Source organism: Anomalospiza imberbis, chromosome 6 (genome assembly GCF_031753505.1).
Source record: "Anomalospiza imberbis isolate Cuckoo-Finch-1a 21T00152 chromosome 6, ASM3175350v1, whole genome shotgun sequence".
In the NCBI taxonomy this organism is placed as follows: Eukaryota; Metazoa; Chordata; class Aves; order Passeriformes; family Viduidae; genus Anomalospiza; species Anomalospiza imberbis.
This window is the reverse complement of record NC_089686.1, coordinates 661,951-732,380: the sequence shown is the minus strand read 5'-3', so window position 1 is coordinate 732,380 and position 70,430 is coordinate 661,951. Positions and strand designations below refer to the sequence as shown.

General features: G+C 53.1%; 1 protein-coding gene across 1 annotated transcript; it reads left to right on the top strand.

Moving 5' to 3' along the window:
* The first annotated feature begins 45,499 nt into the window (after positions 1-45,499).
* Positions 45,500-46,138, top strand: LOC137476490 (ice-structuring glycoprotein-like). Its single transcript, XM_068194849.1, has one exon. It carries the CDS (start codon positions 45,500-45,502, stop codon positions 46,136-46,138), a length of 639 nt encoding a protein of 212 aa, XP_068050950.1.
* Positions 46,139-70,430: the final 24,292 nt, after the last annotated feature.

The window sequence follows — 70,430 nt, the reverse complement described above, 5'->3', positions numbered from 1 at the left end:
ATTTGCTGTCAAGGTTTTTGCTGACAAACCAGAATCCCTCTGCTCCCTCAAAGAGCTGTTTGATGTTAATAGTGCCCTATTTTCCTCACATCCCATATTTCTCCGTGACAAAGCTGCAGGCAGAGCAGAGGGAATTGTGCAGTGAGTGGCAGAGCTGTGATTTGGGCTGTGGGAAATCAAACCTGGTGGTTTAAATGGGCCAGAGAAGTTCTGCAAGCCTTTGCTGAGAGAGTTTGCTATTTGATTTAGAGGATGTGGGAGTTTTGGAGGCTTTTTTTGTGGATTAAAAAGAATAAACACGGGAAACCACTTCTCTTCTGTGTAGAGATTTCAGATCCGCAGGGAGCAACTCAAGCTGAAGAGACCCAGGGGTCCCAAGCTCTGGTGGTGTCACAGCAGGACCTCGGGGAGGGCTTTTCTTGGTGCTGTTTGGAGGGAGAGGCTGGGATGGGGCATGGAAATGGTGTTTCCAGGAGGGATGGGGTGACAACAGCCAGTGTGGGTGCAGCCACAGACAGAGCTGGGCTCAACCCTCCTGTCCCTCGCCTGAGGCAGGGCCAAGGCACTGGGGAGTGAACCTAATTCCATGGGAGAGAGGGGAATGTCCCTGTCCCTGGGATAAAGGGGAGTGTCCCTGTCCCTGGATCAAGGGAATGTCCCTGTCCCTGGGATAAAGGGGAATGTCCCTGTCCCTGATCAAGGGGAATATCTCTGTCCATGGGATCAAGGGGAATGTCTCTGTCCATGGGATCAAGGGGAATGTCCCTGTCCCTGGGATAAAGGGGAATGTCCCTGTCCCTGGATCAAGGGAATGTCCCTGTCCCTAGGAAAAAGGGGAATGTCCCTGTCCCTGGGATAATGGGGAATGTCCCATGTCCCTGATCAAGGGGAATATTCCATGTCCCTGAGATCAAGGGGAATGTCCCTGTCCCAGATCAAGGGGAATGTCCCTGTCCATGGGATCAAGGGGAACATTGCTGTCCCAGATCAAGGGGAATGTCCCTGTCCATGGGATCAAGGGGAATGTCCCTGTCCCAGATCAAGGGGAATGTCCCTGTCCCTGGGATCAAGGGGAATGTCCCTGTCCCTGGGATCAAGGGGAACATTGCTGTCCCAGATCAAGGGGAATGTCCCTGTCCCAGATCAAGGGGAATGTCCCTGTCCCTGGGATCAAGGGGAACATTGCTGTCCCGGATCAAGGGGAATGTCCCTGTCCCTGGGATCAAGGGGAACATTGCTGTCCCGGATCAAGGGGAATGTCCCTGTCCCTGGATGAAGGGGAATGTCCTGTGTCCATGGGATAAAGGAAAAGGGCTGTGTCCATGGGATCAAGGGGAATGTCCCTGTCCCTGATCAAGGGGAATGTCCCTGTCCATGGGATCAAGGGGAATGTCCCTGTCCCAGATCAAGGAGAATGTCCCTGTCCCTGGGATCAAGGGGAATGTCCCTGTCCCAGATCAAGGGGAATGTCCCTATCCCTGGGATCAAGGAGAATGTCCCTGTCCCTGGGATCAAAGGGAATGTCCCTATCCCTGGATCTCGTTAGCTGGGCTCTGGGCAGCCTCGTTAGCAGTGCTGCAGAGCTGGGCCATCCATCAGGGCTGTCCCTGGCAGCAACCAGGAGCTCGGGAAGCTTTTAAACACAGGCAGCTGCAGCGGGCTGGGATCAATAACTGCAATCGTTCTCCCAAAGCGGCTGAGCCAGGCTCCAGCCCGGACTGGGGACAGCCATCAGTCACTCCTGCTGCCCCGGGGTGCTCCTGGCAGTGCCAGCACACTGGAGGAGTTCCCAGCTCCTTTTCCAGGCAGCTTTTGCCTTTTTCTGCTCTGGAAATCCTCCAAGCTGCAAGGCTGCCTCGCTGAGCCCTTCTCCAAAATGGGGTTACTTTGGAATTCTGGAGAAGGACAACAGCCTCTCTAGACAGGTGCCACTGATGGCAACACAGACCTGGAACCTCAGCGAGAGAGAGGAAACCAGTGGAATGGAGAGCAGCAAGGAAAATTTGGATTTCTTGGTTTTAAGGTGTGGGGGAATACAGAGGAAGGATTAGGAGCAAGGCAGAGGCTACACAGACTTCACTGTTTCTCATTTGAGATTGCACTTTCCCATTTTCTAGGATTATGGCACCTGCTCAGCAGCTGCTGTTTTTAAAACTAGGCTTAGAATGGGAAGTGCAGCTCTGTACATCAGTGAGGGGCTGTACATAGAATGTCACCGTGGGTGACACCAGAGTGGCAGAGGCAGAGCAGGCGGCTGACGCTGAAACAAGGAGTGGGGATGCAGCCTCCACAAAAAGCAAATGCACAAAAAGCACCTTCCTCGTCCAGGCAGTGCTGGAGAAGTGCTGCACCCCCGGGGAAAGCAGAATGGTGTTCCTGTGGTTATTTGTTTTGCAAATTCCATCCTGGTTTAGGGGATCTCCCTTTGTTCCTGGCTTCCCACTCAGGTTTCCAGCCCTTTATTCTGTGGTAAATCCGGTGAGAGTTCAGTGCCATTTCTCCAGGCGTTGGGGATAGCTGCAGAGGTGACAGGGAATGTTTTCAGCTGCAGAGCTCCTTGTGCAGGGATTTCTCAGTGCTCATTTTCTATTGCAGCTCCTGCCGGCTGTGAAGGAGCACCAAAGGCAAACACTGCTCTTTCCTGGATTAGGAAATACTTGTGGGTCTCTCCTGTTTGGTTCTTGTCCCATCTGCAGACACTGCCCAGCAGTGTCCAGGGCCAAGCTGGAGCAGCCTGGGACACTGGGAGGTGTCCCTGCCATGGCAGGGGTGGCACTGGGTGGGATTTGAGGTCCCTCCAAGCCAAACCATCCTGGGATTGTAAATTTCTGTGTCGGACCTCAGAGCATCCTTGTGCTCCGGAGTTAGATGCCCTTTATTCCAAATGTCAGAATCTCTTTGTCCCTGGGGTCCTCAGCCATGGAGGAGGAACAGGGGTACACCCAGGGTGTGAGCAATGGCAGTGCCAGCTGTGAGCCCCAGGTGCTCTGGACATACCTGCACCAGGAATGGCAGTGAGCCCAGCAGGAGATGAGGCCAGAGCAGAAGAGCTCCAGGAGTGTTACAGACACACATTACAATATTGTCCTTTCACAAACGTTAAAATGCATTCTGTGTGTGTGCTGTTACCGCTCCTTTGCTAGAAAGATGCAGTTTTTATTTCTGTTGTTCACGGAGCTCCGTGCAATAGCTGATACCAGTGTGCCTGTGTTAAAATGCCTGCTGGGATGGGATAACCCCCAGTGAACACAGGATGAGCACACCTGGACAGATGTGCCACCCACCAGCCCTCACCCTCTGAAGGCAGTGTGGGCCAGGCCCAAAACCTGAACATGATGATAAAAAAGGACTAAAAACACAGCCCGAGGACACACATGCTCTAAAAAAGCAGATCCAAAGAGGAAACGTACTCAGCAGCTCTTGGGCCACGGAAACTGGTTTAAAGAAGAAGTTTACTGTGCACAAGGGTCAGTGAGTGTGCAGCAGGCTGATGGAGTTAAAAGGTGTTTAAGGGGTGTCCCCAAGGTCACAGGGTGCTCCTGGCTGGGTGCCAAGATGCACCTTGCCATTTTTAACCCTTTTCTTTATTTCTGTCTCTTACTGTCTTTCTGTTAAACTTTTAAAATTTTACCAGGAAAGTGAACCTGGTTTTTCACAAGGAGGTTTGGATTTTGCCCCCAGGGATGCCCAGGGTGGGATTGTTGGGGGGTCTGTGCAGGGACAGGGGCTGCACTGGATGATCCCTGAGGGTTCCTCCCAGCTCAGGAGATTCCAGGATTCCATGAAATGATGGTGCTGTTAAAGGCACATTCTGTGTTTCACTCTTGTTTTCTAATGGCTAAAGAGCAAAACATTCCAAAGGTTTTTGTGTTGTAAGGAATAAAATATCTCTGCTCGGAGTCCAGCACTGGCAATAAACTCCTGACACCTCGATGCTGTTCTGTTATCTCTTCCTGCTAATGGAAACTCTTTAATTCCTTGGATTAGCCTCACTCCTATGGGATTCAGGCACGTAAAACTCCTTCACCCTCGTAGCCTCCCTGGATGTGGGAGAACGTTCGTGGTGTGGTTTTCTTCTTATTTCATTTTAAATAAACGAAACCCCTCATTTACAGTGGTTCCTAAGCAACAAAGTACAGGGGGGGAAAGCCAAGCAAGCACCAGGTAATTTGTCTTTCCTTGTTGGAGCTTTTAAATGATGCTAAACCGTGCCTCTGGAGCCTCTGGCAGGGGGAGGATGCTTGCAGTGAGGTGCTGGTAATTCCTCTTTGCAGTCTGCAGCTCCTCAGCGTTTGATTTAAAACTTTTTGCCTTCTCTGGCCCTTCCTGAGCGCTGGGGAGGAGCTGGGGTTGGGCTAATTTAGCCTGGAGCGCTGAACAATAGACCAATGGGAGTTATTGGCCTGGGAATGTGGCCGGAGCAGGGAGAGCTCCTGAGCTGGGTCAGAGCCCTGGGAGGGGACAGTGGCACTGTCCCCGAGGTCACACAGCACAGGACTGGCCCCAGCTGGGTCTCCTCACTTCCCAGTTGTGCAGGTTCAGCACATGCATTTTACTCTCTCTTTCTTTTATTTTTTTTTTTCCAGTGTTGAATTTTCACATTTTAATTTTTCAGGGCTTTCTTGGTTCCAGACAAAGCAGCTTTGCCCAAAAGTGCCACACTCCATTCGACTTTTTGCCTTTTTTTTTGTTTTGTTTTGTTTTGTTTTGGTTTGGTTTTTTTTTTTTTTTTTATGTTGTTTTTCCCCCTGCATTCTCTCCTTGCCATCAGGAGCTGGGATGCTGGAAGGATTCTGTGTATTAAAGCAGTGGTGTCATGTCAGGCAGAGCTCTTTGTTGCAACCAGCCTGTCAGGCTGCCATGAACTGTTTTATACCCTTATTCCATTTGTGTTTCTGCCTGGCAGATACTTCCTGAGCAGTGGAACTGTGGTACTGAACATGTGAGTCTGATTTCTGGCTTGAAGTTTTTGTTAGTTTGTTTTCCCCTGAATGTTTTGTAGCTCATAAAGGGGTGAGGAGAAGCACCAGGTGCTTCCCACAGGTCTCTCTTTCAGCCCTTGCTCATTTTGTGACAGATTTGGCTCTAAATTGTTCCACGCCCAGAAGTATCAGTAGAGAAAAATGCTCTTTTTATTTTTATTTTTTTTTTTTTTGCCTTATGGATAATTTAATTACTAATTACCCCAGTTCTTCTGTTCTGGCTGGTTTATGATGTGGGACTTCATTGCCCAATAAAGCACCGGCTGTGGGGTTTTTTCCTGAGCACAGAGCGCTCCAGCCAGGAGCTGCTCCTGTGTTTGTTTGGGTTTTACCAACACAGAGAAAAGCGCTTGGACAGGCTGGAAACAGAATCCTTATTTTCTCTTCATTTCAGCCCTTGCAGACACAGCAGAACAGAAGAGAATTCCAGCAGGGTTTGGGTGGAAAGGGACCTTAAATCCCACCCAGGGCCACCCCTGCCATGGCAGGGACACCTCCCACTGTCCCAGGCTGCTCCAGCCCCAGTGTCCAACCTGGCCTTGGGCACTGCCAGGGATCCAGGGGCAGCCACAGCTGCTCTGGCAATTCCAGCCCAGGCAGGAATTCCCAGTTCCCAATCTCTGGTGTGCTGCAGCCCTGCAGTGCCTGGGCCGGGAATGGGCTGGGGGCTCGGAGCCCCTGGGGCCTGGCTGGGCGTGCAGGGCTGGGGGGACGCACAGAGGGACAGGGGGACAGGGGGACAGGGGGACAGGGGGACAGGGGGACAGGCCGGGCTCTGTGGCAGCAGGAGCCTGCCCCTGCCCCTGCCCCTGGCTGAAATGCCCTGGGGTGCAGCTCCAGCTCCCCTGCAGGCTGCAGGGTCTGCCCCTGACCCCCCTGCAGCCCCAGGAGCGCCTCGTCTCCAGTGGCACTCCAGCTCTTCCCCCTTCCCGGGATTATTTTCCACAGCAAAGCTGCTTTCAGCAACGGCTGCACCTTCCCCAGCTTTGCCTTTCAGCCTCAGAGCCGACACCACCACGATGTCCTCACTGCTGCAAACAGTCGCATTTCTGGGAGCAACTGCTCATTTTTAATGGAGACAATCTTAGAAATATTATTTTTTCTTATTTATTTGCTCTCAGAGTGCACATTAAATAAAGGTTTTTTGCTGCAGATCCAGTGTTTAGTTTTTTATTCCTAGGAATTCTGGCCACAGCTCTAGAAGTGGTAGAAGGAATATTGCTTGATTCCTTCAGAATCATGGAATATTTTGGGTTGGAAAGGACCTTTAAAGGCCATCTAGTCCAACCCCCTTGCCACGAGCAGGGATGGTTTTTATGAGATTCACATTGAATTGTGTTAGTGAGATAAGTTTTCCTTATTTTCCATTCCTGCCATTCTGTTGTCTGCTGCAAATCTGATCAGCGCTGATTTTCTGTTTTCCTCCAAGGCCCTGATTAAATCTCTCAGCAGCCTGGAGCTGCCCATCAATTCCTGCAGGGCCGGGATTGCTCGGCGGGCTCCCAGCCGGAGCCCAATCACCGAGACAGCGTTAATTGTTTAAAGACCGGGCTATTGATTGGGTATTTTTCTACTTTCTTAGTTAAGAAACTGCGTGGTATTGACTGAAATCCCGAGTAGATTATGTCAGTGCCGTTTCCTCTGTCAGCAGAAGGTGTGACCCCCTTCCATCAGGGAGCTTGGTGCATTATTTGTGCTTAAGGAGCTCCCCCAGCTCACGGGAAATGGCAGCTGTTCCTTTAGTCAGGATCATTATTTAGCTCTATTTTTACCCTTTCCATTACTTGAATCAATTTTTCTCAGATCAGCAACGAACTATATTTTCTAGACAATCCTTTCCCCATCCTTTTTAAAATACTGATAGATGGCCACTTTTCTCCCCATCTTTCTGATTTCCCTGCCATTCCATTCTCCCAGTTTATTTCCTAACAGTTCAAAAGCCCTTTATTTCCATAGCTGCTGTTGAGCACCTTCCAGTAACTGGGGGAAGAAAAGCAGTCATAGCAGTTAATATTGCTGCCGTGAGAACACCTCTCTGCCTCCCAGTGCTGAGGAGAAATCCAGATGAATCCTATTTTTGGCAGGCTGATAATTGCACTCTTTCTGGCTGCATATTAATGAATAGCGTTTTCAGTGTCCCTAATGAATTTTTATCAACAAGCACAAGGGGTTGTGTCGGCTGGCACAGGTTTTTTGGGTATGCCAGAGCTCCTCAGGATTCCTGGATTTATACGTATTTTTACATTTCCTTTTCCTGCTTGTGCAGAGTGCAGGGCTGGTGTCTTGGCTGAGAGACTCTTTGGGGCACAAAAGCTTTTTTTAAGCAGCTTCTTGATTATTATTCCCTGGCAGTGCCCAAGGCCAGGTTGGACACTGGGGCTTGGAGCACCTGGGACAGGGGGAGGTGCCCCTGCCATGGCAGGGGTGGCCCTGGGTGGGATTTCCAAGGCACCCCAAACCATTTGGGGGTTTTGTGTGACTCAGTAACATGGAGCAAAATTCCCTTTTAGTGCCTGACCAGAGCCCCCTCAAAGCAACCCCTCCTAACCCAGAGCAGCCCTCACAGTCCCAGCTCCCATTCCAGCTCTTCCCTTCGCTGCTCTCTGCCCCTGCTCGCAGCAGAATTCACCTGGGCTGGAGGTTCTCCCCATCCCCACCCGCCAAAGCCTGGTTGTGTCCCTGCCAGGCCTCTTCCAGTGCCAGGATCCCGACTCTTGGGTGCCTGGATATATCCAAGGAGAGAGATTTGCTGCTGAATTTCAGCTGGGGAGCCTGCTGTCACTTCTGTGCCTGCTCCCTCCATCCCTGCTTTATCTGTGTGTGTGCTGGGGGTCTGGACAGTCCCACATCCCTGAATTCCTGGGGAGTTCCCACATCCCTGAATTCCTGGACAGTTCCCATATCCCTGAATTCCTGGGGAGTTCCCACATCTCTGAATTCCTGGGGAGTTCCCACATCCCTGAATTCCTGGACAGTTCCCATATCCCTGAATTCCTGGGGAGTTCCCACATCTCTGAATTCCTGGGGAGTTCCCACATCCCTGAATTCCTGGGGAGTTCCCACACCTTGGCTGACTCCTCTCCTCCTTCCTTCTCTGAGGTTGTTCTGCTGCTCCTCTCCCTCTGGTGACAGCTGCTCTGGGAGATCCTGAAGCTGTCCCTTGAAACATCAGCCACTCCAGATCCAGGGACTGGCATTCCCTCCCTGAACTGAGGTGTGTCAGTGTGGGAATGTCGTCCTTAGGGACCCCTGGCAGAGCCGGGGTAGGGAACACAGGCTGAATGTCCCAGGGGGCTCCAGCAGAACACTCTTGTGCCCATTCCTGGCTTCATCAGCAAGGACTGGGAAGCTCATGGGGACCAGGGAGAGCCTGGACAGCTTTGCTCATGGGGCCATTCAAAGGAACGGGGAGCAGGATGAGGTTCCTTTCTGAGCTACCTTCTCAAGTGGTTAGGGTTTTTGCTGAGTTTATCTTCCCGAACCATTGCATTGTCTGAAGGAGGAAGAACGTTCCTGCTGTGCTGCCACATTTTCCTGACCTCGGTGTCCCGGGGCACTCCCAGCGGGGAGCAGGGAAATGACACTGTCAGAGTCCAGCACATCCCTCTGGCTGCCCTGGCTGTCTCCAGACCCTGGCAGGGGGCTCGCAGACCTGGGCACCAAGTCAAAAACACCTGTGGCTTCCATTTCAGCCCGTGGAAAAAGCTGACAACTTTGTGTGAGGAATTACAAGCCACAGGGATTTGAGTAGTGTGGTAGTTGAATTAACACAGCACAGTGGAAAAGTGGAATTTTGGGGTTTTTAGAATGGGGTTCAGGGGTACAAGATGGAGGGATTTGGGCGTGTCCTGACCTTCTTCTCCTTCTCCTTGCCCTCCATGTCTCGCTGTGATGGTGACACTTTTCTGTTGGTTTAAGGCACAGACACACTGTCCAACAGAAATGACAGACATTGGCACGTCATTGTAAACATGGCACACGGAGTTTTTGGTATAAAATGTGAACACCGCCCTGAGGGCAGACAGAATGCCATGGCCGACCTGCTGGACAGAGCTCAGCAGGGAGAGAAAGAATGTTCTAGATAAGGGAAAATAAACAACCTTGAGAAGCCGATCCTGTGCATTCAGACTCCTTCTTTGGCTGCACAGGCTGGGAAACGAGGACTTTTGCACTCTTGTGGTCCCAAAAGGCAGACCCCCAGATGACACTTCTGAGGAAGGGCTGGTGGCTCCCACACTGGCTTGACGGGGATCCTCAGTGACAACACAGGCTCCTGCTGAAGCTCAGGAGCTGAGGGAGCTGCAGCTGAGCTCAGGAGCCCCGTGGGGCTAGGCCTGGCTCAAAGCTGGGTTTGTGCCTCCAGGGCCATTGTGTGCCCGTTGATCTGCTCCTGCAGGGTCCCCCAGCCCCAGGTCAGCTGTGTTACCTGAGTAACAGATCCCGGGCGGCAGCCTGGGATCGATCTGTTCGGATTCCTGCTGGGAATGCACGAACAGGAGTGGGGCCGGAGCGCCCGGGGCACACCCAGGGATCAGCAGTGCCTGAGAGGTGTCAGTAACTCCTCTGAATGGCAATTCCCCATCCCGAGTGCCCCGCGGTCTGACTGCCCATCCCAGCTCCCTCCTGCCCATCCCAGCTCCCTCTTGCCCATCCCAGCTCTCTCCTGCCCATCCCAGCTCTCTCCTGCCCATCCCGGCTCCCTCCTGCCCATCCCAGCTCTCTCCTGCCCATCCCAGCTCTCTCCTGCCCATCCTGGCTCCCTCCTGCCCATCCCGGCTCCCTCCTGCCCATCCCAGCTCTCCCCTGCCCATCCCAGCTCTCTCCTACCCATCCCAGCTCTCCCCTGCCCATCCCAGCTCTCCCCTGCCCATCCCAGCTCTCTCCTACCCATCCCAGCTCTCCTGCCCATCCCAGCTCTCCTGCCCATCCCAGCTCTCCCCTGCCCATCCCAGCTCTCCCCTGCCCATCCCAGCTCTCCTGCCCATCCCAGCTCTCTCCTGCCCATCCCAGCTCTCCTGCCCATCCCAGCTCTCCTGCCCATCCCAGCTCTCCCCTGCCCATCCCAGCTCTCTCCTACCCATCCCAGCTCTCCCCTGCCCATCCCAGCTCTCCTGCCCATCCCAGCTCTCCCCTGCCCATCCCAGCTCTCTCCTACCCATCCCAGCTCTCCCCTGCCCATCCCAGCTCTCCTGCCCATCCCAGCTCTATCCTGCCCATCCCAGCTCTCCCCTGCCCATCCCAGCTCTCCCCTGCCCATCCCAGCTCTCCCCTACCCATCCCAGCCCTCCTCTGCCCATCCCAGCTCTCCCCTGCCCATCCCAGCTCTCCTGCCCATCCCAGCTCTCCCCTGCCCATCCCAGCTCTCTCTCCTACCCATCCCAGATCTCTCCTACCCATCCCAGATCTCTCCTGCCCATCCCGCCTCTCTCCTGCCCATCCCGCCTCTCCTGCCCGTCCCGGCTCTCCCCTGCCTGTCCCGGCTCTCTCCTGCAGGCTCGGAGCAGGGATGCCGGCTCTCTCCTGCCCTCTGCCCCAGGCTGCTACAGGAATTAGGCAGGGCAAGACGTCGATATTCCTTTTTTCCACTCCAGCACTCCTCAGTGGCGTTTGATGAGTTCATGAACATCACAAACCAGTTAAGAACAAGAGATCTCATCTGGCTTTTTGCTGACTGAGATGGAGAATCAAAGTCATTTTAGATCCAGGCTTGAAGTTCCAGGCTTCCAGAGCAGGTAGTTTTCACAAATAATTGATTTTTCTTTCTAGCTGCACGTGCAGCAGTGCTGGGCTGGGAGCTGCCTGGAGAGACACGGGACGTGAAATTGGGGTGTGGGGACAGCCCAGCCCTGGCCCTGCTTCCCCCAGGGCTCCCTGTGCCCTCCTGGCTGGGCCAGCCAGCACTTCCAGGGCCATCGATGGATGGACACAACAGGTTATGCCACCTCTCTCTAAAGGCTTTCTCCCAAACTCGCCTTTCCAGTGGCTATTTACCTTATCTGAGCCTAGATTTCCTGAAATGATTGAGGAGAGGCTGCAGCAAGGCCAAATAATGACACTCGTGGTGTAGCTCAGCCCCAGGTGAGAAATAACTCTCCAATTCCATGAATTCAAAGTGCTTCTCAGACTACAATCTTAATATATTACATGGGGGTTTTGTCTGGTTAAATGTTTTCCAAGCACCAAAATTTTTAGTTTGTGCCTTAAACTACAGCTGAAAGTTTGGAATGCAATCCCAAACCCGAGAGCCTGGGAAGAAAGGGTGGACTCTGATCCCAGAGATGGTTTCCAAGCTAAAGGATTCTGTGATTCTGTGGTTGTGAGGTTTGTGATCACCTGTGCTCCTGATTGCCAGGACCTTCTGGCACAGGATCATGGACAAAAACATGCTTTTAAAATTAACCAGAAATTAAGGAAACGAGCCAGCCCCATACTCCTTTAAAGCTGCCTCTGAAGGAAAACGAATGAAATGTTTGTAATTGAGGATGTGCCGGAGCCTCTCCCCAGGTAATTTTTGAATGTTGTGGTGTACAGCAGAAATTCGTGTTAGTGCTGATGATAATAGACCTGCAGAGCAGTAAATGGATTTCTGTGCTATTTTCCACCTGAAAGGATGACCCTTACAATTCAACACCCTGAACACCGAGATTGTTATTGGAAAAGAGGGATAAGGAGGTGCTTCTGGCACACAGCAGAAAATGGATGATTTAGGGGAAGCTTTGCAGGGGGGAGCTTCAGCCGGGCTGCCTGTGGAGCTGGGGCAGGATTTGGCCACCCAGGAGGTCACTTTGGCCAGGGTGTGATGAGTGGAGGAGGGATGGGAGCCCTGCCCTGAGCTCTGGGGTGAGCTCTGGGGTTCAGGGCAGGGAAGCTGGGATGGGAATGGCACAAAGAGCAGAGGCAGAGGTGTGGAAGGGTGGAAGCTGGGTGGGTTTGTGTCTCCTCACCTCTTCTGGCATCTCTGTGCTTTGTATGGGCCAACCCCTCAGGGCTCCTTGGGTGCCAGAGCGTGTCCAGGGGAGGGAATGGAGCTGGGAAGGGGCTGGAGCACCAGGAGACGCTGAGAGAGCTGGGAAGGGGCTCAGCCTGGAGAAAAGGAGGCTCAGGGGGGACCTTGTGTCTCTGCACAGCTCCTGACAGGAGGGGACAGCCGGGGGGGTCGGGCTGTGCTCCAGGGAACAGGGACAGGAGGAGAGGGAACGGCCTCAGGCTGGGCCAGGGGAGCTCAGGGTGGACAGCAGCAGGAATTTCCCCATGGAAAGGCTGCTCAGGCCTGGGCAGGGGCTGCCCAGGGAGCTTTGGGGTGTCCATCCCTGGGGGGATTTAAAAGCCCTGTGCATGTGGCACCTGGGGACATGGGGCAGTGCTGGGGCACAGCTGAACTTTTGAGGGCTTTCCCAGCCTGAACTGTTCTGAGATTCCCGATTCCCTAAAGCCCTGCTGACACTCCAGAGGCGCTGCTGCTGCTGCCCCACAAGTCTGTGCTCAAAACCTGTGTACTCCACAGGCCAAAGCCCCTCCTGGCACTCAGAGGTGGCACTCAGAGGTGGCAGCAGAAGGTGCCAAGGCCATGCCAGGACACACATTCCACGTCTTTGCCGTGACTCTCAACCCCCAGATCTGAGGGGCAGCTCCTTGCCCTGCAGAGATCTGCGAGAGCAGCAGCAGGGCTCTGGCTCTGGGGCTGTTCCTCAGGGAAGGCCGTGGGGGCCGTGTGCCCCTGCAGCACCCACCCCCAGCAGATGTGCTGCAGCAGCACTGCTTTTAAAGGAATCTCTTTTCCTGCTCTCTCCCATCCCCTGCCTGTTCACAGCCCCCTCATTAAGGAGCTGCAGGGAAAACGAGGAGAGGATGTTTTATTCCACGAGTTCCTCGCTGCAGCAGCTCATCATACGCATTAAATAAATATTAAATGGCAATAATTACTTAGCTCTGACTCAGTACATCAAACATAAAATACTCATCTACACAGAGGCACCTCGGTGTTCTTTCTCTGCCTAATTGATTCACTTACTAAATCCATTAGGAGGAACTTGAAAGGACACTTGGATTGAAGAAGGAAGGAGAATGCCATGCGGAGGGGGGAAGGTGGGAGATTTCACCTCCAATGAAAATTTAAAGCTCCGTCCAGGCAGCCAAACCTGACAGTTATTCATGTCAAAACTCACATAATAAAATAATGGAATTGGGCAATAGGAACTCCCAAGGTTTGCCCTTCTGCTAGTGCAGGCTGAAAATCAAAATACCCTGGCAGAGCTACTTGGTTTGGAGGCTAAAAATGCAGGTATGGAATGTTCTGTAGTGTCAGCTGCCACCACCCTCATGGGACTTTCTCTCTACCCTAATGTTTTCCTCTGGAGATCCCAGGGAGGAGCAGGGTCAGCAGGAACTGCCACTGCAGCAGGCAGTGGGATTTTCAGGATTTTCACCCCAGAGGATTTTCACCCCAGCTGGATTTTTATCCCAGTTGGATTTTCACCCCAGCTGGATTTTCACCCCAGCTGGATTTTCACCCCAGAGCTCCTGCTATGCTTTCCCGTGCCAGGTTTGGCCACGAGCAAAGGCAGGGCTGGCAGTGCCCTGTGCCGGTTCTGCTCCTGCCCTGTGCCCCTGGGGCAGGGAGCAGCAGGACAGGGGCAGCTGGGACCCCTTGGGCCCTCAGAGAGGGGGATTTTACTTCCAAAGCCTCCTGGTGGTTGTTTCGGTGGTGCTGGTGGGAGAACACGAGTCCCTCCAAACATTTTACATCGAGGCCAGGTTGGACAGGCCTTGGAGCCACCTTCAGTGGGAGGTGCCCCTGCCCACGGCAGGGCTGGAATGAGATAAGGTCCTTCCAGCCCAAACCTCTCTGGGGCTGAGGATTTTATGTGTTAATGGTTGGGCTCAAATGACAGCAGCTGCATTTATACTCAGGCTAAAGGGTTAAAACCTGCAGGAACAAGGGCTGCCATCCCAGCTGGGAACAGGGCTAGCAGGGCTGATGAGAGAGGATGTCTATTTCTGAAGTGGAGAGTGCAGAGACAATCATTTGACTCACTGAAAACCAGAAAGTGAGATTTCAATAAAGATTTATTTTTTTAAGCAGGTTTTGGTCGACAGGGAAGGCAGCACTGCCTCCAGTGCCTCCCGACACTACCACAGGAGAAACCCCCTGGTTCCTGGGTGACCTGGAGTTACTGCAGGGATCCCTTCCCTTCCCAGCTGCCTGAAACAGCCTCATCTTTAATGCAATGGACTCCAGGCTTGCTTTTTATTACTCTTTATTGCATTAATGAAGTTTTAAATTCTTGCTTGCAAGGTTTTACTCCAAATTATACCGAGAGCTCTGCAGTTCTATTTTCTTATTTCAGTTTTTACAACCGCTTTTGCGTCCTAGACAGAAATACTTGAGGAATCATGTTCTGTCCGTGAAGATAATCAGATCTGGGGATTCTTTGGTTTACAGTGTTAAATTGAAAGGGTGCACCTGGCACCAGTCCTGGGAGCACGCTCTCCTCGGGTCCTGCTGATGTGGGGCTGTCCTGGGGCAGCCCTGCAGGTGAGGTCTCACCTGAGCAGGCAGAGGGGCAGAACCCCCCTTGAACAGACCCCAGGCTTTAATTACCCTAATCAACCCGGCCTCTCATGAATGAAACCACACCAGAAACGTGTTAAAGACAGAGAGGAGGAACAGTGGGCTTACAGAGGCTCCTGTAACTGCTGTGGCAGAGCAGAACCTGGAAATGTCCATGCGGAGGGGTGAGGGCTGGAAGAGGAGGCTGGGATTGCAGCCGGGATTGCAGCCCTGATTGTTCCCAGCTGGGATTGCAGCCATGATTCCCCTGCTCCCAGCTGGGATTGCAGCCTGATTCCCCTGTTCCCAGCTGGGATTGCAGCCCTGATTCCCCTGTTTCCAGCTGGGATTGCAGCCTGATTCCCCTGTTCCCAGCTGGGATTGCAGACCTGATTCCCCTGTTCCCAGCTGGAATTGCAGCCCTGATTCCCCTGTTTCCAGCTGGGATTGCAGCCCTGATTCCCTGTTCCCAGCCCGGATTGCAGCCCTGATTCCCTGTTCCCAGCTCGAATTGCAGCCCTGATTCCCCTGTTCCCAGCTGGGATTGCAGCCGGGATTGCAGCCCTGATTGTTCCCAGCCCGGATTGCAGCCCTGATTCCCTGTTCCAAGCCCGGATTGCAGCCCTGATTCCCTGTTCCCAGCTGGAATTGCAGCCCTGATTGTTCCCAGCCCGGATTGCAGCCCTGATTGTTCCCAGCCCGGATTGCAGCCCTGATTCCCTGTTCCCAGCTGGGATTGCAGCCCTGATTCCCCTGTTCCCAGCTGGGATTGCAGCCCTGATTCCCCTGTTCCCAGCTGGGATTGCAGCCCTGATTCCCCTGTTCCCAGCTGGGATTGCAGCCTGTTTCCCCTGTTCCCAGCTGGAATTGCAGCCCTGATTCCCCTGTTCCCAGCTGGGATTGCAGCCCTGATTCCCTTGTTTCCAGCTGGGATTGCAGCCTGTTTCCCCTGTTCCCAGCTGGAATTGCAGCCCTTCCAGCAGCAGAGCAGCGAGCAATCCCCTCTCATCTCCCAGCGCTGACCTGGCGGCAGCCGGTGCTGCAGAGATAATTACTGGGCACCAATTAGGGCTGGTAGCAATTACAGCAGTAATTTAAAGACAGTGAGGCTTTAAGCGGCCCTATTAAAGGACAGCTGGGCTGCCCAGAGCTCCAGCCGGGGCTCTCTGTGGAGCTCTTGGTTTACCTGCGGGGCGGGGATGGGAGGGGGGCTGCCAGGACAAGGGGCTGGGGCTGCAGCGCTCCCAGCTCCGGATCCTTTGGGATTGGGGCTGCTCTGCCCCGGGATGAGCTGCTGGAGGGTGGGAGAGAGGGGGCAGGGAGAGAGAGAGGGAGGGAGCTGCCCTGCTGTCCCCTACACCCAGCTCTGGTCCCTCCCTTGGGGCAGTTGAGATGCTGCTGTGACAAACCCGTTCAGTCTCGTGGGCAAATGTAAAAGGTTCAGTCAAGGCCAGCAGCAGACGAGGCCCACAGAGCAGAGGTTATCACGGCCGGGTGCATCTTGGCACCCAGCCAGGAGCACCCTGTGACCTTGGGGACACCCCTTAAACACCTTTTAACTCCATCAGCCTGCTGCACACTCACTGACCCTTGTGCACAGTAAACTTCTTCTTTAAACCAGTTTCCGTGGCCCAAGAGCTGCTGAGTACGTTTCCTCTTTGGATCTGCTTTTTTAGAGCATGTGTGTCCTCGGGCTGTGTTTTTAGTCCTTTTTTATCATCATGTTCAGGTTTTGGGCCTGGCCCACACTGCCTTCAGAGGGTGAGGGCTGGTGGGTGGCACATCTGTCCAGGTGTGCTCATCCTGTGTTCACTGGGGGTTATCCCATCCCAGCAGGCATTTTAACACAGGCACACTGGTATCAGCTATTGCACGGAGCTCCGTGAACAACAGAAATAAAAACTGTGTCTTTCTAGCAAAGGAGCGGTAACAGCACACACACAGAATGCATTTTCACGTTTGTGAAAGGCCAATATTGTAATGTGTGTCTGTAACAATAGTGACTCCTGCCTGACCATCCAGCAGCCACTTAGCTCACCCAGCTCCCTCTCCCCATGGAGATAACTCCACAGCAGAGGGCTTTGCAGATTAAATGGCTCATTGACTCCAAAATCACTGCTCTTCCTGGAAATCATTTGCCTACTGCTTCCTCCAGATGCCAGCCAGGACACCCCCTGCTCCCTTGGATGGTGGCAGGCTCCAAGCTGTTCCCCCATCTGCCTGCTCAGGGTAGGGCTGGGTGAGCCCTGCCAGCTCAGATCAGACTGGGAATGGCTTTGAGTGGGAGGAGACTGCATTTAATTGGAATATTGGGAAGGAATTCCTGGCTGGGAGGGTGGGCAGGCCCTGGCACAGGGTGCCCCCAGAAGCTGTGGCTGTCCCATCCCTTGGTCAGTGTCATGCCAGGAGAAGTTCAGGCTGGATATTGGGGAAGCTCCTTCCTGGAAAGGGCTGTCCAGCCTTGGCACAGCTGCCCAGGGCAGGGCTGGAGTGCCCATCTATTGTAAAAGCAGGTGAAGCAGGTGGGAGGAAATGCTGATGTGTGACTCCAGCTCAGAAGCTGAATGATTTTTCTATTATAACTGTGCTATAACACATTAATATACTGTTTAAAGGAGATACTAAAACTACAAACCTGCTTTTCCTAACTACCATATCTAACTCCTCACAACTCGTGACCCTCGCTGAGAGTGCAGCCACAGGTGGGTTGGATTTGCCATCAGCTCAAACAATCCTCACCAGAATCCAACCAAGCAATCACCCCAGGGGAACAATTCTCCAAGCACATTCCACGTGGGGAAAACAAGGAGCAGAAATAGAAATTGTTTATCTTTCTTCTCTCTGTGCTCCTCTATGAAAAAATCCTGATGGAGAGAAGAATGTGCCTGCCACCACCATCCCTGGAGGGGCTTAAAGCCCTGTGATGTGGCACTTGGGGACACGGTCAGAGCGGCCTGGGCAGGGCTGGGCTGGTATCTGGAGCTGATATTAGGGTCTCTTCCACCCCAAGGACTGCAGGGTTCTGCACCTTCAGCACTGGCTTGGGGTCCCTCTGTGCTGTGTCCCAGCCCCTCTGCTGGCTCCTTTCCTCGGCTCCCAGGGTCAGAAGAAGAACCCTTTAACGAGGCCATTTCTGTAAAACAGCCTGGGATGTAAAATGGCAGACAGAGCCCAAAGAAACAACAACAACAGAAAGGAAATAAAGTCATGATAACTCCTGAATGAGAAACTCTGTGATTCTGAATTGCTGCTCTCTTCCATTCTGCGTGTGTGGAGATTGTAAAGCAAACCAGCACTCGACTCAGCTCCAGGTCCTGAAGTGTTTACACAGTTTTTAACCTTTCCTTCTGCAAGGAAATAATATAAAAGCTGCGGATGCTATGGAAGTTTGTAAAACTGAAGAACACCAGTGACCTGTGTAATGCACAGAGGCTTTTCAAAAGCTTTAACTCCAACATAAAACCCTCCAGTGTATTGAGTAAGACACTATGAAAGCAGAAGTTAAATGGATTAAGAGCACTGAAAAGGAATAGCTGCTTGCTGGAAATCACTGCTGTGTGGAAGTGTTTGCACTGAGACTCTGCAGGGCCTCTCCAGTGCTGGAATCAATCCTTTGGAAGGATTTTACTCTTGATTAAAATGTAAAGAAAATCCATCAAAACAGTGGGGCAGCTCCCACTGAGCTAACCCTGAGCAGAAATATGCCAGGTGGGGGAATGTCCACCTTACCTGGCCCCTCGTGGCAGGGAAGGGCTGGACTGGAAATGTCATTCCAGAAGGGAATGGAGCCCCCAGGAGGGGCTGAGGGAGCTGGGAAGGGGCTCAGCCTGGAGAAAAGGAGGCTCAGGGGGGACCTTGTGGCTCTGCACAGCTCCTGCCAGGAGGGGACAGCCGGGGGAGGGGATCTTGGCACTCAAGTCACTCACTGGAACAATTAAAATTAATTAAGATCCCTGTTCACAGGCACATGCTCAGACACATCAGGAGCCCCTGGAGCTCTGGGATGAGCCATCCATCCCCTCCAGGAGCTCCTGGAGCTCTGGGATGAGCCATCCATGCCCTGCAGTGCCCCTGGCGCTCTTGGATGAGCCATCCATCCCCTCCAGGAGCTCCTGGAGCTCTGGGATGAGCTATCCATGCCCTGCAGTGCCCCTGGAGCTCGGCTCAGTTCGGGGCACTCTGGGCTCTTGCAGCACAGCCTCCTCCCTGGCCCTGTGGCTCTGTGCTTGTTTTCTCTCCCAATTAAGCTCCCAGATTAGCAGAGGTGCTTCTCCCTGTGCCACGTGGGGTGTAATTGGATTAGTGACACATCTTGTGTGGCTGCTGCTCTTAATGGCATTACCCAGCTCCCTTCCTCACCTATTCCTCTCATTTCCCATTAGTCTATGGCTGTCATTCTGTTCCTTGTTGTTCTAATCCTGGAGATTCAACAGGCCAAGGCCTCACTGCTCCTTTTGGCTCCATTCTGGGTGATCTTTTCACCTGCAGAAATCCAGCCTCGCCCTGGGCACTGCCAGGGATCCAGGGGCAGCCACAGCTGCTCTGGGAATTCCAGCCCAGCTCCTCCCACCCTCCCAGCCAGGAATTCCCAATTCCCAATCTCCCGGAGAATTGCAGGTCCTGCACATCCTGCACACGCTGGGGTGTGCAGAGGTGACCCCTGGACTCCTCCTTCCCTGCCTGGAGGGTGGCACTGCTGGGGTGCAGGCACAGCCGGGGCTCAGGGCAGTTCAACGGGGAATTTTTGGCATTTAGTTGGGGTTGTTGCTCCCTCCTTCAGCACGGTGAGGTCAGCTGCTGGCAGGGCAGTCTCGGGGTCTGGGTGTTGGGATGATCCCAAGAATGCAAAAGTCCTCGTTTCCCAGCCCGTGCAGCCAAAGAAGGAGTCTGAATGCGCAGGATCGGCTTCTCAAGGATGTTTATTTTCCCTTATCTAGAACATTCCATCTCTCCCTGCTGAGCTCTGTCCAGCAGGTCGGCCATGGCATTCTGTCTGCCCTCAGGGCGGTGTTCACATTTTATACCAAAAACTCCGTGTGCCATGTTTACAATAACGTGCCAATGTCTGTCATTTCTGTTGGACAGTGTGTCTGTGCCTTAAACCAACAGAAAAGTGTCACCATCACAGCGAGACATGGAGGGCAAGGAGAAGGAGAAGAAGGTCAGGACACGCCCAAATCCCTCCATCTTGTCCCCCTGAACCCCATTCTAAAAACCCCAAAATTCCACTTTTCCACCCTGTGTTAATCCAACTGCCACACTACTCAAACCCCTGTGGCTTGTAATTCCTCACACAAAGTTGTCAGCTTTTTCCACGGGCTAAAATGGAAGCCACAGGTGTTTTTGACTTGGTGCCAAGGTCTGCGAGCCCCCTGCCAGGGTCTGGAGACAGCCAGGGCAGCCAGACGGATGTGCTGGACTCCAACAGGGCAGTGCCAGGCTCTGGTGTGCAGTGGGGTTTGGTGCCCCTGATATGTGGACTGGAGGAAATCTCCATTTCTCCCTTCACAGGAGACCTCCGAGGGTGCCAGGAGTCTGGGATGGAACATCCTGAGCTGGGGTGACCCACAGGGACCATGGAGTGGGCTCAGCTCAGCTGGTGAGAGCTGGTGCTGTGGCTTTGGTCTCTGTGTGGGCCATGCGCTGAAGGGTTCGGCTGGATGTTCCTTGTGGGTCCCTTCCAAGGCAGGATATACTGGGATTCTGGGTGATCCTGAGTCCAGCTCCTGGCCCTGCACAGGACAACCCCAAGGATCCCACCCTGTGCCTGAAAGCCTTGTCCAATTAAGCCAAAACCAGGTGAGGCATTTCTAAGTTCTGAAATTCTCCTCTAAACATTTTGAGAACTTGAAACATTATTTCCCATCATTTCAAGGTTTCATTTCATATGCTTTTTGTTATTCATGCATTATTTTACGAGGCAGCAGTCAAACCAATGGCTTGTCATAATATGACATTATTGCTGAAACAGTCTCTTATTTTAATGTCATTTATAAAAATCAGCAGCTATGACTGATCAGCACTGATTAAAATACATAATCTGCTTTTCTGGATCCAGCTGTCTCTGCCTTATGGAGCAGGGATGGAAGGGATGGGATGGTTTGGTTGTTCAGGGTTCCCTCTGCAGTGGCCAGACCAAGGAAGGCACAGGCAGGCAAGGAGCAGTTGGAGTAAATCCTGTGCACATTCCACTGTGGCCCTGGGCCATCACCCAGAGCTAAATGCACTGCCTGTCCCAGATATATCCACCACGTCTTTGTGGTGGCTGCTGGTGGCCACGGCCAGTGCCAGTGGCCAGGAAATCCCAGAGGGGCTCAAGCCCCTCCTGTAAAATCACCCTGCCATGGTTTGCCAAGGCTGGTTTGTAATCCTGAGATGCTCAGGGAAGGCAGATCCTAAAATCCTCTCTGGTTGTGGGGTTTGGTGTCCTGGGGACACCCCGTGTGTTGTGTCATCAGTCACAGCCTGACATCAGCAGCATGAGGGGGGCACCTCCTGCAGGGTGGGCAGGCCCTGGCACAGGTGCCCAGAGCAGCTGTGGCTGCCCCTGGATCCCTGGCAGTGCCCAAGGCCAGGTTGGACACTGGGGCTTGGACACCCTGGGACAGTGGGAGGTGTCCCTGCCATGGCAGGGGTGGGATGGATGGGATTTAAGGTCCCTTCCAACCCAAACCAGTCTGGAACTCTCTGATTCCAGTCCCTGCTCAGCCTCGTGACTCCATCCCTGGTTCTGAGGTGAGTGGCAGTGTTTAGGGAGATGGACACACCTTCCTGGAGAGACATGGACACACATTCCTGGCAGGAGGTGATGGACACACCTTCCTGGAGAGACATGGACACACATTCCTGGAGGTGATGGACACACATTCCTGGAGAGACATGGACACACATTCCTGGAGGGAGTTGATGGACACACATTCCTGGAGAGACATGGACACACATTCCTGGAGGTGATGGACACACATTCCTGGAGAGACATGGACACACATTCCTGGAGGGAGTTGATGGACACACATTCCTGGAGGGAGTTGATGGACACACATTCCTGGAGGGAGTTGATGGACACACATTCCTGGAGGTGATGGACAGACATTCCTGGAGAGACATGGACACACATTTCTGGAGAGACATGGACACACATTCCTGGAGGTGATGGACACACATTCCTGGAGGTGATGGACACACATTCCTGGAGAGACATGGACACACATTCCTGGAGGTGATGGACACACATTCCTGGAGAGACATGGACACACATTCCTGGAGGTGATGGACACACATTCCTGGAGAGACATGGACACACATTCCTGGAGGTGATGGACACACATTCCTGGAGAGACATGGACACACATTCCTGGAGGGAGTTGATGGACACACATTCCTGGAGGTGATGGACAGACATTTCTGGAGGGACACAGACACACCTCCGTGTTTCTGGGGCTGCACCGTGCTGGGACCCTGAGCTGTTCAAAGCACCGTAATTAAAGCTGCATCGCTGACCCTGAGCTCCCTGGCAGCCCCTCTTGCCTGGGGGCCTGCTCTGATTTGTGCATGTCCCTCTCTCGTTTGCACAAAGGCTCCTCCTTGCTGCTGCCCCTCCCTGCTCCCAGCCCTCCCAGGCCGCGTTTTTCAGCCCTTTCTGCTGTTTCCTTGCTTTTGGGACACAGGTGGAGTGGAGGCACACAAGAGCAGGGTCAGAACACGACACCAGCTCCTCTTCTTGTGCCCTCCTCGGGAGAGGCCTCCTGGGGCTCATCCTGTTCCGCCTTGGCTTAGGAAAACAAAGCATTTTTTGGCTTTAAAAAGCAAAAGTAGGCACTCCTTGTCTAAGACAGCTGCATGCCCTGATTTAAAAATGCCCTCGTGTCACAGCTGATGCCCCCTTGGAGCTTCTCATATTAGAATATTGCTGTTATTTATTAAATCCCTGATAAAGCTGTGCTTAATGCTCCCCTAATAGAATGTGCATCTTTAATTCTGCTGAATGTGTAGTTTGTCACTGATGCAAAGTGTTCTCATTAATTAAATAAGATTTAGAGACTCATAAAGCAATTGCTCCAAAATGAAATGTTATTTACATCTAAGGATATTAACAATTAAGGAAACATAATTTTTCCCTGATACAATCTGTCTTGGAATTCCACTGATATTTTAAGTCTCCTGATTTAATAATTGAAAATGAATTTTCGATATTAAACACATTTGCCAAGGAGGCAGGGATATTTCTCAATAAACACATTTACGAAGGAATCAGGCATATTCTTCAAAATAAATAAGGCTGATATGCAAAAGGCTCACTTTCCAAATAAATAAGCCCTGATTCTTAGAGGGGAGCGAGAACAATGGAATTAAACCGTATGTGGATTGCAGCCTGTTTTTTAAAGTCGGTATTTTAATGGTCATGACTGTAGCAAGGAGCCTTAGGATATCCTGGCGTTCGGATGGATTTTGGGGAGGAAAAGGTGCCGGTCCCGCTTCCCCGGCTGTGCCTCCTTATCTCTCACGCATTAATCAGCCAGCGCCAGCCGCATCCCTCCCTTATCAAGCGCTTCATCAAGGGCTCATCAAGGGCCGGGAGCTCTCGGGGCCACCGCGGGATTAATTCAGCTCGAGCAGACAAACCCGCAGCCGCTTTGCTCCTGTTGATTCCCCTTTTTCATGTAAATGGGATGAAGGATGCGCCCGGTGCTCTTCTCCTGCGCCAAGGTCTCTGTCCCTGTGTTCGCTCTCGGTGTAATTGAAGTTTTAATAGAGCGGGGCGGGAGGGCTGGGGAAAGGTCGGGATTTCCGAGCCCGCGGGAGGCGTCGTTCATTGAAACATTAACCCAAGGCTCGGGCTGTGCCAGAGGAGCTTTCCCGGCTGCTTTGGCTGCTTTGATGCCGTGCTCGCTATCGAACCGCTCCCAACACCTCCTCCCGCCGCATCCCGCCCAATTAGCGCTTCCAGCTCCCGGCTTCATTAGCAGCCTGCTTCCCGGCTCATCGGGGCCAGCCCTCGAGCTGTTCTCATTAAGCTTTTAGCACAGAGGCACAGCCCCACCCCGGCCCTGCAGAGCGACTTCCCCTTAAATTCTCGGCTGTGCCCCAGCCCTGCGTGGCTCCCCCTGTCCCCACGGCGAGGACCCTGCCCTTGAGCTGGCACCCCTCCCCAGCGGGCACCTGGCCTGGCCTTGGTGCTGTTCCTCCTCTCCTGGAGCCGCCCTCTGGGGTTGTTACAGACACACATTACAATATTGTCCTTTCACAAACGTGAAAATGCATTCTGTGTGTGTGCTGTTACCGCTCCTTTGCTAGAAAGATGCAGTTTTTATTTCTGTTGTTCACGGAGCTCCGTGCAATAGCTGATACCAGTGTGCCTGTGTTAAAATGCCTGCTGGGATGGGATAACCCCCAGTGAACACAGGATGAGCACACCTGGACAGATGTGCCACCCACCAGCCCTCACCCTCTGAAGGCAGTGTGGGCCAGGCCCAAAACCTGAACATGATGATAAAAAAGGACTAAAAACACAGCCCGAGGACACACATGCTCTAAAAAAGCAGATCCAAAGAGGAAACGTACTCAGCAGCTCTTGGGCCACGGAAACTGGTTTAAAGAAAAAGTTTACTGTGCACAAGGGTCAGTGAGTGTGCAGCAGGCTGATGGAGTTAAAAGGTGTTTAAGGGGTGTCCCCAAGGTCACAGGGTGCTCCTGGCTGGGTGCCAAGATGCACCCGGCCGTGATAACCTCTGCTCTGTGGGCCTCGTCTGCTGCTGGCCTTGACTGAACCTTTTACATTTGCCCAGGAGACTGAACGGGTTTTCACAGCCTCTCCTCTCCTGCTCGGGAAGCATTTCTGCCCCGGGCTCAGGAGGTGCTGTCCCAGCAGAGTCCTCACCGTGTTCCTGCTGAGCCCTCCTGGACCCACCCCGGCCCTGCTGGGAAGGTGTCCCAGCTCCAGCTGCAAGAGCAAAATGCAGCAGGATAGAACAGAATAGAACAGGCGGAGCTGGAAGAGTCCCCCCGTGCTCGTCTGCTGGCTGTGCCACGGGAGCTGTGCCCCACCACCTCCATGGATAAGGAATGGATGCACTTCTGCCTCGGAGCCTTTTTTCCAAAAGACTCATTCCTTCCCTGCTGGCCCGTGTTGTGAGACACTCAATCCTCCTCTCCATGGGAGTGAGCTCTGAGGTTGGAGAGCTCTTGATTGTCACTCTCCTGGTTTCTTTATTGGAGACAATTTCCCATGGGGGAGGTGAAAATGTAGAGTTGTTCAAAATGGCTGTGGCTTGATTTAAGGTTTTCAGAAATACTTGCAAAGTGTTTTATTTCCTGTGCACGGTGCTGGTGTGTAACAGGAACTGTGGTGTGTAGTCTGAACACCAGCAGGAATTTCCCCATGGAAAGGCTGCTCAGGCCTGGGCACTGCCCAGGGAGGGTTGGAGTGCCCATCCCTGCAGGTGTCCCCTGGAGGTGGCACTGAGAGCTCTGGGCTGGGGACAAGGTGGGCATGGGGCACAGCTGGGACTCCCTGGGCTGGGAGGGCTTTTCCAGCCTCAGGGATCCCGGGATTCTGTGATCCTGTGTGAAACATTCAAGCTTTAAACCGCTTTCAGTACATCAGCCTCCCTGAAAGGACTTGTCTGAATCTGTGGGTCCCTTTCTTGGCCCCACACAAGGAGGAAGAGGAGCCAAAGGCACAAGTTCGGGCTGTTCCCCTCTGGGGCGAGAGAACGAGCCTCTCCAGGGGCAGCGCCTTGTAGGGCTGGAGCAGCAAGGCGAGGTGCTGAGCTGCCCCTGCTCCCTCCCTAAATCCCTGCCCTCCCGCGGCACTCTGTGCCGTGCTGAGTAAATCCATCCCCGGCATGGCTCTGTGCCGTGCAGGAACGGCAGCGGAGCTCGTTAGAGCCATTGATTGCTGTTGGGCTAATGAGCCAAGGGCTGATCAGTTCTCTGGGAGCTGCCGTGGGAAGCGATTCCCCGTCCCTGCTCAGGGGCAGTGCCTGTGTCGGTGCCTCCCAGCCCAGCTCTGCTCGTCGGGGGACTTTCTGCCGGGGAGGGCTGAGGGGCCGGGAAGGGCTGCAGGTGTGGGATTAAGTTCTTTCCTGACCCGGAGATGGGGGGAATGAGAGGTGGTTTAAAAACCTTTATTCCGTTTTTAGTCTTGTGTGAAGGGTGAGACAATACAGATGTTATAATTCACGTTATCACAATCAGAAGCCAACTATTTCTTAATTACAATATACTGTAAGTGTTTCTTAGCCTATCAGCTTTTGTCACGCTGTCGTAAATACTTTAAAACTAATCATCTAAAATTACTCTTCATGAGTCTTACTACAATAGGCCTTTCATAGCTTTATTTCTCCAAATTATTTAGTCTTATTTGTAAAATGATATTTTAAAACTTACTTCTTGTTCTATTTCTCTCTTAACAATATCTGTCTTATTTTATAGTATTTTTTAAATCAGCATTTTTTTTATCTCAAAATTTACATACAGATGCATACTATGTGAAATTTTTTACCTCAAAGTTTACGTACAGATGCATACTTCTGTCAAACGTTAAGAATTTTCTACAAATCCATTTCCCACATGCAGGGAGCCTCCTTGCACTGCAGGTGCCACACCCTGCAGCCTGGGAGCCTCACCTCGCCCACTGCAGGAGATCCCTCCGGGGCCTTGGCAGGGCTCTGTGGCCTGGGGAGCTGGGGGCTGTGGGTTTGGGGTGGAAGTAGTAAAGGTGCTGCAGTCCAGAAGGTTCTCCTCTGGTGGAAGCACTGGCTGGGGAGTCTTGTTGCTATTGGACACGAAATGAGTACACAGAAGCCTGAGAAATTCAAAAGAGAAAAAGAGCCAGTTTCATTCAAACATCTGGTGTTTATAGAATTCCAAAGGTGACCATGGACTGGAGGATGGAATTACCACCTCTCCAACCACACTGGTCCAAAGATCAATCCATCCTTTCTCTCCACCCACAGAGAAATATGTAAATATTCTATTTCTGCATGAAACTGTGTGGGACCTCTGACTCTCAAATATGTAAACATTATCAGAAGGCTGAAGAAGTTTGATGAGAACTTTCAAACGAACCATGAAAGAAAACTTAACACTTTTAAAAACCAGGGCAACAGAGGCTGGGTTTGGGTTGCAGCAGTGACCCCAGGACACAACAGCTCCAGGTAGGACAAGGAAGAGGTTTCACCAGGGTAAGGAGTGGGAAAAGGATATTGTGAAAATACAGGATATCCAGTTTAGGAGTCAGGATGTGTTTGTGTCCCCGCTGAGGTGGGGGTCAGCTGGGCACGAGTGGAGGAGAATTCAGATATCCCAGTTGGTCTGCAGCACCTCTGGAGTTTGGGTGATGGTGCAGGGCAGAGAATCCCTGAGTTGTTTGGGTTAGAAGAGACCTCTGTGATCATCATTACAACCTTCCACCACCCCCACCATTCCCACTGAACCCTGGCATGAAGTGTGACCCAAGGGAACGCTGGGGGTGGGCCAGGGGAGGTTTAGGATGGATTTCAGGGAAGGTTCTTCCCCAGGGGTGCTGGCACTGCCCAGGCTCCCCAGGGAATGGGCACGGCCCCGAGGCTGCCAGAGCTCCAGGAGCCTTTGGGCAGCGCTGCCAGGGATGCCCAGGGTGGGGTTGGTGGGGGTCAGGGCAGGGCCAGGGGCTGGGATGATCCCTGGGGTCCCTCCAGCTCAGGACATTCCCGGATTTTCACCTCACTCCCGGCATTCCCAAGGCTCCCGCTGCGGCTCATGAGCCCTGGGCACGGGGGGTGTGATCTGCAGACCGCTGTGGGGGTCCCAGCTTTCCACAGAGCCACACGTGACGGGGTGCGCAGCCCAGCCCTGCCTGCTGCCATTGCCTGGGGCTCTTCCATCACCCCACGCTCCATCTGCTCCTGCCCCCGACAGCGCCTGACGAGCTCCCCCAGCCCCAGCCTCTCCCGATGAGCTGCTCCACCAGACCCAGCTCTGACTGCATCCCTCTTCTGCAATTTTCTCTTTATTAGCTGGGATCATTAAAACCCAAACAAATTGATAGTGCATTTTCATTGATAAATACCTTTACATTTGTCTTAGCATCCAAAACACCGATTAAGCTTTATAGAGTTTTATACCTCAGAGCTTAATTTTGCTAAACATTGATAGCAGAAAATTGGAATATAATGCAATTTCTTGGTGAAAACAACCACGTTTTCCCACCCACAGTTAATTGCATTTTGTTGTGGGGGCTTTTTTTAACAGGAGTGGAAAAAATGTTTGACTGAAATGGCCTTGTGCTGTTGATATCACCACCTTGTACTGATCCTTCCAGAAGCAATTCCTGCCTCTCACAAAGAATATTCCAGATGGAAGCAAACAAGCTCCAGACATATAACAGAGAGAGCCAGCACGGGTGCTTTGTAGCCAGGAATGTTCCCAGAATTTCAGCAGATCCTAGTGGAAACTCCTGCCCAGAGTCATCCCCCACCCTTGGTTGAAAAATAATACAGGATAATGTTAGTTATTACTAAAAAGAATATAGGATAATGTTAATTATTATTATTTAAAAGAATACAGGATAATGTTAATTATTTTTAAAAACAAGACAGTATAATGTTAATTCTTACTAAAAATAATACAGGATAATGTTAATTATTACTAAAAGCAATACAGGATAATGTTAAGTATTATTAAAAACAATACAGGATAATTTCCTAGTGCCTTGCTGCTGGGGGTAGGCAGCCAGCCCTGGCCCTGGCAAGGTGTGCCTGCTCCCAGGTTGGGCTCCGTGGTCCTGGCAAGCTCTGTCCGAGCAGCAGCAGAGCTCTGGAGCTCTGCAGGGGGAATCTGCTGGCTGCAGGAGGTGGGTGCTGGATGCTCTGAGCGCTCACCTGGGGGTTCTGCCGAAGCAGAGAGGTGCATTTGCTGTTCTCTGCACCAACTTTGCAGGGGTTAAAGCACCTCAGTTCCCCCGGCTGTGCCGGCTCTCCTGGAGTTTGTCTGGCTCCAGCTCCTGCCCCCAGCTGCTCCTCCTGCCTGTCTGGCCCGGATTAGAGACCTCTGGTACCTGTTGTTTCCTCCCTGGGAAGGCTCTTCACTGTAATCAAGGCTTCTCCTAATCGTCCTTCTGATGAACTAAACAGATTAAACTCTTTAAATCTCCCTGGGTAAAGAACTTTTTCTAATAGCCAAATTATTTCTGCAGCTCTTTTCTGCCCTCTCTCTAATTTGTTGAAGGCTTTTAAAAACTTTTCCTTCTCAGCTGTGTCATATTTCCAGCAGACATCTGTCGAGGTGAAGTGGGGAGAAGGGCTGGGGATTGTGAGACTTCCTCCAGCTGCTGATGGAATATTTCCTCTGCCTCCTCCTCATGGCTGGGTGGTCTGGAAGAGGCTCCCACCAGGATGGAGCAGGCTCCCACCAGGATCTCTGCCTTGCTGGCCTTCCCCTGATCCTCACCCCATAACACTCAACCCCTTCACCCCCATCATGCTTTGACCACCAAACCCCTTCCTAACACACGAGGCTCCCCCTCACCTCCCCGTCCCTGCCAGTCCCCCCTGAGGGGTTTGTCCCCATCCCCGCAGCCCCCCGTTGTTCCAGTGTTGGCTCCGTGGTGGCAGCTGTCCCCTGGCTGTCCTGCTGCCCTGTGCTCTCCAGCCCCTCCTGTTTGCTGCCCGCTCTGGGCATTGCTGCAGACACTCTTCACGGGGCACTGATCCCACCACCTGGTTTTGGGGAAAACCCCCCATTTCATGGTGCCCATTCCCAAGTGCATCCATGGTTTCTGATGTGTCTAACCCGTGTGGCTTTGCTGCCACATGGATCTTCATGCCCAGCACTCCAAAGGACCTCAGGATGGACATCAGCAGGAATTTCTTCCTGGAGAGGGTTGTCAGGCATGGGAATGGGTTGGAGTGCCCATCCCTGGAGGTGTCCCAGGAATTCCTGGAGGTGGCACTGAGAGCTCTGGGCTGGGGACAAGGTGGGCATGGGGCACAGCTGGGACTCCCGGGGCTGGGAGGACTTTTCCAGCCCCAGGGATTCCATGGCTGTGATGTCCCCAGCACTGCCCCTCAGGCATTGCTCTGATGCCCAGCTTTATCTCCAGTGAGCCAGCATTCATCCCCTGCTTCTTCCTCCGTGGTGCATGCACCAGGAATGCCAGTCCAGCTCCCGTGCCGCCCCTGCCGGGGTGGCACGCGGTCACAGCACAGCGTTCCCTGGAAGTTGGCATCCCCTGGAACACAGGGGCAGCTCGGGCAGGGGGAGGGAAATACTGTGCAGAAATACTGCTCCAACCCAGTCAGATTTCAGGCATCTTGGGTTTTGTTTGTTTTGGTTTCAAAGGTGGAGGGAAATGATGAAGGCAGGATTTGATGGCATAAACACAGCGAGGTTTGATGTGTGAACAGCTGGGACTTTCTGTTGGGAATGAGGGCAAGTTCCAAGTGTGAGCTTGGACACTGAAAATAAAGGCAGGTTCTGGATAGGACCAGGGAATGGCTTCCCACTGCCAGAGGACAGGGATTGATGGGATATTGGAAGGAATTCCTGGCAGGGATGGAATTCCCAGAGCAGCTGTGACTGCCCTGGATCCCTGGCAGTGCCCAAGGCCAGGTTGGACACTGGGGCTTGGAGCAGCCTGGGACACTGGGAGGTGTCCCTGCCATGGCAGCGGGGCACTGGGTGGGATTTAATGTCCCTCCCAACCCAAATCACTCAGTGATTCGGGAGTGGGAGTTGACTCCCTGCCCTGATCCTGGGGTGATGCTGTCCCCAGGTGTGTGGCTGTTCCCAGGTGCAGCTGTGTCACCCTGGCTGTCCCCAGGCCCAGCCGTGCCCTCCCAGCTTCTCTCCCCTGTTGCTGTTTCCCTGTCCAAGGTCACTGCCCGACCTTGTTCCCTCGGTCTCAGTCCCGCTGTGTCCTGCAGGGTGGCACGAGAGCCAGGGTGGTGATGCCTCAGGGGGAAATTATGCCTAACGTTTTGGCTTTTCTATTTTCAGGTTCTGTGCTGCTTTAGTGTGTGGGTCAGGGCTCCATATCAGGGGATGCTGAGCTCTCTGCACAGAGCAGGGAGACAAAACAATTCCTTCTCCAGCTGGGCACCAAGGACAAATGATCCAAACCTCAGGCCCAGGAGCACAAACAACGTGGGCTGGAGAGAGAAAAACAAGCAGGATGGGACTGCACGGGCTAAAGCTGGAATGGGACAATGAACTGCAATGTGCCCATGGAGCAGAGCTGATCACAGTGAGAGCCCCCGGGAGCGCTCGTGCATTTTGGGACCATTTGGGTTCATCTTGGGTGCAGGCCTGGCTGGGCTCTGGTGCTGCCCAAGGTGGATCCATGGAGGAGATCCTTTGAATAAATCCCTGCTTTATTCTGTGACTCCATCCAGCCCCTGCTCCAGGGCAGCCTTCACAAGGCATCAGTGGCAGGGAGCGGTGTTAATGGGATGTGAAGGAGCGCAGCACGAGCCCTGCCCTGGCACAGGGATTATTCTGTTGTTAAGGATTCTGTTCTGTTCTGTTCTGCTCTGCAGGGTTCTCTCCTCTAGGCACCCCTTCCAGCACAGTGACCCACACTCGGCTCGCTCAGCCTCACATACCTTCTGCCACAGGAAATTGGGATCACACCCTGCACAGGAGAGTTCAGGGGACACAGAGGTTCACTGCAGGGTTCAGGTGACATTGACAGTGTGGCACCTTGTCTTGGTTTGAAAAGCCAGGTGTGGGCTAAGGAGGGCAGGAGCCTCCCCTGAAATGGAAAATGCAAACCCTGTTCCTATGAATTATTGTAATTTTGAAATTAAGGGGCTCTCAGGCAAAGATATGGGAGCAGTTCTTTATTACAGAATAAATTAAAAATAAAATAAACAATGCAGCAATACAAAAAAAACCCAACAGTGCCAGGGTCAGAGCAAGTCCTGGCAGCCTGTGGGTCAGGGTGGTGGCAGCAGTCCCATCCCATGGTGGCTCAGCCCTCCTGCAGTGCCAGCTGTGCTTCTGCTGGAGCAGGGATCCTGCACAAGGCTGGAGTTTTCCTCTGAAGCTCCAGGGCTGCTGGAGATGGGCCTGGGCTTCCTCTGGGAATGCAGTGGGGAAGAAAGCTGCTCCTCTGGGAATGCAGTGGGCAAAGGCTGCTGTGGTGTTCCAAGGTCAGATTGGATCCAGGTAGGAATGCTTGGCTCCTCCCCTGGGTGAGCATCTCCCCATGGATGATGGAATTTTCTCAGCCATGCAGGGACACTCAGTGGTCATGAACAGCAGAGATCTCCTGGAGGGAGGATTGGCTGTGGGAGAGACAAAGAAACCTGCCCAGAGAACAGCAGAGACCTGCCCCAGCTCTCACAGATGGGGACAGAACACACACCCCCATTTCCAGCCTAAGACACACCTCCCTTCCAAAGGCCACCTTGGGATTTCCTCTTTCCCCCCTTTGTTCTTGGTGATAATGATCCACGATTCCCTTCACCAAAAGACAAATAGAATTACTACAGGAAATAGGTTTGCTTTCCAACTGCGAGGCATCATCTGACATTACATTTGGAAAGTGCTGAAATGTTTATTTTCTTTATTAACAAAACTGCAGACAAGGGTGGCATTTTTTTAAGCTGTAAGAAATTAGATGGCACCTAAGTGGGGGGAAGAAAGGCCCATTTTTCTTGATAAAGGAGGAGGCATTTGGAAATCGAGGAGCTGAACCATGACTGATGAGTTTAGGTAAAGTTCCCATCTCTACCAAGGGCTTGTTGTGCAGCTCATATAATTCAGTTTGTTTCTCGTTTGGCCCATGCCCAGCTTTTCCTTCAGTTTGCAGGCTGGACACTGGGGCTTGGAGCAGCCTGTGGCAGGGGAAGGTGTCCCTGCCGTGGCAGGGGTGGGATGGATGGGATTTAAGGTCCCTTTAACCCAGACCTTTCTGGGATTCTGTGGTCCTGTGGAACATGCAACATTACCAGCCCCAAGAGCCTGCTGCAGGCTCTCATTTGCCTTCCCTGGTCAAAAAAAGAAAATGAATTATTATCAAAGTAAGGTGACTTCCCAGCAGTATTTCAGCTTTTCCTTCTCATCTCTCCGGGAGCCTGTGGTTCGGTGCTTTGTGATCAGAGACAACTTGCTGTATAACAATGTTCAATTTCTCATTATTATTGAAAGTAGAAATTATTTTTTAGACCTCCACGGGTATTTTTAGTGAGAAAGAAAAAAAAAAAAAGGAGGTAAAATCTGAGCTTTCTGGAGGCTGGGGAAGCTGCTTGTGAGAAGTTTGGCTGGGAAGAGGCTCCCTCAGGGGTGAGTTCGGAGCAGGAATCTCAACAGGAGGGGCCTGGGGGTCCCTCCTGGCCCTGCAGCCACGGCAGCAAAAAGCTGCTGGGCAAATCCCCAGGTTCATGACCCCCGAGTTTCAGTGGCTTTTGCATTACCTTGAGGTAAAGGATGGTGCCAGCACCCAGCCAGGTTTTCAGACTTGATAGGGGGATACAAATGAAGCGTTTTGGGTAGAAGAAGAAATATAGCGTTATATTCCTATTTTGTTCCTATTAGTTCTTTTTTATATAAATAGTAACTGTGCAGAGTGTAATACATCCTCTGCTGTCAGGATTTATCAGGGAAGTGCTCTGGCTGGGCAATTGCTCTGTGAAAAATTAAGGGGTTTGCCTCATTCTATCAACATGTTTTGGTTTCACTGGTGAATAAAAATAGATTTTTAAATAACAGCCACATAAAGTAATAAAACCCAGAGCAGAGCCTATTTTCCTTCTAGAGGTGGATTCGGCTGGAATAGATCACAGGGTAATTAATTACTAAGGTCCATTATTACAAATACAACTGAAAAGTGTAATGAATATTGTGGTGATTTTTAATTTCTCTCAGCCAACTGTGAGATGTCAGCCGGCTTTTCCATAGGATTGTGTGGAGGGGAGGGGGTAAAAAAGAGTCACTTTGCACTCTGGGAATGTAGCAGCTGTTCGTGGGTATGGTGCAAAGCCCTGGTGACTGAGGGCACGCGACTGACTGGGACTAGAACATCCTGCAGCTCTGAGCGCAGCTCCTTCCTGTTTGTGTCACTTCTGGGGTGGGAGGTCCAGCTGGGTTTAATGGTTCCCATTTAAATCAGGTGTTTGGGGTTTTGAGGCTTTTTCTCCTGGAGGAAGGTTCCAAAGGGATCGTGGACCTGCTGGGGTGATTCATTCCAAACCATCCCTAGGAGCTGGTCTCTCCAAAGGAATGTGCAGCTCCCACCTGGTACACTGAAGTGTTGTGGGGTCAGGCTCCAGGATCCCAAAATCAGAGATCCCAGAAAGGTTTGGGTGGTAAGAGACTTCAAATCCCATCCCATCCCATCCCACCCCTGCCACGGCAGGGACACCTCCCACTGTCCCAGGCTGCTCCCAGCCCCAGTGTCCAGCCTGGCCTTGGGCACTGCCAGGGATCCAGGGGCAGCCACAGCTGCTCTGGGAAGTCCAGCCCAGCCAGGAATTCCCAGTTCCCAGTCTCCCATCCACCCCTGCCCTCTGGCAGTTTGAAACCATTCCCTGTCCCTCCAGGTCCTTTCCCTGGGGAAATGCCAGGCTTAAGGTCTGAGTACCTGGAAAATCCAATCCTGTTTGAGCCTGGTGCTCCCACAAGACCCTTGGGACTCTGAGGGAGGTGTCCTACAGGAGACCTCAGCTGCCTGTGAAGGCCCTGAGCCCAGGGGAGGGTTCTGGATGAGGAGGTGGCTGTGACATGATCCCAGGCGGGTGTTTCTCAGGTTCCAGGGCAGCAGGGAGCTTTGGGGAGCTGATGGAGCAGGGAAGATGAGCAATCAGGGCAGGCAGAGCTGAGCCATCAGCATCACCTGGCACAGCCCGGGGAGAGAGCACTGTTTCTGGCAGGGCCTTGATTCCCAGAGAATGGGGATGATTTCTGATGAGGAAAGGCTGCTCTGAGGGGGCGAGAGAGGTTCATCACGGGGGCTGAGCATCCTGGCACTCTCTGATGTCCCCAGCTCCTGCTCAAAGGTTTTGTGTCAGGCAGCGCTGATGGGCAGGAGCTGGGTTTGACTCTGGTGTCACCAGACTCCGGTGTCACCTCCCTCCAGAGGGAAATGGCTCAGGGCACCTCTGGTGGGGGAGGCTCTGGGGTGCCCCCAGCTCCTGCTTGGGCAGAGACTCCAGGGATTCCCATGGAGCAAAGGAAAAGGGATCTTGGCCAATGCTCTTGGGCACAGGGACCATCCCCAGGACCTTAGGTGATGTTGTGCTTCGGGCTGGTGGAGTTTGCTGCTTCCTGAGCATCCTGCACAGGATCGCCTGGGTGGAGGGGGTGATCAGGGGGATGGAGCACTTCTCCTGTGGGGAAAGGCTGAGGGAATTGTTCAGCCTGGAGAGGAGAAGGCTCCAGGGAGAGCTCAGAGCCCCTTGCAGGGCCCGAAGGGGCTCCAGGAGAGCTGGAGAGGGACTGGGGACAAGGGATGGAGGGACAGGACACAGGGAGTGGCTTCCACTGCCAGAGGGCAGGGATGGATGGGAGATTGGGAATTGCTGGCTGGGCTGGAATTGCCAGAGCAGCTGTGGCTGCCCCTGGATCCCTGGCAGTGCCCAAGGCCAGGTTGGACACTGGGGCTGGAGCAGCCTGGGACAGTGGGAGGTGTCCCTGCCATGGCAGGAGTGGCCCTGGGTGGGATTTAAGGACCCTCCCAGCCCAAACCACTCCAGGATTCTCTGATTCTTTCAGGCACTGTGAAAAGGGCAGTGGATGGGTCGAGGGAGGTGGATTCACTGCATTCCCACCCACAAGGGCTCCCAGCTCGTCACTGCTGACCAGCTGACCACCGGGTCTTGGCTGTAGTGGTGTCACCTGCAGTTTAGTCCCCATCAGCCCGGAATTCCCCGGCGTTGTGTCCAGCTCTGTCAGGTGATCTCTGACCAGAAAAACTGCCCGAAAATCTGTTGGAAGAGCGCTGGGAAAGGGCACCAGCAGCTCCTTCAGCTGGTGTTTACCGGGGGAAGCTGCCGGAGGCAGAGTGATGTGGGTGATAATGGCCAGGAAACAGCACCAAAGGCTGCAATCTGTTATTCCGAGGAGAGAAGGGGAGGAGGGCGATGGGCTGGCGATGGCAGAGCTCAGAAAAGCCGATTGCAGCTCAGCCAGGGGAGCAGCAGCAGGATCCTCCCGGGGAGAGGCCGAGGCAGAGGAGCTGCAGCAGCACCGCCTGGTCCCGGCGGAGGCTGCTCGGAACCACAGCTCCTGCTGCAGAGGGAGGAGAGGCACTGCTGGGGGCATGGAGGGGTGGAAAGAATCCTCCAGGCGCCCAGAAACAGGAGAGATTACTGAGCATGAGCATGAAGGAATAGACTCCTGCCTGTAGAAATAGAGTCAGAGAACAGAAGGCTCAAAATTGGGAAAGAACATAAAAGACAGGGAGGCATAATTGCATCTGAAATGAGAGGAAGACAAAGGCAGGGCAGGGAAGCAAATGGAGGCTGAGGCCTCATTGTTTCATCCTTCAGGAGAAGGTTAATTGTGGGCACACACTCGATGCAGTTATCTCAACGGGGAGAAAAGAGATTAGAGCGTGCTCGGATAAATCAGATACCTGCTAAACCCCACCCCAGGGTAGGCTCTGAATTGTGAGAGAGCCCCCACATCGGCCCTGCTTGTCAGGGAGGGAGAGAGCGGGACATGGGGAGTGCAGGAGGGTGCAAAGCTCCCAGGGAGCACTCCAGAGCCGAGGGCAGAGGGACGGAGCTAGCAGGTAGCAGGGAACACGATGGAATGAATAATCCATCAGGATTATTTGTGGGCAGGGAGAGGAGACGGAGCTGACAGAAGGAGCCCACGGGGATTTTTCAGGGACAGAGGACGCCAGGGCAGCGGTTTGCTCTGACAGGGTAAGGGCACTTCGGGTGAACCTGAGGTGACAGTCACCGTGCAGACCCCTCAGGGCAGCCGGGGCTGTGTGCCACACTCGGGAGTGTTTCAGTCCCTGCTTTTTCACTGTTAAGGAGTGCTCCAAGTGGCAGCAGCCAGCAGAGGAGCCCCTTTGGAGCACAGAGCTTTCAGATAGAACAGCCAAGCTGAAGAGAGAGGAGAGGTCCCATGCCACCCCTGCCACGGCAGGGACACCTCCCACTGCCCCAGGCTGCTCCAAGCCCAATGTCCAGCCTGGCCTTGGGCACTGCCAGGGATCCATGCCCTCTGGGAATTCCAGCCCAGCCCCTGCCCACCCTCCCAGGGAAGGATTTCTCACCGATGTCTAATTTAAACCAACCCACCTTCAGCTGAAAACCAGCCCAGCCCAGTCTGGGGATCTTGGATGTGCACAGTGAAGATTTCTGCAGATGGAGGATCTACAACGTGTCCAGGACCCCGTGACAAAGCTGTAATCCCACAAATTGCAGGATTTCCTCCTGATCTCAGCCTCCAAATATTTGCAGAGCTGTAGATAATCCCTGCACCTGCTGGTGCCTCTGTGTGCACATCCTGTACCACTGAAGGTGCTCCTCTGTTCATGGCACATATGAAAGAAATAATTTCAAATTGGCAACAGAATGCTACAAACGTGTTCAGTTTAAATGCCACATTTCAGGTTCATCCAGTCAGTTTGGGAAACCCTGGATTCCGTTAATGGGAACATCCCAGCTTGGGTCTGTTTTGGTTTATGGGATTCCTCCTGCAAACATCCTTTCATGCAAAGGTTTTGTGGCACCAGAGCCGAGCCAACCTTTTGTGCTGCTGCATTTATTTGGAGCAGCTCCTCCCAGAGCTTTCTAAGCTCTCAATCAAAGGCTGCTGGAGGCAGGGGAATACTCCTGTGCTTTGTTTGGGTGCTCTCCCATAGAACCCCAAATGCAAAACCCGGAGCTGTGTCTTGAATGCCCGTAACCAACAAAGATATTGGGGAAAAATATTCTTATAATTTTTCCCCTTTTGCAGCATGTCTTTAATAGAAAAATGAGACATCTGAATGAATTTTATATGTTCCCTGAACTGCTCCAGCCTTTGAAATAGCTCAGCTTGAGGTTTTAGTCAATATGAATGGAGACATTTAAAAAATCTGTGTGCTCTTCTGTCAATAAGAGATGGCAAAAGGCTAAAGAGATGAAAATAGAGAGTGCAGGCAGAGCTGCAGCCGGTGCAGAGCAGCCTCCATGGAGAACAGCCGCTGGTAACGGGAATAGAAGCATTGGATAGGAATTTATGGCAGGGTCGATGTTAAAGAAACCCCTTTATTGCACTCCTTTGAAAATAAATTAGTGGCTAAACCCTGTCAAAGCCCAGCCTGATTTGATTTTCAATGTATGAAAAAGTTAATTGGAGCATTTTGCTAATATTATTAATAGGAGTGAGAATCGCAGGATCAGGGAAGCATCAAGGTTGGAAAAGCCCTGTAAGATCAAGTGTGAGCATCAGATCAGCAACCCCTGGGCTGTGGTCACTGCAGTCATGGCCACTGCACCATGGTCACCCCTGGCCCATGGTCACCCCTGGGCCATGGTCACTACAGCCGTGGTCACCCTGGGCTGTGGTCACCCCTGGCCCAGCTGGATCTGCTCGTCAGGAATTCCGCAGGAATGGTGGGGGTCTCGTACCCGGAGCTGGGAGGAAATTCCCGCTGGGGAATTTTCGAGCAGCAGCCTTGGGGCTGTCATTGGAGTGCAGGGGAAGTGAAATCACCCCTGGTGTTTCTGCACCACAGAGCAAAACCTGGGGGGAGCTTTTGAAATCCTGGGGGCTCCTGCCAGGCTGGAGGAGTAGGGGGATGCTGGAAACACATCAGCAGCACAGGAACGTGAGAATGGGGGAAGGAGTAAAAAAAAATAGTGTGGGGAGGTTCTCACATGGAGAACCTGGTGCCACAGTTCGGCTGGTCATTAGCGTGGGTGACACAAACAGGTTTGATGGGTGCTGCTTGTCCTGCTCCTGGGGAGGACTTCCATGCCATGGGTGGGATCCTTCGTGCCATGGTCAGACTCATCCCAGCTGGTGAAGTTTTCTGCGGTCTAACCCGTTTGTCAGGGCTGCAGCACAGCCCTACTCCCTGGTGTATCCTGTGAGGATGCTGTGTGTGCACGAGCCCTGACTCAGCTCTGGGGACTTTCATCCCTGAGAGGCTCTGAAGCCCTCAGAGCTGTGAGGGATGAAATCCCTCGTTGGATTAAATTGTGTGATGCAGTAAATTGGGCAGTGTTTGAGCAAATAACAGCCTGAGTAGCCTGGGAATGTTCTCCTTTCCCAGATCCCTGAGCCAGCTGGTCAGACAGGAACAGAAGTTCCCTGGGTGTCCTGAGGAGCTGGGGCTCTGGTTTGTAAATCAAAATCAAGCACCTCATTGTGTTCCATAAGCAGCAAATGTTGCTTTTGTTCATTTGGTTGGGCTTTTTAGTGGATTCTGCAGGCTGGTTTGGAAAATGGAGCTTTGTTCTCCTGCTTTTCTCCTCATCAAGCCAGGTGGCATCTGGGGAAGGCTGGAACTTCAAACACCTCAGCTGCAGGCAGTGCCTGCTGTGTGGATGTGGTGTCACAGCCCCCTCCCGCCCTTCCTGCTGTCAGCTGGAATTCCCTGTGGGAAAAACACAACGGGGTGCAACAAAGATGGGAAGGGAAGGGAAGATGATCCATGGCTTAGAGGTCATTATGGAATGACCAGGGATCATTCTTCAGAGGATTTCACAGAATCCCAGAATGGTTTGGGTTGGAAAGGAGCCTTTAATCCCATCCAGTGCCACCGCTGCCATGGCAGGGACACCTCCCACTGTCCCAGGCTGCTCCAGCCCCAGTGTCCAGCCTGGCCTTGGGCACTGCCAGGGATCCAGGGGCAGCCACAGCTGCTCAGGGCAAAGTCTTGTTTATCTTTACTCTTGTCCATCCCACCGAGGTTACCTGCCTGCATTCCTGCTACCTTTTGCATCCTCCTTTTCCCCTTCGGGAGCCCATTCCCATGGAAACTTCCTCACCAGTGCAGCTCATCTCAAAGAAATAATTGGCGTGCATCTCAAAGAAATAATTGGCATGAGGAGGATCTATGGAAAATATATTCCTGTGTAATTAGGAAAAAAGCACCTGTTCTTCCTTCAGTGGGCACCAGGCAGTGGATGAGCTCTAATAGTGCTGTTTGCAAATATCAAATAATAATGGGAAGTGTGACAATAATGAAGTAAGTAATCAGAGGAGCTGTTGAGTACAGGTGCCTCCATTTACAGCTCTTTCATCAAAGAGAAAATTAAGCGCTCTCAGAATATTATGGCAAATTGCTGCTGTTCCATGACTGCTAATCAGGTGGAGTGTATAAATGCAACAGGAAAAATCTTCGGGAGCAATTATGGCGGTGGGTGATTAACACACGGAGCACATCCTGGGACAGGGAGCGGGCTCCTTTTTCTGCCTGCAGATGGAAATGCTTGTCACAAAGACAAGCAGCAAAAGCCCGGAGGCACCTCTGGGGTTTGGGTGATAGTGCAGGGCAGAGAATTCCAGAATTGCTGGGGCTGGAAGAGACCTCTGAAAGCATCATTCCAACCTTCCACCACCCCCACCATTCCCACTGAACCCTGGCATGAAGTGTGACCCGAGGGAATGGCTGGGGCTGGGCCAGGCAGGCTCAGGCTGGATTTTAGGGAAAGGTTCTTCCCCAGAGGTGCTGGCACTGCCCAGGCTCCCCAGGGAATGGGCACGGCCCCGAGGCTGCCAGAGCTCCAGGAGCCTTTGGACAGCGCTGCCAGGGATGCCCAGGGTGGGACTGCTGGGAGTCTGGGCAGGGATGGGGCTGGGATGATCCCTGGGGGTCCCTCCAGCTCAGGACATTCCATGATTCTCTGATTTTACTCAGTTTTCTGACTATTTTCAGGCTGGTGAGTCCCCCCTGCCCTGGGCACCTGTCCCTGTGTGCAGCCTCACGTCCGTGTCCTGTCGCACAGCCCCCTCAGAGCTCGGGGTTCCTCTTCTCAGGACTCAGGACCTCCACTCAGGTGAGTGTTCTCTCGGGGTGGGCACAGAAATGCCTGACCTTGCTGGCACCCTTCACTCAAGCCCCCCATGCTGTTCCTGCCAGGGCACGGGAAGTATCCTGATTTAGGTGGCACACAGGCATCCTTTCCACTCACGGAATCATCATGGCTGGAAAAGACCCCTCAGCCCCTCCAGAACCAACCCTTCCCCAGCTCTGCCAAAGCCACCCCTGACCCGTGTCCCCAAGTGCCACAGCCACAGGTTTTTGGAACCCTTCCAGGCAGCAGTGGCTCTAAGCATCCTTCCATGGTCTGCCTCAAAGCCTGAGCTTCCTGCTCTCAGGGCCTTTCCTCAGGGCCTTGGCCAAGTCCTCGTGCCTGGGAGCAGCCTGGAGTCGTGGGCAGTGTGATGGCAGAGGCTTGGGTTTGGCTGTCTCAGGAGACAGGATAATATAAACCCATTTTAAACCCAGCTATCTGCAGCTGTACCTCTCTGCTCTGTTCCAGTGCTCTGTTTCTGGGCTTTATGAATCCGTCAGATTCCCTTTCATTTTTTCCTGGGGAGTTTGGGCTTGTGAAGCTGTTTCTGTGCTGACACTTGACAGGTAGGTGTGCTGATATCTGCCTGTATCCACCTAATCCATGTATCTGCCTAATCCAAGCAACGTGCTGCTGTTTTATTTGCTGTGCCCTGGCCTCTGTGGTACCTCCTGCCATCCCAAGCCCTGCTTCACACCCAGAGCTCATGGGGGAGATGCCTGAGCCCAGGCAGGGAGCTGAGGATGTGATCCCTGTAGGATCCCAGACTGGTTTGGGTTGGAAGGACCTTAAGGCTCATCCCATCCCAGCCCTGCCAAGGGCAGGGACACCTCCCACTATCCCAGGCAGTTCCAGTTCCCATCCAGCCTGGCCTGGCTCACGGCTTTTGGATTGTGTTTTACAGGTGTGAAGGGGGCACACAGCTGGTTCCCTGAAAAGGGGGGGAGCCTGAAAAAATGACCAGTACCTCCTGGATGTCTGATGGAAAAGCCAGCTCTGCAGGTCAGCCCCTCCAGTGCTTGAAAACCCTTTCTGGGAGGAAATGCTTCCCGAGCTGGAGGTCTCTGGCACAGGGATGGATTCACCTGGCCAGTCCTTCATTGCAGTGTGCATCCGTCCGTGGGGCTGCTGCTCCTGCCTTGGAGACAGAAATCCCAAACCTTCAGAAATCACCCCAAACCCTGCACGCGGGGCTGGGAGGCAGCACTGGCACTGCTGTGGCTGCTCCAGCTCTTGGCTACAGCTCTGGCCCCGTCAGGGCTGCTCTGATCAGGCCAAGCTCCCAGGCTGAGTCCAGCCCTGTGCTCCGAGCCCAGCTCAGCACAGAAGCGAGGAGGGCACTTTCCCTTGGCATGCTCTGCGCTGCTGCTGCTGTCCCCCGTGGGGCCACTGCTGCTGGAAGGGTTGCAGAGCTGTGTCTTAATTTGCTACCAGCTGCCAGCAGCGCTGCCCTGACACCCCTCCATCACCGCTCTCCCTCGCTGCAGCTCACAGGCACTTCAAAGTCCTCCTGAGCAGATGGAGAGGGAAGGCAGGAATCTGCTTGTATAATGCTCGTTAGAGCATGAGGGGGGCTTGTCTCTTCAGGGGTTTGAGCCTCTCCTGGAAGATGCTGCGGTGCTTTCTGCACCTTGGAATCACAGGGCTCTTCAGGCTGCAAAAGCCCTCTGAGACCATCGAGTCCAACCCTTCCCCAGCACTGCCAGGGCCACCCCTGAGCCCTGTCCCCAAGTGTCACATCTGCATGGCCGTTAAATCCTTCCAGGGATGGGGACTGCACTCCTCTGGGCAGCTGTGCCAGGCCTGAGCACCCTTTCCATGGGGAAATTCCTGCTGCTGTCCACCCTGTGCTCCCCTGGCCCAGCCTGAGGCCGTTCCCTCTCCTCCTGTCCCTGTTCCCTGGGAACAGAGCCTGACTCCCCCGGCTGTCCCCTCCTGGCAGGAGCTGTGCAGAGCCACAAGGTCCCCCCTGAGCCTCCTTTTCTCCAGGCTCAGCCCCTTCCCAGCTCCCTCAGGAATTCTCCAGCCCCTTCCCAGCTCCGTTCCCTGCTCTGGACATGCTCCAGCCCCTCCAGGTCCTTCCTGATCCGAGGAGCCCAGAACTGGCCCCTGCACTGGAGGTGTGGCCCCAGCAGTGTCCAGCACAGGGGGGAATTTTTGGATTGCTCAGAGCCGTTGCATTTTTCAGGCAGCTCAGGTAAGGCCTGGCCTGGCTGTTCCTGCAGCACAGGAGCCAGGAGCTCCCTGGGGAACAGAAGGATCCTCTGGCCAGAGCCTGGTGCTCCAGCAGGAGCTGGCACATCCCAGGGGGAGGGGATGGTTCCTGGGATCCCACGGGAGTGCCCTGCTCGAGGGGGCAAAGCAGAGCAGCCCACGCACCCCTCACCTCTCCCAGCCAGCCTGGGATGGTGAGGATGCACCTGCAGACAGCCAGGGACAGGAGCAGGGACCTCATCCTGGGAAGAGCTGGTTTGAACCTGCCCCTATCCCTGGAAAATGGCAACCCCAGACACCCCAAACACACTGGCTCAGCAGCTGGGGCTGTGTGACTCCAGCTCAGAGGACACAGGTAAGAAAAGGTGCCTGTGATGACTGACAGGTTCGTCCCCACTGCTCCCATGGCTAACATTGCTGCTGCTGCACTTCCCGGAGGCACTGGTGTCCATCGCAGTCCTGCCCAGTGCCCTGCACTGGCCTGTCACTGGGACGGTCTCTGCATGTGCCAGGGTGGGTTCCAGGGCCACGTGGGTCACTCTGCATGGCAGAAGCTCACTTGGGATCCAGGGAATCATTCCAGCTCCTCGGTGATGCGTGGACTGTCCCCTCCCCAGTGAAAACTGCTTGAGAGTTTTTTCCACTGTCCCAGGCTGCTCCAAGCCCTGTCCAGCCTGGCCTTGGGCACTGCCAGGGATCCAGGGGCAGCTCTGGGCACCTGTGCCAGGGCCTGCCCACCCTCATCGTATAAAGCCACATCAACGTAAATCTCTTGTCTCTCAAAACATCACCCTTTGTTCTATTGCACAGGCCCTGCTAAAATATTTGTCCCCCTCCCCTGGATGAGCAGGGCAGGAAGACTTGAGGTCCACAAAACCCATCTTGCAGTGGAGCACTGAGCAAAAACTGCATTTATTTACTTTACCCAATGAGAACAACCCCTGATTTCATCTCTACCTGAGCACTGTCAGGGGAGAAGATGCCTGGAAACAAAGGTCTCAGATTTATCAGACAAAGGTACAACAAGGTCCAGTGCCCGGGAGCAGCAGCCTAACACGCTTGAAATAGAGAAAAAACAATTTCAACGTTGAGCAAATCAAACCAGAATATCCAAGGGATGGTTCCCTCTCACTGGAAATCCACTCAAGGGCAAGATGCAATTCCCTCTCAGTCTGCAGGGAGGGGAGATCCCCAGGCCCTGGGCAGACTCAGCTCCGACCTGTGAGCTTCTTGAAGCCAAAGGATGGATGGGAGATCGGGAATTGGGAATTCCTGGCCGGGCTGGAATTCCTAGAGCAGCTGTACTGTCCCTGGATCCCTGGCAGTGCCCAAGGCCAGGTTGGACACTGGGGCTTGGAGCAGCCTGGGACAGTGGGAGGTGTCCCTGCCATGGCAGGGGTGGGGTGAGAAGGACTTTAAGGTCCCGTCTACCCTGAACCATTCCGGGGTTCCATAGGGTCCCTCCAGGGTGGTGTCAGCCATGGGAATGCTGCCAAGCCCTTTCCAAAACCCTGGGGCAGTGCTGGAGCCTCAGACCTCCTCCAATAAATATGGATTTTAAACAGAATTCTTTGCCAGAATTGTTTGTGCATCGCAGCATTTCAGCTCCCCTTTTGTTTTTTGCTCCTGGTGAAATCTGAATGCAAACCCTTCATCTTCCCGGGTTTATTTATCTGTTTACTGCTTATTTATTTGCTGCCTTTCCTTCTCCCTTCCCCGCAGCTCCTGGGTGTTGGTGGGAAAGCAGAGATAAGTTAATCTGAACAAAACATGGGAATACTTGAAAAAGTCCTTCCCATTAAATTACAGGGAACAACATTTACTTTTCATCTCTGCTCCACATTTCTGTGTCGGCTCTAATCACTCTCGACATCAGGCAGCTCCTGCCAGGAAGGATTTGTTGTCCTGGCTCACTGGGCTGCGTGTTCCCCAGAGATGACCAGAACCCAGCAGGCTGCTGGAACTGGGGAGTGGGTGCTGATCAAAGGCACAGGAGCAATTCCTGGGAAAAGAACCAGAGGAAGGCAGTGCTTTCCCCCCAAGTCTCTGTCTGGCTGTATGATCTCACTGGAATATTTGAACCTGCTTTTATTTTTAATTTTAAGGATTTTTTTAGTCCCCTAGAAGGGTAAATGGTGTTTTGTGCTGAGGTTGGGCTGTATTGTAACACCAGCACGGATTTAGTGCAGTGGCCTTTGGAAATTCCACTGAGTGATTGGCTTGGTCAAAGGAGCCCCAGGAAAGGGCTCCCCTGCCTCCCAAGCCACCAGGGGAGGAGGGACCCGTGTCCCAGAGGTGGTGGCAGTGGCAGTGGTGACTCTGGTGGTGGCAGTGGTGACAATGGCCATGCTGGTGCCAGCAGGGGAGGTGGCAGTGGCAGTGGGTGGCCATGGCGGTGGCACTGGTGGCACTGGAAGTGGTGGCAGTGACGTTGGAGATGGTGGCAGTGGAGGCAGTGGCATTGGTGGTAGAGGTGGCAGTGGTGGCAGTGGCTGTGGTGGCAATGGTGACAGTGGTGACAACGGTGGCAATAGTGACAATGGTGACAATGATGACAAAGATGACAGTGGCTGTGGTAACAGCTGTGACAGTGGTGGCAGTGGTGACAGTGGTGACAGTGGCCATGATGGTTGTGGTGACAATGGCAGTGGTGACGGTGGTGATAATGATGACAGTGGTGACAGTGGTGACAGTGGTCATGGTGACAATGGTGACAATGGTGACAATGGTGACAGTGGCCATTATGGCAGTGGTGACAATGACAGTGGTGACAGTGGTGACAATGATTGTTGTGCTTACCACAAATGATGACAGTGATGACAGTGGCCATGATGACAGCAGTGACAATGATGACCGTGGTGACAGTGGCTGTGGTGACAGTGGTGGCAGTGGTGACAATGACAATAGTTGCAGTGGTGACAGCAGTGACAATAATGACAGTGGTGTCAGTGGTGGCAATGATGACAGTGTCAGTGGTGACAATGGTGACAGTGATGACAGTGGTGGCAGTGGTGACAATGACAATAGTGGCAGTGGTGACAGCAGTGACAATGATGACAGCGGTGACAGTGGCCATGGTGGCAGTGGTGACAGCGGTGACAGCGGTGACAGCGGCCACGGGGACAGTGGTGGCAATGATGACGGCGGTGACAGTGGCCATGGTGGCAGTGGTGACAGTGGCCGCGGTGACAGCGGTGACAGCGGTGACAGCGGCCATGGGGACAGTGGTGGCAATGATGACGGCGGTGACAGTGGCCATGGTGGCAGTGGTGACAGTGGCCGCGGTGACAGCGGTGACAGCGGTGACAGCGGCCGTGCATGCCCCCACGCCTACAGCAGAGGGCAATCACGCGAAGGCAAAGGCGCTCCTCGGCGGGGCCCGCGGGACACGGGCGGCTCGCACGCTAATGAGCGGCTCGCACGCTAATGAGCGGCTCGCACGCTAATGAGCGGCTCGTTAATTGCTGCCGGAACGCGGGGTCCCCGCGGGTCCCGCCCTGCCCGGAGCAGCAGAGCCCGGGCGTGCCCCGCATCCCGAGCCAGGGCTTCCCGCCCCCGCTGCGCCCGAGCCGGGATTTCGGGTTTATTCGGAACAGCGGAACTTCCCAGGCTCGCCTGTCACACACTGGGCAGGAATAACGGGATCATCCCTGGCAGGAATAACGGATCATTCCTGGCAGGAATAACGGATCATCCCTGGCAGGGATAACGGATCATCGCTGGCAGGAATAGCGGATCATTCCTGGCAGTAGTAACAGGATCATCCCTGGCAGGAATAGCGGATCATTCCTGGCAGTAGTAACAGGATCATCCCTGGCAGGAATAACGGATCATCCCTGGCAGGAATAGCGGATCATTCCTGGCAGTAGTAACAGGATCATCCCTGGCAGGAATACCTGGTACAGGGTGCTCAGAGCAGCTGTGGCTGCCCCTGGATCCCCAGCAGTGCCCAAGGCCAGGTTGGACACTGGGGTTGGAGCAGCCTGGGACAGTGGGAGGTGTCCCTGCCATGGCAGGGGTGGCCCTGGGTGGCTTTGAAGTCCCGCCAAACCATTCCATGTTTCTATGATTCTATGAAAACCTCAGGTTGGATGATGTCCATTCAGTCAAAGTAACATTTATTTAAGCTTTGGAAAGGTTTCTATTTTTTCATGCTCTTTGCTTTAAACGTGAATATTTTACTGCACTGGGCTGGGACCCGCTCCAGGTGTCGGCTGTGGCAGGGACATGGCTGCTCCTGCTCTGGAGCTGGATAAAACACGGGGGTGTTGGGAGCTTTTCAGCCAAGCTGCTGTTCCCAAGAGATCCAGCTCTCTTTTTGTGTTGCAGTTCATTTTAGAGGGCACAGAAATTTCTCCTTTTTCTGGCCCCGAGGCTGCCAGAGCTCCAGGAGCCTTTGGACAGCGCTGCCAGGGATGCCCAGGGTGGGGCTGTTGGGGGTCTGGGCAGGGATGGGGGCTGGGCTGGATGATCCTGTGGGTCCCTCCCAGCTGAGGACATTCCAGGATTCTGTGCTTTCTGAGAGCAGGGCTGTCTCACACATCATCCCTGCCCTGTGGAAGCTGAGCTGATGAAACGATCTAGGAAAAATAAAAAATCTCATGTAGTCAGAGCTCAGAGAGAAAAAACACCCCATGCAAGGCTTCCCGGAGCGCTACAATCTCCTGGAAATAAATGAACAGATTGCCATGAATGAATAAACTGCTTAAGACACTAATTCACATTCAGGAGGCCACGGGACTGGGGATGGGTGAGGATGACAGAACTGTTTCCCTGTGATTGTTGCTGCACGGAGCTGGAGGAGGCAAACAGAAGGTGGCCGTGCTCTGCACACAAACTGCTGGGCACAGATGGCTCCTGGGGCTCCTGCCCACGGAAACGGGCCAGGAGCGTGTGCCAGCCTGGCTCCCCGCTCGGGGAGAAGGCGTCTGCAGGGCAAACTGCGGGAGGAGCAGCTGAGGGCGCGGGGATGGTGCAGCTGGAGAGGAGCAGACGGAGGGAAGAGCTCAGAGGGAAGAGCTCTGCCTTCTGGGACAGGGACAGGGCTCAGGGAGCAGCTGGGCCATGGCAGGGTCAGGCTGGAGATCAGGGAAAGGTTCTTCCCCAGAGGGTGCTGGCACTGCCCAGGCTCCCCAGGGAATGGGCACGGCCCCGAGGCTGCCAGAGCTCCAGGAGCCTTTGGACAGCGCTGCCAGGGATGCCCAGGGTGGGGCTGCTGGGGGTCTGGGCAGGGCCAGGGGCTGGGATGATCCCTGGGGGTCCCTCCAGCTCAGGACATTCCTGATTTTCTGATTCTAAGAGAAAATACAGGAAATCTGGGCTATGCACTCACTGGGCCACGGATCTGCAGCCCTCAGGGAAAGCTGTGGGCACAGCACACATGTGGGGTGGTGATCAGAGAATGCTTTAGTGCCCCTTTGCTCATTCCAGTGTTTCTGTGCAGCTGCAGCTGCTCAGACCCCGCTGTCCTGAGAGCCAGGACAGGTGGCAGTGGGACTGGGGCTGCCATGGGACCTTTCCATGGCACTTGTCCATGGATGGACATCAATGGCTCCTGTACATGTTATTCATGGTGGCACCTGTCCATGGTACCTGTCCATGCCACCTGTCCATGGTATCCATCAATGGCACCTGTCCATGCCACCGGTCCATGTTATTCATGGTGGCACCTGTCCATGATACCTGTCCATGGTATTTGTCCATGGTATCCATCACTGGTACCTGTCCATGGTATCCGTGGTGGCACCTGTCTATGGCACCTGTCCATGGTGTCCATCAATGGCTCCTGTCCATGGTATCTGTGGTGGCTCCTGTCCATAGTACCTGTCCATAGTACTTGTCCATGGTATCCATCAGTGGCACCTGTCCATGGTGTCCATCAATGGCTCCTGTCCATGGTATCTGTGGTAGCTCCTGTCCATAGTACCTGTCCATAGTACTTGTCCATGGTATCCATCAGTGGCAGCTGTCCATGGTACCTGTTCATGGCACCTGTCCATGGTTTCCATCAATGGCTCCTGCCCATGGTATCCATCAATGGCTCCCGTCCATGGCTCCTGACCATGGTATCTGTGGTGGCACCTGTCCATGGCATCTTCCCATGGTATCCGTGGTGGCACCTGTCCATGGTATCCATCAATGGCTCCTGTCCATGGCTCCTGCCCATGGTATCCGTGGTGGCACCTGTCCATGGCATCTTCCCATGGTATCCATGGTGGCACCTGTCCATGGTATCCATCAGTGGCACCTGTCCATGGTTTCCATCAATGGCTCCTGCCCATGGTATCCGTGGTGGCACCTGCCCATGGCACCTGCCCATGTTATCCGTGGTGGCACAAGCTCTGGGCCCACGTGCAGGGAGAAGTCCGGGCCCTCTAATCCTGGTGGATGTTTGCACAGCATTTCCCGTGTGTGCCACCTGTGCCAGGCTCCCCCATCCAGGAGAACAGCTCCCACCTCCTGTACCCCTTCTGGGTACCACCCAGCCTGTGTTTGGAGCTCTGGTGACCTGCAGGGGATGGAACCTCTCAAACAGCCCCTGTTTGCTGTGGAAAGCCCAGGGAGAGTTTGGGGAGCTCCAAGATAAGCCAGTGCTGTTGGTGCCAGGAGCAGCTGCTGCCCAGCACCGACAAATGGGGACTTGATGAGTTCCTGGGATGACAAATGGAGCGAAGATAAAGATCTGTGTGAGAGAACGTTCAGTTCAGTTCTGTCAGGGAAATCCTCGAGCTGAGCTGCTCTGTGCTGAGGGAGCCAGTGAAGGGGGGCTGCTCAGGCTCCGGGGGCTCTGGGGATGCTGCTGCTGCTGCTTTTGGTCTGTGGGGTCCCAGTGAGCAGAGCCTGTCCTGACCCCAGAGCAGCACCTGACCCCACAGCAGCATTCCGACCCCTGAACAGTATCCTGATCCCAGAGCAGCACCCTGACCTCCAAGACGGATTCTGACCCCAGAGCCCATCCTGACCCCTGAGCAGGATCCTGACCCCCGAGATCTTGACCCCTGAGCAGGATCCTGACCCCCGAGATCTTGACCCCTGAACAGGATCCTGACCCCACAGCAGCACCTGAGCCCAGAGCCCACCCTGACCCCAGAGCCCATTCTGAGCCCTGAACAGCATCCTGATCCCAGAGCAGCACCCTGGCCCCAGCACCACCCTGATCCCAGAGCCCACCCTGACCCCGGAGCAGCAGCGTGTGGCTGTCCCCACTCCACAGCAGCTCAGGGCAGTGCAGGGCTGTGCCCTTGCAGGTGTGACACTCCGGGAGGTGACCAGGGGAGCAGAGTGGCTCCGGGCCTTTTGCAGTGAGTGTGGATCACACGTTAATTAATTAGAGCTGGGCTCAGTGGCTCGTTAGCCCGTGCAGCCGGCACTGCGGGGGCTCCCCCGGGAGCAGCCCGGGCTGCCCCGGTACAAACGCCCAGCACAGCAGGGCACTGGGGCAGGGCTCTGGGGCCAGCTGTGGGGATGTCCCAGTGCTCTGGGCAGCCTGGGCTGAGCTGGGCCTGCTGGAGGGTGGCACTGGGACCTGGGGGGCCACAGCCAGCCTGGGGTGGTGCTGACTGGAGAAGGAGCAGTCAGGGCTGGCTGCCATCATGGGGCAGAGCTTCCCCTGCCCACCCCTGCCCTTCTCCTGCCCTTCCCCTGCCCTTCCTCTGCCCTTCCTCTGCCCTTCCCTGCCCTTCCCCTGCCCACCCCTGCCCTTCCTCTGCCCTTCCCCTGCCCTTCCCCTGCCCACCCCTGCCCTTCTCCTGCCCTTCCCCTGCCCTTCCTCTGCCCTTCCCCTGCCCTTCCCCTGCCCTTCCCCTGCCCTTCCCCTGCCCACCCCTGCCCTTCTCCTGCCCTTCCCCTGCCCTTCCTCTGCCCTTCCCTGCCCTTCCCCTGCCCTTCCCCTGCCCTTCCTCTGCCCTTCCCTGCCCTTCCCCTGCCCTTCCCCTGCCCTTCCCTTTCCTTCTCTGCCCTTCCCTGCCCTTCCCTGCCCTTCTCCTACCCTTCCCTTTCCTTCCCTGCCCTTCCCTCTGCCCTTCTCCTGGTCAGGTGTCTCCAAGCCCCACCCAGGCTTTGTGCTGAGCCCTCAGGACTTGGGTTCTCCTGGTGACCTGGACACTGCAGGGCTGCCCGGGGGTTTTCTCAGTTAAAACCACCCTTCCATGTTGAAATAAAATTAATGCCCCATTATTTCCTATCAGCCTTCATTGAGGCCAGTGGCTGGTTGGCAGCAGGTGACTAAAACATGAGAAATGGTGTTTGAATAGGGTGGTGTCTCCTCTGGCTGTTATTCCCAGCTTTCAGCAGTTCCTCTATAGGGATTTCTCTGCTGTTGGGTTTAATGGTGGTGGCCTTGCACAAATATCCCCAAATTACTTTTGAATCCCTCTATCTGCACCATCTGACAGCAGGGATTTCATTATGCATCAGCTGCAAACGCATTTGATTTGTACTAAACTTCTTTGAAGATCTTTCTGCTATTTAATCTCCTTGAGAGTGGAAGACAACCGGAATATTGAGGTCATGGAAGAGTGGGAGAGCAAATAGAAATGCGGTCCTGGAAGAGCCGGTGGGTGGGAGCTATGCCTTTTTCCTTAAAACAAGTGCAGGAGAAGCTTTCCAGCCCGACTCTGGAGGATTTCCAGGCAGCACAGTAGCTATTTTTATTAAACTGTTTTCCTGAACAGCTGCCTACTCAGGAGTGTCCCTCTGCATTTACTTTCTGTCTCAATATTCCTTTGGTAATAGAACACAGTCATTTAGGCTGGGATAAAAAAGGGAATTAAAATACCTAACATATCCACAGGGCTGGGTTTTCTCGGTGCTTTGCTGCTGTGGGGAGTTGAGTTTAACTCCTAATTACATGGTAGGGTTTGCAGCCTTGGCACTGTTGATGCTTTTTAGTAAATTCTAAATGGCAATTCTTAAACAAGGCTCTGGAGCTGCTTTGGGGAGAGGAGAGAGGAGAGGAGAGGAGAGGAGAGGAGAGGAGAGGAGAGGAGAGGAGAGGAGAGGAGAGGAGAGGAGAGGAGAGGAGAGGAGAGGAGAGGAGAGGAGAGGAGAGGAGAGGAGAGGAGAGGAGAGGAGAGGAGAGGAGAGGAGAGGAGAGGAGAGGAGAGGAGAGGAGAGGAGAGGAGAGAGAGAGGAGAGAGAAGAGAAGAGAAGAGAAGAGAAGAGAAGAGAAGAGAAGAGAAGAGAAGAGAAGAGAAGAGAAGAGAAGAGAAGAGAAGAGAAGAGAAGAGAAGAGAAGAGAAGAGAAGAGAAGAGAAGAGAAGAGAAGAGAAGAGAAGAGAAGAGAAAGGAAGGTGCTTGGTGTCTGTGCTGCTTTCTCAGGCTGGGAACACTGGAACTGGAGCCCACCAAATGTTTTTGTTACCTGGGTGAGATTTGCACTTGTGCACAGGAGGTAGACTAGGTAATGTCTTTATGGAACCTCTGAGGGGCTGTTCAGTGATTTTTAAATAATTTCTGTTCTTATCCTCCTGGATATCCCCATACTCATTCCCTTTTTCAGTAAACACCAATTTCACCCCTGAATCGTGACCAGAGCTGCTCACTCCTCTTGGGATTAGGCCAGAAATCTCCAAGCTTTCAGTCAAACAACTGGGTCATGGTGCCCAGATATTTCCTGGTGCTTGTTGGTTATTTTTAAATGTCTATTTTCCTCTTCCTGCCCCTTGGTGTTGGTCAGGGAGAGCCCAGGCTGCAGCTGAGGCCTCCCTGCTGCCCTGGGTGTGCTGCTTCCTGCACACCCCGCAGGATCTGCCTGCTGTCCCCCAGCAATATTTTACTGCTGGCACAGGCTCTGCTTGGGTCCCTTCTGCTTCCTGAATCCCTCCTGCTCCAAGCACTGCCTTCCTGTTCTCCTTGCTTCCCCTGTTTCAGCACTACTGAGTGTTATCCCATTTATCTGTGCAGTTTCTGCAGACATTTCTGCCCTCTCATGTCCCAGCCCAGGCCAGCCCTGCTGTCCATGCCCTGCTCCTGGGATGGGCACGGCACATCCCAGCCTCCCTCTGCACAGCTGGAAGGACCTTACCCAGCCTGTGCCCGGGGTTACAGCAAGGAATTCCCGAAGTCTGACCACAACCCCTGCTCAAATTAAACTTTGGGTGTTCACTGCCCTTCCGGCACCGTGCTGTCCTGTTCTGGAACATGTCCTTGTCCCCAGTCCCTCTCCAGCTCTCCTGGAGCCCCTTCAGGCCCTGCAAGGGGCTCTGAGCTCTCCCTGGAGCCTTCTCCTCTCCAGGTGAGCACCCCCAGCTCTCCCAGCCTGGCTCCAGAGCAGAGGGGCTCCACTGGAGCAGCTCCGTGGTCTCCTCTGGATTTGCCCCAGCAGCTCCACGTCCTCCTTGTGCTGAGCACCCCAGACCTGGGCACTCAAGTTGAAAAATTACCCATTAAAAAAAAAAAAAAAAGTCTATAAAATACCTATTAAATGGTTGGGCTTGCAGACACAGCCATGGAGAGCAGGATGCAGTGCTGTGGGAAACGGAAAGACAGAAATCCTCACAGACTCAAGAGGGTTTGATTTACAGCCTTAGGAGAAGCCCAGATTGATGTGAAAGCAAGGTACGCAGACATTGGACAGAGAAACCATAAACTTATGTTTCTGTAGTTATAGGTAAGAATATGCCTTAAGTAAGTAAGAAAGTGTATTAGATAAGATAATGGTTTTATAATACAGTAATGTAGTAATGTGATTATAATAGAATAAGCTGAGAGTTTAGATGTTATAACAGAGACATAAATGTGTACATGTAACCAGACCTTCTTGGGCAAGAGTATCCACATTGCAGTAGAAAGAAGTAAAGGTGACAGCTCCAAAAAACAAAACAAACTCTGTGGCCTCAGCCTGTTGGGTCAGAAAGTTTATATATATATATATATATGTATTGCCTTGTGATGAAGAGCCTGGGACCATCTTAGCCTAGGGCAGCTGCTTGCTGTCCTACAAACCCCAGGGCCTCTGAGAGTGCTGTTATCTGAGCAATGAACCGTCCTCAGCCTGACCCTGGGCCCGTCCCTTTGGCTGGTGCGAGGACATTGGTTGGATATTAGGAAAAAAATTCTTCACCGAAAGAATAACAAAGTGCTGGAACTGTCTTCCAGGGAAGTGGTGGAATCCCCATCTCCGGATGAGTTTAAAAAAGACTGGACGTGGCACTTGTCTATAGTCTATTGAGGTGTTAGGGCATGGGTTGGACTTGATGATCTTAGAGGTCTCTTCCAGCCTCATTGTTCTGTGATTCTGTGATTCTGTGATTCTGTGATTCTGTGATTCTGTGATTCTGTGACAGCCACACAGCGCGGCACACTGAGACACCTTACCCATTTCTGTGTGTCCTGGGGCTGTGGGCAGGGCTCCAGCGGTGCCAGCTGCGCGGGCATGGCCAGCCAGGCCGGCTGTGGTCAGCTGCTCAGCTGTGCAAGGGCTGCCCCCCGGCCCCGGGGCAGGGCTGAGCTGAGCCCATCACTTTGGCAAGCCCAGCTCTGGCATTTTCTCACTTTCTCTTGAGTAATTCCTGCCAAGTTTCCTGCTTAGCTCTGAGCAGAAGACAGCTCCATCCGTCAGAGCAGGGCGCTGCTGATGCTGGGCAGGGCACACTGGGGGAGTTGTCAGCACACATCAAGCTCTGGGAGAGCCAGGGGATCCCTCCTGCTGCTGCCAGAGCTGGAACTGGGAGGAGAGCAGAGAGATGGAGCAGTGCAGACAGCACAGACACTGAGGCTTCATCTTGGCAGTGTCCAAGGCCCCAAAATTCAGGGCAGAGCTCCCCAAAACCTCTGGGGAAACGGAGTTCGCTCTGTGGGGTGTGCACACAGGGCAAAGTGGTTTTTTTTAGGAATTACTAATTTTACCGACTGTCACACTAATTTTTAGAGCCCACCCAGTGCCACCCCTGCCATGGCAGGGACACTTCCCACTGTCCCAGGCTGCTCCAGCCCCAGTGTCCAACCTGGCCTTGGGCACTGCCAGGGATCCAGGGGCAATTCCAGCCCAGCCAGGAATTCCCAATTCCCAACTTCCCATTTAATCTCCCCTCCTTCAGCCTAAAATAGGAAGTTCTGTGGATTTCTCAGCAAGAGCGGAGGTGTATTATAAAACTCAGAGGGTAAATATGGCTGAAATTCTGATAGAGAAAGCCCCACGCCTTCAGAGGAAACCCTGGCCAATTAAAAGTGCCGTTCCTATAAAATGTCATTCTAATAAAGCAGGTGGGACTGGGAATGTGGTGCCACCAGCTGCAGCTGCACACAGGGGATGCACAGTGCAAACTGTGCTGTTCAATATTTACAATCCTAAAATTGGGAGCCTCTGCTTAGAAATGAGCTTTATCCTGGGAAGATTCTCCAGGACTGGAGCCATAATAGGATCATTTATAACAGTGTGATTTTAAGCAGTACTCCTCACTTGTACCAAGAGCAAGAAATCGTGGAGTTTTTTCTTGCCAATATTAATCCCAATTTTAAATGTTTGCAAGTTGAGCCAATAAGACAATGGACAGGGAGATTTGGGAAGAAAAATAAAGGGTGAGCTTTTGGGGGACTTTATTCTGTCCTGCAAATAAAGGGCTGGCTGTGTGCCCAGAGCTGGCCCACACTGAGCCCAGCACCCAGCACTTCCCAGCTGGTAATTTAGGTTTTGCTTTATCCCAAGGAAGATTAAAGGCTCCTGTAAAGTGTAAACCATCAGCCTGAAATATCGCCATGGACTGTATTTTCAGAGCTTTTTATATATTCTGCAAATAAACTGCTTCTGCAGCAGGGAGAGGAGAATAAAGGGGGTGCAATGTAGGTCAGGACAGCAGGGAAGGGCTGCCAAGGTTAGGGAATAGCAGCTCTTCATCATCTCCATTTTCCTCTCCATCTTCATCTTCCTCAGTGCTGGAACGGCCCTGGATCAGGGCACCAAGGGCTGGGGGTGCCCCGGGGCTCCTGGGCCGGGCACAGGGGACTCCTGCAAGGACAAACTGATGAGGAAAAATGAACTCCTGGCTGTAGGAACGCCGGTGAGAGCACTGCAGCCTTCTGGAGGTGATAACGAGGAGATAAACCACCCGTGCTTCCCCAGCCCCTCCACTGCTGGGAACAGCTGGACACCGCCCTGCTGAGGGCTGGGGACAAGGACAGAGGGACAGGACACCGGGAATGGCTCCCACTGCCAGAGGAGAGGGATGGATGGGAGATTGGGAATTGGGAATTCCTGGCTGGGCTGGAATTGCCAGAGCAGCTGTGGCTGCCCCTGGATCCCTGGCAGTGCCCAAGGCCAGGTTGGACACTGGGGCTGGGAGCACCTGGGACAGTGGGAGGTGTCCCTGCCATGGAAAAGGGAACTGGGAGGGATTTAAGGTCCCTTTGACCCAAACCACTCTGGGATTCCCAGGAGACAGCCTGGGGCAGTTCCTCATGGCAGGGGCAGCAGGGGAGTCTCTGGGGGAACTACGGGGGCTTCTCTCTGGCAATAATTCAAGCAGAGAATTTCTAGATTGGCTAAATTGATTCAAAAAGTTGTGATGTATTTCAATTACAATTTTTACAAGAAATATGCTTTAAAATGAAAAAAAAAAAAAAAGAAAAGAAAAAAAAAAACCCACTTTGACAGAAATCCTGAGCAGTGAAGATAAACTCAGGCAATTTTATTGTTCTAAAAGCTGCACTGTATTATAGAATCCCAGACTGGTTTGGGCTGGGAGGGACTTCAAATCTCATCCAGGGCCACCCCTGCCACAGCAGGGACACCTCCCACTGTCCCAGGCTGCTCCAAGCCCCAGTGTCCAGCCTGGCCTTGGGCACTGCCAGGGATCCAGGGGCAGCTCTGGGAACCCCATGTCAGGGCCTTACTATATTTTATTTTATGATCAGCCATTAACATTTCATTTATTCAAAATGCATTTACTAAATCTTTCTTTTTTGTTGTCTGAGTTCTGTTAAATAAAATGCTGGTGGAGATGAGTAATGAGTTGTCTTTGCTTGTCCCGGTAATGATCATTATTTTCCACTTGGAATTAAATTACATTTAAATTTTGGTAATAAACAGCTGAGTAGTAATGAATGCTACACCATTATCTTAATATTCTGCAATTTATCACCTCTGAAAACAGATAAATCAGTCTGCTAAGGACAGCCAGTGGAATGGCAGGTCACAGACTAAAGACAAACACGGATTTGTGTGGCATTAACTGTGCTCTGGTGTCACACACCTACCACTGCCTTTAAAGGTAAAAAACCCCTCCCAATTGCTGAGAAACGTGAAATTCGGGTTATTTTGATAGAACTTCCCGGCTGTATAAAATGAATCCTGGAGTGTGAGCGAGCCCGGAGGTGCTGCCACCATTGCTGTGACAGCTGTCCCCTCACACCCTCCGCCCCACCTTTTCCCAGGCTTCGTTCCTCCCAAATTCTGCCGTGTCCCGTGCAGGGTCAGCCCTGGAGCAGCTGGAGCCTGCTGGGGATGCTGAGGGCTCCTGTCTCCACAGGCTGATGGGGTTTGGGCAGAGGCAGGGCCGGGATTTGGGGTCTGCCCGGCCAGGGGTGGCTCTGTCCTGCACTGCGGGGCTGCACGGGGACAGTCCGGGAGCCAGCTGGGCACAGAGCCCCGGTGTGTCCCTGAGAGGCGGGCAGGGATCCCCCGGGATCGGGGAACGCTGTTCAGCATCACCCCGCAGGAAGGGTCCCATCGGAGCCTCTGCTGCAGGAATCCTCTGGGATCCTGTGGGATCCCTCCGGATCCTCCAGGGTCCTCTGGGATCAGGGATCAGGAGATGCTGTCCAGCATCACCCTGCAGGAAGGATCTCATCAGGATCCTCTGGGATTTTGGGATCAGGAGATGCTGTCCAGCATCACCCTGCAGGAAGGATCTCATCAGGATCCTCTGGGATTTTGGGATCAGGAGATGCTGTCCAGCATCACCCTGCAGGAAGGATCTCATCAGGATCCTCTGGGATTTTGGGATCAGGAGATGCTGTCCAGCATCACCCTGCAGGAAGGATCTCATCAGGATCCTCTGGGGTTTTGGGATCAGGAGATGGTATTGAACATCACCCCACAGGAAGGATCCCATCCGGAGCCTCTGGGGTTTTGGGATCAGGAGATGGTATTGAACATCACCCCACAGGAAGGATCCCATCCGGAGCCTCTGGGATTTTGGGATCAGGAGATGGTGTTAAACATCACCCCACAGGAAGGATCCCATCTGGAGCCTCTGGGATTTTGGGATCAGGAGATGCTGACCAGTATCCCTCCGCAGGAAGGAGCCTGCCAGGGCCATCCCACTGGCTGATGCAGACCCTTTTGGGAGCCCTGCCCAGAGGGGTGAGCCCTTGCCAGGACAATCCGTTCTGGGGGAATTGCAGGCCCGGGCAGGTGCCAGGCTCAGAACTCTCTCCAGCAAACACCATGGTATAAAGCTTTCTAAAGGTAACTTTTGATTTAATGAAGCTGTCCCCTCTCATCAACTTCATTCTAATCCTTGAGAGCAGAAAACCTTTTAAGTCTAATGAAAAATGTTAATGAACCTTCACGTTGTGGAGAGGATTCTTTCCCTAGTTCAGTAATAGCTGCCAGCACCTTTCCCCAGTCCCGGTGTAACTCGTTAATGTGCTGCCTGCAGCCCTGGTTACGAATCAGCAGAGCCCCCACAAGGACTCCCCCAGCCCTGGCAGCGCCCAGGGCCAGGCTGCAGCCCCCTGGCATGGTGGAAGGTGCCATCCATCCATGGCGCTGGATGGGATGGGATGGGATGGGAGGTCCCTTCCCAGCCAAACCACGGCGTGTCCATTGCAGCGCCCTTTGTCCTGGAGCCCGTGGGAGCTGCCGTGCCTGGGTGTCCTGGTCCAGGGCAGATTTGGGAGAGAACCCCCAGAGGGGTTCCTCTAGAAGGCAGATTCAATCGGCCCCTCCCCTCCAACAGGTTCGTGAAAAAATACCTCCTTGGAGAAAAGTGGAAAAAACTGTTTATTAAACAAGAAAACCTAAACAATATTAAACAGTGAAACTTCGTGCCGCTCCAAAAGAGGGACAAACTCAGAAAAATCCCCCCGCCGAGGCTGCAGCTGGGCTCACTCAGTCTCCTGTCAGTCCCTCTGGTGCTGGAAATGCCGCGGCCCAGGCCCGGCCCGCTGGGTCACAGGTGCGAGCTGCCGGAGCTCTTCTGGGTGTTCAGTCCAGCGCAGGTTTGAGCAGGTCCAAAGAAAAGGAGAAGCCACAGTCCTGGGAACTTCTTTGCCTCAGCTAGCTTAAACTAACTAAAAAGCAAAGGAGAGCTCTGTCCCGCTGTCTGTCCTTCCGCAGACAGCACAGTCCAGGAGCAGGAATGTGGAGGAGTGCGGTTTCTGAAAACCAACTGTGCACTTCTCCCCCCCCCCTTCACTCCTGGAACAAGTCTTAAAGGTGCAAAACTTATTATCCAGCATAAACAGGACAGACAACTGGGGATAAAGCATCGTACAGTCAGCCCAGGACACTGGGCAAGGCTGCGTGACCCCAACGGAAGGTGTGCTGATGGAGGTGAGCACGGATGGGTCCATCCTGTCCTCTGCCAGCCCCACCGCCGTCACCGTGTCCCAGCACAGCCAGCAGCGCCGGGGGACCCCCAGCCCCGCTCCCTGCTCCCTGCAGCAGGCTGGGACCAAGGGGAGGGGTGTTGCCCTGATTTTAAAAGTGTTAAGTTTTCTTTCATGGTTCTTTTGAAAGTTTTAAAGTTCTCATCAAACTTCTTCAGCCTTCTGATAATGTTTGCATATTTGAGAGTCAGAGGTCCCACACAGTTTCATGTAGAAATAGAATATTGACATATTTCTCTGTGGGTGGAGAGAAAGGATGGATTGATCTTTGGACCAGCGTGGTTGGAGAGGTGGTAATTCCATCCTCCAACCCACGGTCACCTCTGGAATTCTATAAACACCAGATGTTTGAATAAAACTGACTCTTATTCTCATTCGAACTTCCCAGGCTTCTGTGTGTACTCATTTCGTCCAGTAGCGACAAGGGGGCAATTCAGATAAACACCTGAGGGACACGCCCTTTCTGCAAGGTGCGACTTGTCAGAACAGAATTTCTGAGCTGGGAACATGAAAACTGACAAATGGGAATCGTTTCGTGCAACGTGTAATTAAATAGTGCAACTTATTAGCACAGGGGGTTGCTATGGCAAATAATTTATACGGCTGCGGAAGGAAAGGCAAAGCCAGGCAGATAACAGCAGCACCTGGTTATCTGAGCTCAGCGAGGAACACAGGCTGAGTCTGCCTGCTCCCAGGTGCTCTCCCTGCATCCCCACGAGCCCTGCTCCAGGGGATGTTCTCTGACACTGCCATTTCCAGGGGGAATTTGGTTGGCTCTAATTTAAAATGCAGTTTTGGAATAATTTTAGCATTATTTTCAGAGCTGTATAAAAATACCTTTATTTATCACAACATGAATTTATTTTTCAGAATATTTTTTTTTTTAGCTTCAGAATAATTGCCCAGAGCAGCTGTGGCTGTCCCTGGATCCCTGGCAGTGCCCAAGGCCAGGTTGGACACTGGGGCTTGGAGCAGCCTGGGACAGTAGGAGGTGTCCCTGCCATGGCAGAACAAGATGAGCTTTAAGGTCCCTTTTAACCTAAACCATTCTGGGATTCTGACTTTTTTTTTTTTTTTTTTTTTTTTTTTTTTTTTTTTTTTTTTGTTATTTTTTTGGAGTAATTGACATGGAACATCTCTGCTGTAAGATTTTTCCTTCATTCTCCTTTCCCTCTGGGAGAGGTCAGGAGTTGTAGAAAAAACCTTGAATATATTTTGCCCAATCTGAAGGTGACTTTTCACTGGATTAAGCTCTTTGCGGAAGAATTTGAACTCCTTCCTTTGCCTTAATTTTTTGCTTTAGTTATGAATGCTTATTGCTAACATTAACTAGCTATTAGTTGGTTATTATTTGCTAATGATTAATTACTAATTGGTGGCATCCTGGGACACCTCCAGGGATGGGCATTCCAACCCTCCCTGGGCAGTGCCAAGGCCTGAGCACCCTTTCCTTGGGGAAATTCCTGCTGCTGTCCACCCTGAGCCTGCCCTGGGCCAGCCTGAGGCCGTTCCCTCTCCTTGTCTCCCTGGCAGCCCTGCATGTGTTTGGATGTCCCTGGATGTGTCCTCTCAGCCCTGGATGTGTCCTCTCAGCCCTGGATGTGTCCTCTCAGCCCTGGATGTGTTTGGATGTCCCTGGATGTGTCCATCATCCCTGGATGTGTCCCCCAGCCCTGGATGTGTTTGGATGTCCTGGATGTGTCCCCTCAGCCCCGGATGTGTCCCCTCAGCCCTGGATGTGTTTGGATGTCCCTGGATGTGTCCCCCCCATCCCTGGATGTGTCCCCCCATCCCTGGATGTGTTCCCCAGCCTTGGATGTGTTTGAATGTCCCTGGATGGTTTTGGATGTCCCTGGATGGATCCCCCCATCCCTGGATGTGTTTGGATGTCCCTGGATATGTTTGGATGTCCCTGGATGTTTTTGGATGTCCCTGGATGTGTCCCCCAGCCCTGGATGTGTCCCCCCAGCCCACCCCCACCCCCACAGCAGCACCAGGATAGATTTGTTTTGTAAATGCCATGACAAGTTTGGCTCACCCAGGATAAATTGCCTCTATCCACTAAAAAATACCCCAAACAACCAAGCAGGCAGCTCTGGCTAAAGCACCTGTGAAAAAAGCCTCTCAGTGCCTTTCGGAGGGCCAAAGCCCATCTGGGGTAACAGCCGGGGAAAGCTGCTGTGCCTGGGGCAGCATTCCCGGGAGCAGGCTGGGCCAGTGCCTGCCCCTCGCTGCCAGCCGTCCCCCGGCTGGTCCAGAGGAATCATTTTACAATTATGAGTGTTTCTGGGCTGGGTGTTAATCATTGACTATTCATTATTTCTGAACTGTGACTGACCACCTAAATTGAGTGCACTATTTCTGGGCCTCAATTAGGTAATTGAAATGCTCTTTAAATCAGACTAATTAGCAGTGTGGCTTTTCAGATGAATTATTTTTTATCCTGAATTAATGGAGAATTCGGGGACTTGTGAGCTATTATGCCCATTCTTTGGCAATGACCTGAATTCTGTCAGATAAGGAGCAGCAGGAGTTTGTGCATCGCCTTGAACAGACCTGACAGCTCCTATTTGTTAAAATATTCCCAATTCCGGGCTTGGAGGGCTCAGCCAGCTCCAACAGTTCAGAAATTTCAAACACGATTTGTAACCAACGAGGCCCGTTGGTCACAGGAGCCACGATCTGGTGGCAGCATATCAGTGCTGGCTCCTCAAGACGGTGGAAATCACCAATTCTGTGGTTTCTGAGCTCTGCTTCCATCGGTTCCAGCGAGAGCAGAGCTGCTCACACGAGCTGATCTAAAGCTGGGAGTGCTCTTTTGGGTGTCTCCACGAGTTTGCTGCTGCTCCTGGCTGCCGTTCTCATGGTGAATATTTCCCAGCAAAGGATTTCAGCAGCCTGAGCCTGCTCCTTCCCTCCTGGGTCAGGGATCACCTGAATCCAGAGTTAGAAATATTCACAGTGCCAACGAGACAACGCAGCTTCACGTGAAGGGGGTGGGAGTGAACGGTTAAAAAATGGAGCTTTTTGGTCCTAAAATCCCTGCAGGCCCTGATTTGGATTGTATTGTTAGAAGGTGTTTCACCTCAGCCACGGGGATGTTGGGCCATGGTCAGAGTCCTGCTGGCCACCAGTGACCAGAGGTGACCCTCAGGGTCCCTGCAGGCATCTTCACCAGGGGCAGGGACCCAGGGAGCCTCGGCACAGCGAGGGGACACCGAGCTGAGGGGACAGGACACTCCCAGAGGGACCTGGGCACACTCCAGGAGTGCCCCAGGGGAATCCAGTGAAGTTTAGCAAGGCCAGGAGCTGGTGCTGCCCCTGGGGTCATCCAGGCTGGGAAGAGCAGCTGGGGAAGGATTTGGGGGTGCTGTGGGTGAGACCGGGACCTGCCCCAGCCCAGAGCTCCCTGAGCTGGGCTGAGCCCAGTGTGGGCAGCAGGAAAGGGATTGGGATTCTGCTCCTCTGCCCCACTCAGGTGAGATCCCACCTGGAATCCTGGCTCCAGCCCTGGGCCCGGCACAAGGAGGATCTGGAGCTGCTGGGGAGAGCCCAGAGGAGGCACCAGGATGAGCAGAGGGATGGAGCATCTCTGCTGGGAGAGCTGGGAATGTTCACCTGGAGAGGAGAAGCTTTGGGGTCACCCAGGTGTGGCCTTGCAGGACCTGAGGGAGCCACAGCAAATATGGAGAGAGACAATTTCCAGGGAATGGAGGGACAGGACCCTGGGAATGGCTCCCACTGCCAGAGGGCAGGGATGGATGGGAGATTGGGAATTCCTGGCTGGGCTGGAATTCCCAGAGCAGCTGTGGCTGCCCCTGGATCCCTGGCAGTGCCCAAGGCCAGGCTGGACACTGGGGCTTGGAGCAGCCTGGGACAGTGGGAGGTGTCCCTGCCATGGCAGGGGTGGCCCTGGGTGGGGTTTAAGGTCCCTTCCAAGCTCAGACATTCCCTGGTGCTGTGATCTGCTCATGGAAGTTCCAGAGCCCATGAAGTTTGGTTTCTGTTACACAACAGCCCAATCTCAGGCTCTCCGTTTTTATCTGTGTGGCACCATCAGAAATCTTTGTGCAGCCTGGCTATTCCTACTTGATATTCAGGACATGAGGCTGTACCAGAGGAAATGTCTTGATGTATCTGCTATTTTATTTTTAATGAAAACATTTCTTGCTCTGAAAAAAAGAGGTCACTGCGCATCTCCGAGTACAAATTATTGCATATGCACAGGAGCTGGAAAACCACTAGGTTTAGAAACCACTAAATTCCCACTCAACAGCACCTTTAGAACATGCAAATAAGGCAAAAGCAGGCAGCATGTTGTGGGGTTTGGAGCACACAAAAATATCCTCCCCGGAGCAGTCCTGCTCCCCAGGGACTGTGCACGGGCAAGAAGGGGAAGGGAAATTTTCCTTTTCAGAAAGCTTTGTAGAGCAGTGAAAAAATCGCTCCTGGGCAAAGGGCTGGAGGCTCTGATCCACCAAATACCTTCCCTGGAAGGGCCTGAGTGCCAGGATGCACAAAGAGGATCTGCAGAGTGGAGGAGGCGCTGCCTGTGCTCCCTCAGGAGCCCCTCGGGAGATCATTTGCTCCCGCACTCAATTCCTGCCTCTCCCCTGCTGCTTCCACCTCTTTGCTTTCCAAAAGAACATAAAAAAAAAAAGGTGATTTTTTTTTCCTTTTTTTCCCCCCTAAATTATTTGTTTGCATTTCTTTGCAGCTGAGGGGTAAAGCCTGGCTTTGTGAGCAGGGAGGATGACATGCAATCTGCAATGTTAATTGGGATGGTGATTTGGAGTTTCTCCTGGCGGGGTGTTGAAGGTGATAATGAGGGGATGGTGCAGTGAAGGACCTGTCCTCCAAGGCCAGGCTGGACGCTGGGACAGTGGGACAGTCGCTGGGGTGGCCCTGGAGCAGCTGAAAGCGTTCCACGAGTGATTCCGTCTGTGGTTCTGTGGGACCAAAGAGAGACTCCCGCGGCTCCTGGCAGGGTGACCATGCCCCCGCAATCCCCACAAACCCCGCTCAGCTGCAGCAGTTCGGGCTCTGGGCACAGCAAGATGTGGAGTTCAGCTGTTTGGAAGCACCCAGTGGCAGGAGCAGTTAAATTTATCCCGTGCCATCTGCAGCAGCACGCGCCTGGCAGGGCACGCGAGGCAATGCGGGATTTTGAAGGCCTGTGTCATCCTCTCAGCCTCCTTTCTTCACCACAATAAATAAATTAAAAGATAAAGAATGAGGCCACGTGCCCCGTAAAAAGCAAAATCTGCTTTGTCTTTCTCGGTGAAGGGTTTTCCATTCCCCGCTCTGTGTCCCTGATTAATGAGGTGTTGTATGAGGCTCTGCCTCCATCCCTGGGCTCAGGAGCTCTGGCATCTCACCCTGGGCTGCCGTGGAGCAGCACTTGGCCTCATCTCCCTGCACTGAAAATCCCCACTCCCTCACTTCCCCCAGGACAGTGTTTTTCCCTCGGGTGAAAAACCAGACAAATGCAGGCAGGATCATCGGCAACACTGGGAAGCTGGACTGTTTGAAAGCCCCTCCTGGGGAGCTGTTCCTTGTTTGAGTTTGAGCTCCCTGTTTGGGACCTAAAGAACTCAGTTTGCTTTAAGGGCTGAAGGCACAGCTCAACAGAGTTTGACCAAATGTCATCAAATTCACTCCGTTTGCCTCATCGCTGCTTTCACTTAGATTGTAAAATATTTGGAGGGAAGACATCTCTTCAGTTTATGTGTGCACTCGTAAATTTCATGGTACCACAAGCCCCAAGCTGGCCTGGCATATTCAGTTGCTGCCATAACCCAATCCATAAATCAGAATTATGTAAAGCCTCCTGCTACTTTTCCTGGGCCTCTCGTCTCCTGCGGCTGCACCTGTGGATCCAGAGGGCCCCAGAAGTGGATTTTTTTTCAATTATGACTCATGCTATTGGCTTGATGGATACGGAGTAGGGTCCTGATAATAGATCAGGATATTAATAATTTCTTTTGCTTAATTGGAAAGGTTATTTTAATGAAAATAGAGCACTTCAGACTTCTGTCCCACAGGGATATTCAGCCATGAGCTTGTTTCCCTGGAGGGCACGTGCCTGGTGCCAGGGGGCTCCTCCTTCTCCATTCCACACCAGCTGGGGCTGATTTGTGTGCATTTTAGAGGAGAACGTGTTCAGTGCTCATTCCTGAGGGGGATCCAAGTAAAACCTGACTTTCCCCATGCTTCCCCCTCAGCTGAAGCACAGAACATCCTCTGCCAGGGGCTGGGGCTTTGATCCATGGGCAGGATTTGCAGGGCTGAGCACAGATAAGTGGGAACAAGCACCTGGATGTTCCTCATCCAGCTGAAACCTGCCCAAAGCAGCTGAGGCAAAGCTCAGCCCCTGGGTCAGTACAAAACCAAAGGCATTTTGTGAATAATGGCAGAAATTCTATTTATTGGTGTGAATTCTCTAACTCCTGGACCAGCACTGAGTGCAGCTGATTGCTGATTTAGGCTGCACAGATCGTTGAGAATGTAAATTAATGACAAACTATTAAAATTAAGAAGCACAGATATGATAATGCCTGGTAAAAATACTGAGAGGTGGAATGGCATAGCAATATAAGCAAATCATCATCTTCAGGAGTGAAAAAGAAATACAATGGGATAAAAATCTTAGCAGATGGTGAAGTTTAGCATCACTTACTGGAGGTATTCAAAAAAGGAATGTTTTGTGAGCATAAAGAGAGTGAAGAAGAATTTTAGTTGATGCTTGATGAGGTTTTTATGAGAAGACATTATGTCCCTGACTTGGGAAGCAGCAGAAGTTTCAGTGAAAATGTAAATGTAAACAGAAGCTGATTCAATTTGTTGGGGGAAAAAGAAAAGACCAATTCAGGTTTCAGCCTAAATTAGACTAAAACCCTAAAATGTAAAAATAATTCCTGGGTGCCAGGCTTTTCTAGACAGGCAAACCTGCATCAGAATGAGGAGCACTAAATGCAGAGCTGCTGCTGAAGGCTTCCATCTGTGCAACCGCTGCCTTTGGCTGCTCAGCCCCTCTCAAAAACGAGATTTCTCCCTGAAGGATGGCAGGAATCCCTGCTCTTCCCTTAGAAACCCGTTCCAGCCCCGATTTCCCCCTGAAGGATGGCAGGAATCCCTGCTCTTCCCTTAGAAACCCGTTCCAGCCCCGATTTCCCCCTGAAGGATGGCAGGAATCCCTGCTCTTCCCTTAGAAACCCGTTCCAGCCCCAGTTTCCCCCTGAAGGATGGCAGGAATCCCTGCTCTTCCCTTAGAAACCCGTTCCAGCCCCGATTTCCCCCTGAAGGATGGCAGGAATCCCTGCTCTTCCCTTAGAAACCCGTTCCAGCCCCGATTTCCCCATGGATCCCTGGACACATCAGGATGGGGCTGTGCTGCAGGGAGGGCTTACCAGAGCTGTGGTTTTTAGGACACAATAATTTGGGTCCATGTTTTGGCTGCTCTCAGCTTTGGGCAGAGATTCCTGACTACATCCTCTTGGCATGGTGGGTGCAGTGGGGAAATCAGGAGTTTTTAAACCCAGAACTGTGAGGCTTCAAGTTGAGTGACTTTAGTGGATCAGAACAGTGCAAGGACAGGGTGAAGACGTGAGCCACAGTAGCAACAAAATCCACTGGGGTTTTTTTGGTTTTTTGTTTTTTTTTTTTTTTTTTTTTTTTGTGTTTGTTTGTTTGTTTGTTTGTTTCTGAGTTTCCACAAGCAGCAGTTGAACCTCTGGGAGAAGTGAAGCATCTTCTGCTTTCACCTAAGAAACAGAAAAGTGAAAATGTTGCTGCCCATGTGTCCCTGACCCTGTGGCCCAGGGAACACCGATGCAGGGACACGGGGCAGGAAGGAAGGAAGGAATATTTCCACTGCAAGTGCTGGGGATGAATAGCCAGCTAAGAGCTGAAAATGAAACAAAAACTTGCTGCAGTAAATATTTTCAGAGCAGAAAGCAAATACCAGGATCCATTTTCCCTACTATGAAACCTAAACCTCCCCTGCTGCCATCTGAGCCATTTCCTCCTGTGCTGGCCCTTTGCTGGGCTGCAAGCTCAGTCGGGGCAGAAGTTCCTCTCTGGTCAAGTCCTTAAGGCTCAAACCACTGCAGGAGAGGCACAAGAGCCCTGTGCACTGGAAATGTTGTGTTTGTTTGCAGCCCAGCTCTGTCCTACTTCAGTCAGGAGCACTGAATGTCACGGTGCTCCCAGCTCTGCCAGCAGCTGGAGGGTGGTGCTGGCTCCAGGACCATGGTGCTGGCTCCAGGATTGTGGTGCTGGCTCCAGGACCATGGTGGTGGCTCCAGGATTGTGGTGCTGGCTCCAGGACCATGGTGGTGGCTCCAGGATTGTGGTGCTGGCTCCAGGACCATGGTGCTGGCTCCAGGATCATGGTGGTGGCTCCAGGATGGAGGGGCTGGCTCCAGGATCGTGGTGCTGGCTCCAGGATGGAGGGGCGGGCTCCAGGATCGTGGTGCTGGCTCCAGGATGGAGGGGTTGGCTCCAGGATCGTGGTGCTGGCTCCAGGATGGAGGGGCTGGCTCCAGGATCGAGGAGCTGGCTGGTATTTTTTCTGCAAATTCTGGGCAGCTGCTGTTGCCCTGTCCAGCTTATCCCATCCATCGTGCCTTGTCCATCCTGTCCTGTCCATCCTGCCCTGTCCACCCTGTCCTTGGATGTGGGTGAGGTGGGAGCTCACAGGACCAGGAGCCCCACCTGTGCCATCCTTGGGCACTGCCTCTGGTTCCAGGACAGACTGGATGCCCTCAGTGCCACCCACTTTCCTGACTGGAATGTGGCCTCTGGAGGAGCCCTGCTTCCCTAAGGTCATCCTTGGGCTTTCTTTTGCCACCCTCCATCCATTTCCAGGATCTGACTGGACCCTGGGGAAAAGGAGATGAGTTTTTTCCAGTCCTCCCGACACAGCTGGGCTGTGCTGAAACAACTGGGCATTGGGCATACAGCAGGGAAAGCAGGACCTGTCTGGATTATTCATTTCCAGGGGAAAGGGAAAGGTTAATTGAAAAGAATGAAAAAAATGGCTCATTGTCAAGCTGAAAACAGAAAGGGAACAGGAAGAATTTTGGCATTTATGACTCTTGTTGTCATAGAAACCGAACCTCATATTTCCATGGAGCAATTCGGAGCAGTAACAAATGCTGGATTTTATAGCAGGGATGAATTAAGATCAACTTAAGATTTCCAATACATTGTCAGGCAGATCAAATATTGGTTTATTTTGTATTGCCAAGTTGTTATTGGAGTCCTTAAAAACATTGGTGATAAATGTAAATGAAAGTGATCTGGCATTTTGGGGATATTAGCGGAATTTGGAGAGGCTGGGAGAGAGATTTTACACAATCCCAGGAAAAGTGCCCAGATTTCCATGGGGACAGGGCATGTCCCATGGGACAATCCCCTTTGCCCCACACCGCCTCCTCCAGCAGCCCCAATGTCCTTGGAGCACCTCCAGTTGCACAAACCCAGTTCTGTGCAATCCTGGTGCCTTGGGGTGTTTCTGGGATGGGATGGGATGGAAAGGGAGCCCAGCAGGAGAGGGGGGATGAGCTCCCTGCACAGCCCAGCTCAGCTCCTGCTGCCTTCCCCAAGGTCTCACCCAGATGGCACGAGCAGCACTGCTTGGCTTCCCCAGATCCTGCTTGTCCCTGTGGAATATTGAAGCCATGGTGGTGCCAAGTGAGGATCTGATGTTTTCAGCTGTTTCAGCTCATCCCAGAGTAGCCACTGTGCATGTGGGACCACCAAACTCAGGAATTAAAGGGGTTTTTTTGACCATTTTGATCCTGAGCTATTATCTTCCATGTAGTTATGACTGGAGGGCTTCTCTGAAGGAGGTTCTGCTTCAAAGTGAGCACTTGTCTAAAAAAAATCACATTTGATTAAAAAAGTTCCAGGAATGAGTATCTTACCAGAGTTATATATTACTCTTCATTGTTTTAATACACAAGCAAGGAAAAAACCTTTATCCTGCAACCCTCAAACCATCTTTAATTTGGGTTTATTTAGCCTTGTTTCCAACTTGGATATATTTTTGCCTTTGATGGTCTAGGTTGGAGGATCCTCTGTCAAAGTCACCTTGCTTCTGTTGTTAAAAACTGGCAATTGTGTCAAGACAGACTTTTGCCTTTTCTTTGGTGGGGAGCTGGGCCAGTGGGGATTCAGGCTCGAGATCAGGGAAAGGTTCTTCCCCCCGAGGGTGGAATCAGCACTGGGACAGCTCCCCAGGGAATGGGCACAGCCCCGAGGCTGCCAGAGCTCCAGGAGCCTTTGGGCAGCGCTGCCAGGGATGCCCAGGGTGGGATTGCTGGGGGTCTGGGCAGGGACAGGGGTTGGGATGATCCTGGGGGTCCCTCCAGCTCAGGAGGTTCTATGACAATACTGAGGCAGTTTTTCATCTCAGGAGTACTTTTCTTGTTTTTTTCTGTTGCTGCTCTTCTCGTGACCCTCAGAGTCTTCCGCCATGGTGTTTTTAAATGCTCAGCTCAGCCCTGGGCAGCACAATTTTAATGGATTAGCACGAAGCAGGGAACGAGAAGTGCTTGAGGCCTACAGTGTGTGTTTGGAATGATGGAGTCACTGCTGGCCAGCCTGGCCTCAGCCCTGGGGCGGGGGAGCTGCAGAAATCCCTGTGCCCTCACCCTGCAGGGGATGTGCCCCTGAGCTGCCCTGGGGGCCGCTGCTCCTTTTCCTGCTTGCTTTGGGAGCTCCCCCTCCCAAACCAGCCATCTCAGGCTGCTGCCTGGAGGGAGGCTGCAGAACCAGCAGCCAGAGCTGCCATGAGCTCCCTGTGCCCCGGGCAGGACCCCTCAGAGCTGCACCCTGAGCTCTGGGGACTCTGGATGTGGTGAGAGCACCCAGCTGCACAGGGATGGGCAGGAGCTGCTCCAGGGCACGGGGACAGGAGCCTCTGCCTCTGTGCCACACCCAGAGCAGCTGAATTCCAGACCCTGACCACTCCAGGCATCCCAGGCTCTCTTCTTGAGCCCAGATATTAAAAGGTTGGAAAGAAAATATAAATGGGGCACAGTGAAAGGAAAGGGAGCAATGCAGGGAACGTGGAACGGCTTAGGGGTGCTTTGTGGGCACTGAGGATGTCACATCCTTCTCAGGGAAGGCCCTGCCCTGTTCCAGGCAAGATCAGCCTTTGTCCCAAACTTACACTGCTGA

Bases quoted from the DNA above. Each gene is read 5' to 3' on its own strand.
- LOC137476490 (XM_068194849.1), top strand. From the start codon at position 45,500: ATGACAGTGATGACAGTGGCCATGATGACAGCAGTGACAATGATGACC.